At 44.0% G+C, this 71,261-nt stretch overlaps 2 protein-coding genes across 5 annotated transcripts in view; both read left to right on the top strand.

Moving 5' to 3' along the window:
- PRKAG2 (protein kinase AMP-activated non-catalytic subunit gamma 2) overlaps positions 1–27,661 on the top strand; it is a 208,607-nt gene extending 180,946 nt beyond the window's left edge. For all 4 annotated transcript variants that reach the window (XM_069958857.1, XM_069958858.1, XM_069958859.1 and 1 more), the window contains 10 exons: positions 4,129–4,210; positions 8,641–8,699; positions 9,191–9,236; positions 10,259–10,313; positions 14,335–14,461; positions 16,124–16,289; positions 17,386–17,423; positions 20,385–20,531; positions 23,226–23,319; positions 26,198–27,661. In XM_069958857.1, the coding sequence (XP_069814958.1) occupies positions 4,129–4,210; positions 8,641–8,699; positions 9,191–9,236; positions 10,259–10,313; positions 14,335–14,461; positions 16,124–16,289; positions 17,386–17,423; positions 20,385–20,531; positions 23,226–23,319; positions 26,198–26,229 (846 nt within the window). In that variant the 3' untranslated portion in view covers positions 26,230–27,661. The remainder of the gene's footprint in view (positions 1–4,128; positions 4,211–8,640; positions 8,700–9,190; positions 9,237–10,258; positions 10,314–14,334; positions 14,462–16,123; positions 16,290–17,385; positions 17,424–20,384; positions 20,532–23,225; positions 23,320–26,197) is intronic.
- A 23,796-nt stretch (positions 27,662–51,457) lies between these two features.
- Positions 51,458–68,194, top strand: RHEB (Ras homolog, mTORC1 binding). Its single transcript, XM_069958856.1, has 8 exons — positions 51,458–51,846; positions 57,523–57,594; positions 61,159–61,226; positions 61,878–61,960; positions 64,606–64,662; positions 64,737–64,784; positions 65,938–66,019; positions 67,606–68,194. The coding sequence occupies exons 1-8, from the start codon at positions 51,795–51,797 to the stop codon at positions 67,696–67,698; spliced, it is 555 nt and encodes a 184-aa protein (XP_069814957.1). The 5' UTR covers positions 51,458–51,794; the 3' UTR covers positions 67,699–68,194.
- The last annotated feature ends 3,067 nt before the right edge of the window (positions 68,195–71,261 follow it).

The raw sequence follows: 71,261 nt of genomic DNA, 5'->3' as shown, positions 1-71,261 counted from the left end.
AGTGTTAGAAACGCCCAATGGACACTCTGCTACTCATTTACAGTCAAGATATTAAAACATTTCTTTGTTTTCCATGCAGTATGATTAACAACATAAGGATGTTTCCAGCCTATCGTAAAACAAAAAAACAACTCGCTGGGGTAGGGAAAAACTAAACGTATGCTTACCTAGTCCTCGTTTTTTTTTTCCAGTCCCCCCAACCTTTCTTTCTTTCTTCCTGCTTTTGAGATGAGCAGTCTGGACAGGACTTGTCTGCTCAAAAACTGCCCAAAAGGGTATCCCGCTAAGGTGGCAGCTCCTGTGCTCATCTTGAGATCGGGGGATCACAAGGAGAAGAATGGGAGCAGCTAGGAACATGGTTATGTATAGACTTCCCAGCAGCTTTCTTTCTCTCTCATCTCTCCATGTTGAAAGACAAACGAGGGTAGCAATGATCTGCTGCCGTCGCAGTGGGAGCGGCAGCAGCAGACCGCTGCTATCTCCTATGGGCAGAGCCCCCCCCCCCCCCCCCCCCCCCCCCGGCACTTACCCACTCACTGTTGGCACATGTAGTAGCGTCGGCAGTGAGCAGGGAATAAGGAGCAAGCGAGTGCTGACCTGACTGGTCGGCACTTGCTTGCTCCCAGAGATAGGGGATTTAGAGTCGTTTTACAAGGGCCAGTTTTTGGCCAGGAGTGTCGCTAGAGACTTCTTAAGCTGATGATTGGCCCGTGTAAAAGGGGGAGCAATCTACTGAAGCTGGGCTTAGTAAGTGAGCACTGATCTCAGAGATAGGCGCTCACTTACAGAAAGTCATCGGGCTGTATAATAGGGCCCTTAGGCCCCACTAGAAACCACATGTGTTCTTGGGTTTTACCCAGTGTATAAATGTATGGGGAATATAGGGGAAAATACCTGGGCCCCAGTGCCAGCTATTGAAAGGGTATAGCACCTTTTTAGAGTCTGCAAAGAGTTGAAGGGGAAACTACAGTTCTGCCCTAAATGTTTTTATTTGATTTTTTTTTTTTTTTTATTTCAAAACATGTTTGTTTTGTGAGTAAAACAATTACTTTTGTCAGGGATTTCTCCTTCAAAGCCTGCATCCTTCCTGTTCTGTAAAATCTTTAAGGAACGGAATTCCCTTTGCTGGGTTTTAAAATTCTTCAAAGCCATCTCAAGGCTTGTAAGCTTCAGGCTGAGCTGTTGTGCTGCATTCTGTCCTTTTTTTTTTTTTTTTTTTGTTAATTCCCATGTTTTGGTCGGTTTATGGGTCAGAGTTTATGTTGTGTCTCGTGCTGATGTTAAACCACAAGAAAAATATTTTCTTATCCTTTTCTAACTGCATCCACATCTCTACTCTTTGTATTGTGGTATAGTGGACGTTCCTCCTGCAGACGCTCCGGACTATAGTAGAACGTCTGTTATTGAATCATTGGTCAGTAGTGATGTCATCAGATCCTGGGATCGCTTGGCTTCATTTCCAGCAGAAACTTAACTAGTGTGGGATGTGGAAATGAAAATTATATAATTTCGGAGCAAGTGTTTACAGGCGCAAACTTGTGGATCCAGAAATAGGAACTCCTGTAAACAGGGGCATACTCAAGACTTTCTCATAGTTTCTATTCTTGTAGCTCCTATGACAACTGGTCGTGCAGGGATGTGGCTGCCGCTTACCAGAAAGCGAGGTTCCTAATTGTTTCCCCTAAGACCAGCAGCCACAGTCTCTACATGTCTGCTGCACTGTACAGTCTTCCCTGTAGTTGTCCACAGGTGTCTTCCCTTAAAGGGGTTGTCCAGCAAAAACTTTTTCTTTCAAATCAACTGGTGTCAGAAAGCTATATAGATTTGTAATTTACTTCTATTAAAAAATCTCCTGTCTTCCCATACTTATTAGCTTCTGTATGTCCTGCAGGGAATGTTTTATTTTCAGTCAGACAGTGCTCTCTGCTGACATCTCTGGCCGAGACAGGAACTCTTCAGAGCAGGAGAGGTTTTCTAAGGGGATTCATAGAAAACCGAGACAGAGTTCCTGTCTCGGCCAGAGATGTCAGCGGAGAGCACTACTGCATGACATCCAGCAGCTAATAAATATGGGAAGACTTGAAAATGTTTAGTAGAAGTAAATTACAAATCTATATAACTTTTGGACACCAGTTGATTTGAAAGAAAAAGATTTCCGTTGGATAACACCTATAAAGCTAGAACAGACAGAGCAGCCTGTATACTAAAGCTGACTCTTAGCAGAGGATACAGGTGCTTGGATAAAAGTGGCATCTTCTGCTGTGCCACACTATATACAGCCTATAAATAATATGTTAATATAAATACCCTGTACTACCACTATACATAGTGTAGCAGCTTGGGGTGTGAGCTCAGGTAAAGATATACTCTAAACGCAGGTTTCTTGTATCCCAGACGTGTCAGCAGCTTTATTTCCAAGCATAGAGACTCCAGAAACAAAATACAGCTTTCTTCAGCAGAAACAAGTCTTTAAAATGGCATAAATAAAAGTTCACAGAAATCATACAGTCCTGTACAGTCTCCTGGAGTACAGTCACAGCAGATACAGGGTTATCTCTCACCCATCTGTAGGTTAGAAGTCTCTCCTGGTATATAGCTCCAGTATCAGCAGCAAAGCAGTGTCAAGCTGCTTCCAAGTTCCACTCCCATCATACTAGCTAGGGTTTTAATCCACCTGCACCTGTGGGGAGATCAGCCTCCAGGTTAACCTCTTAGTAGCCGAAGAGGAATATACCTGCCTTGCCAGATTAACCCATTCAACCTGCTACAATAGACAATATCTCCTCATCGTGACAACATTACCACACAAAGTATGTAGAAGGACACCCCATGCTGTCTCCAAATAACACTTCCACCCGGACTACATGTTACCTTAACCAAGTCACTGAATGATACCATGTTAGTGTTACTGAATAAAAACCACTATGCAAAGAGTATATGCAGATAGATACTAGATATAATTTTACTTAAGAAGTAGTAGATGCTTGGAAAATTCCCATCAGATGTGGTTGGTAAATATACGGTAACTGAATGTAAACATGCCTGGGATAAACGTATATCTATCCTAACATAATAAAAGAAATATAACTAGACTAGATGGGCCGGATGGTAGTTTCTAAGATTTTTGTACATAAAATGAATGCAAATATACCATCATGTACATCGTTTTTTTTACATTAATGGATTGATGCTGGGATGCCGGTGGCATGGTCCTTTGTTGAACCGCTGCACACTTCCCATGCATGGTGCCAGTCTATTTCCAAGCACCAGCCCGCCTTAAAGCACTGGAGGGGGCCTGCTGGCCCCCAGTGTGACGATCTGCCCTCACCTCTGTGCAGCGGCTCCATTTATTCTAATGGAGCCCTGTCACAGAGGGGAGGGGCTTCCTCACACTGGGGGCCAGCGGGCCCACCTCCAGTGCTTCATGGCGAGCCTGTGCTCAGGAATAGACCCGCACCATGCACCAAAACTTAAAGCGATGTACCTGATGGTATATTTGCTTCAAACTTGATCTGTTGTATTAGGGTCCTATTCCACGGGCCGAGGAGGGCTGATCAATGATGTAAACGAGCAGCGATCTGCTAGATCGCCGCTCGTTTACTGGGCCTATTCCACGGATCGTTGAGTGAGGGCTGCAAGGACACAGTTACCGATGTCCTTGCAGCATCATACATTACCTGTCCAGGCTTCTTCTCCGCACTGTCTTCATCCCCGGGTCCCACGCGCTCTATCTTCAGAACGGCCATTCTGAAGATAGAGCGCTCGGGACCCAGGGATGAAGACGGCACGGAGAAGAAGCCTGGACAGGTAATGTATGCTGCTGCTTGTCAAATCGTCGGTCGGTCGGCTTGTCAAATCGTACTATTCAACCGTAGCGATGCACGGTGGGGGAACGATGATTTTAGGTCTGGCCCTAAATGAACGATCAGCCGATGACACGATCATCGGCTGATCGTTCTCTCTATTTCACCAAACGATAATCGGCCGAATCGGGCCAAATGGGGCCGATCTGGCCGATTATCATTACTGTGGAATAGGGCTCTTAGTCACAGGCTCAGGGAGAATGATGTCAATTTGACCTCCACATAAAGCAATAAAATCAGTCTCTTGTGTCCTCTTCCTTTGCAGGTTAAGAAGGCCTTTTTTGCGCTGGTAGCCAATGGTGTAAGAGCTGCTCCATTATGGGAAACGAAAAACCAGAGTTTTGTAGGTGAGCTTCGTTCTGCATTTGGCAGCAGTAATTATTGAATATTTATCTATTAGTGAATATTTATCTATTTTTACCATTCCCCTTTTCTGTCCATTTTGTTCCCTTCATTACCTCCTTTTTGTTCCTTCATTTTGTCCTTTGCCTTTCCTCCTTTGCCTTTCTTCTCCACTCCACTTTATTCATTTATTCATTCTTTTCTCCTTTTCTTTATTCTGTTTTTAATCCTGAATCCTTAAGGATATCTCGAAAAAAAAAATAAAAAAATTGTGTATTGTCTTTATCTGAAATGCAAGAGAGTGCACTCCACTACACCACAGAATAAAATAACCTACTACTGGCCATTAAAGGAGCAGTGTGGCGCCCCCCCAAAAAAAATCCAAACTCATGTTGCCTCCCTCTATTTTGCTGCACTAAAGGGAGCCCTGACGCACAGATCCCGCTGTCCGGTCAGAGCTTGGCTCGCATTTCAAAATTCCTGCACTTCCTGTCTTGGCGTGCGCTGCCGGTCACCTACAACTCCAAGGCTGCAGCACATCCTTTCGTCATATTGATGGCCCCTCTACCCACCCACCTCATTGATATTCCGCCCACTCCATCTATATTCCTCAGCATCACAGAGAGGGGATGAGCTGGAGGCAGTTACAGGAGGGGACGGACGGCCCAGCCGGCCCCGGAACATCATGTTGTGAGACGTGTTGACACAAAATGGCCGCCAGGCCTAGGTGTTAATACAACGAAGAAAAAAAAATTGAACTACAGAACTTACAGAGAGTCGGAGACTCTCTGCAGCGTGACCTCTATTTTCAGGCAACTCTTTTCCTTAGGCCTTTTTTAGGGCACGCCTAGCTTACAGAGGAGGAGGACCAAAGGAGTCTGCAAACTATAATGCCCAGAGCAGCTCCCATCACTATGCACAAAGCCAACACAATGTCAGGGGCGTCCATAACTGAGGGAAATGTTTAATGCATTAATGAAATGGCTGCGGATGACATTAGTTCCTCCAGTCTGGAGATTATGAAGGAGTCTTTAAGATTACCCACTGCTTAATAGAATTGTATAGAAAGTTAACACGCGAAACCAATGAGTTGCTAATTTTATATGCGGCCGCACATCTGCGGGGAGTGTGAACCGCTGCTATGGAGACAGAGTTAAATACAGTTCTTCTCTGATCTGGAATGTAGGTTGGAGAGGTTCTTGGAAAAAGATGTTGATAAAAGACGTCTATATAAATAACTTCGCAAAGACCAAGACGGCTCACAAGAATGGAGTGTGTTATCCCAGGGCACGGAGCATGCATTACTGATGGTGGGCAGTACTCCTCTCCATGCTTGGTTTGATCCTGATCACACATGACAGAAATGTGGCTCTTAAGGCAAATCCGCGAACAATCCGCATGCGAATCACGTACATATTGTTGCGACAAAATGACAGCACTGTTTTACTTTGAATGGGATTTAAAACAAAAACTTTCTGACACATCATGGAGACATAAAAAGCAAATAATGGTCAGCACTCCAATACTACTGTTCAAACTTTGCAGGTTGCACGCTGCTGTGGCTAAAATACAGACAAAAACAGGAAAGTGCAAATGGCAGGGCTTACTGTATATACCCCCTCTATCCTACACAGGATAAAAACCTGTTCTTAAAGTTTTAAAAAAAATGTGTTTCTTAGTTGACCACACAAGAAAATGGCTTCTCTTGGACTCACATTAAGGCCATGTTCCCACTATGTAAGTTCTGTAGTAATCACGGCCGTTGTAACAACGGCTGTGATTACTACGGAACTTAGGTAGTGCTGCCTTCTAAGGAATCCCGGCCGGAGTGTATACACATAGCATACACTCTGGCAGGATCCCTAGCGGCGCTGCAAGAAACTGACGTCAGTTTTCTGCGGCCGCTATTCAATGAATACCCTCTGCAGAGAACCTGTCAGTGCTCACAATGGAGCATGTGGCTCCAGCCACACGCTCCATTGTGAACAGCAGGGAATTTGGATGCGGGCGTGCACGGATCCGCCCACATCCGAATTCATCCGCGGTAAGGATCATCCAGCTGGTACTGCAGTACCGGCCGAGATGATCTTTTCTTACACCAGCCATTCTGTGACCCAGCCTGGTCACAGAACGGCCAGTGTCGTACAAAGTGTGAACATAGCCTTAAGGGTACATTCACAAGTACAGGATCCACAGCAGATTTTGATGGTGCAAATCGGCAGCAGATTTGATATTAATATAACTAAATAACTCAACACATCATCAAATCTGCTGTGGATCTTGTATGTGTGACCATCACTCTGAGGTCACCTTAATGTGGTGAGATGGTACACCCTATTTGATCAATTGATTTGCTAAAATCTTTGATCAATTGGTTTGCTAAAATTGGTTTGTTTAAATCTTTAGAACAGGTTTTTATCCTGTATAAGATAGAGGGAGAATATATATGGTCAGCCCTGGCACTTGCAGGTTGCTGTTGCACTTTCCTGTTTTTTTTCTGTATTTTGGCCACAGCGGCGTGTAAACTGCACACCGGGAACAGTAGTATTGGAGTAACGGCCATTTTTGGGAGACCTGTCAAACGTTTTATTCAGCTGGATAAATATATCTTCCTCCTCCTTTCTGCAGGAGATTGATTCTATTGAAAGTCTATGGAGCCGTCTACTGCAGCAAGTAAAGTGAAGGAGAGAACAAGTGCTTAGCTGAGCACTTCTCCTCACTTGTCCTAGTGATAGGTGGGGGTCTCTGCACCCAGAGCCCAACAGATCAAAACATTTGGCATGTTAAGGCCTTACATAGTATTTCCTTTACTCTTTTGGTCAGTCTTATTTCAACCAAAACCAGGAGTAGGTATGAACATAGCCTTAAAGGGAACCTGTCACCGGGGACGCGGGCACGGAGCGCGCCCGAGCCCCCGGTGCAGCCCCCGGCTGAGATGAGTCCGATACCCATAGAGAATGGCGGCTCCATTCATTGTCTATGGGCATCTGACTCCTCTCAGCGGCGCGCGCGCACGGCTTCGGGCACTGATATCTTCGTCACGGGACCGGCTCCAGGAACGGGACTCATCGGAAAGTGTAAGTATCCGGGGGCTGCACCAGGGGGTCGGGCAGGCTTTGTGCCCGTGTCCCCGGTGAGAGGTGCCCATTAAAGTGGTGGTGTTGTTTTGTTTTTTTTGAATGACTGTAACACTTTTACACAGGCTGATTGTCAGCAATGAGCGTCGCTAGCAGGAAAATGCAGCTTGTCAGCTAATCTCACCTTTTGTGCAGCCCTGAAAAATTATTGTTTACCAACCCTGTGTAAACGGGGGATATAGGCCGGTAGCAATGTATTTAAATGACCATGAGTGATACAGGGATCCCTTATGTGGCCCAGTTGCTTGATTATCTGTGCTGTGTGAAGGCGCTGCATACAAGTCCTGAAGATTTTTCAGTGTAAAATAACTTTTTCAAGGGGTTATCCAGCGCTACAAAAACATGGCCACTTTTCCCCCTCTCTTGTCTCCAGTTCAGGTGCGGTTTGCAATTAAGCTCCATTTACTTCAATGGAACGGAGTCTGAAACCCCACTCAATCTGGAGACAAGACAGGGGGAAAGTTGCCATGCTTTTGTAGTGCTGGATAACTCCTTTAGGGTGCGTTCACACCTACAGGATCTGCAGCAGATCTGCAGCAGATTTGAAGGTGCAGATTTGATTCTGTGTTCAGTTATTTAAATGAAATCTGCTGCAGATCCGCAGCAGAAAATCAGCTGCAGATCCTGTAGGTGTGAACACACCATTAAGGGGTTTCAACTTAGTTGGTTAAATGGGCTAAACATAAAAAAAGTGGTCGGGCCTCATTCAATTCAAATTTAATAGCATATAAAATTATCATTATTCAATTAGTTACAGTACTGTGCTCTCTGCCTGCACACAGTAATAATGTCCCCTGTGCCCCCATATGGTAACAGTCCCCCCCCCCCCCCATACTGTAGTAATGCCTGATGGCCAAACAGAACGCAAACAAACCAGTACTCTCCTAGTCTTACTCCATTGTTGAGTGTAGCTGCTGTTCCATACTTCAGGCCTGCAGTCTGTGAGCTGCGGGGATGGGAATCCCCAGGCAGGTTTGAGGACTTCATATTATAGTGGCAGCCAATGAAGGAAATCGTGTCTGGTCATCTTTTCATCAAGTTACTGTGTGCATCTCTTTTGATCCGTTTTTCCATTGACTTCCATCATGAAAAAAGGATCAAAACCCATCCTTTGTTTATCGTACACAAAAATGTGGTCAACCATGGATGAGTGGTCAGATTGGTAACTAGTTGTCCTGTCCTACAATACAAACCAGGACAAGTCCTCCGCTAGTCCATAGAGCAAAGAACTAGAACATCAAGCCACTGAGGTCAGCGAACCAATGGGCATATCTAACTCCTATTGTGCTCTTTTACAGGTATGTTAACTATTACAGACTTCATCAATATATTGCATCGATACTACAAGTCTCCAATGGTAAGTCCCATCACTTACACTATGTAGCAGCTCACCCCCGTGCTACCAACCAGTCTGTAGCAATGCTGTTGGAATACAAGCTGAGTCACTTCATAGTAACAAAGCCGTATAATTACAGGTCATGCACATATGTTTCCATAATGGCCATAGAACTGTGTAGGAGCAATGAGGATTCCATTGTTCCATACAAACTCTTCATGCAGCCATGTTGGTGGAGGAACTGGGGTCTCTTGTTCTAGCAATTGGGGATCAAAACTGCTCCTAGCACAAGTTCAGTCGCCTCACTTGATGAATAAATGGTAGTTTGTTTGGCTCTTATTATTAAGGTCCCGTATAATTTTCGGAAATTTTTGAAGAATCTTGCTTATTCTCTTAGGCTCAGGAACTCTTGTTGATGTGAATTGTTACCCTCCATGTACACTCTTGCAGAATATGCACCGTATTAAAGTAACAACAAATAATTCTGCATCTGTATGTATTTCTTACTATAGGTACAGATATATGAATTAGAGGAACACAAGATAGAGACCTGGAGGGGTAAGAAGTTATCATTATTGTTAATCTTAACAATGCATTGGGGCCACCTTAGGAATAGAATTTTTATCTTTAGGCCTTATTCACATGTCCCGTTATAACGGTTCAACTTAAAGCACATTAATTTATATTGGGCTAGTCACACAATTTTGATGCGTAATTTTGCATGCACTTACTAGGCATTGCCCCCACTAGCCAGAATCCTACTCCACACTGATGAGGGACAAATACCCCAAAACAGCTGTCTGTGGATGAATACCTTGCTTGGGTGGTTTCCTTGATTAGAGACATTCCTTGGCTTGGTTGTTCCTTCCCGGAGGAAGGTCTGGCTAGTTCACTGACGTTGTGATGTGATGGTGTCTCTGCAGTGTTCTTTTGCATATTTGATTTCCCAGGGGGCAATGTTCTAGAATACACTGACGTAGAGACACGTGATGATGTCTCTGCGGTGTTTTGGTTGATCTCCCTGAGGTCAACCAGCATCCTTTTGCATGTACTTACTAGGCATTGCTCCCACTAGCCAGAATCTTCCTCCATGCTGATGAGGGGTAAATACCCTGAAACAGCTGTCTGTGGAAAGATACCTTGCTTGTGTGGTTTCCTTGATTGGAGACATTCCTTGGCTTGGTTGTTCTTTTGCAATTTTGATACGTAATCCGTTCCATAAAAACAAAAATGTCTTAGTGCGGCTTGTGATTGCGGTACGGTTTACCAATAGAAGTCTTTGGCGTCTGTAAAAACAATACTCATCAAATCCATCCAAACTAGTACTATTCACATTTTACGGAAAAGGATGCAAATACAGATGATTTTCCACAGATTACAGAGAAAAAATAGTGTGAGGTTTTGCGGCCCTGAAAAATCACTGAACATGTGAATGAGGCCTTAGTCTTGTAGTTCTGTGTTTTAGGAAGTGTCTTATCTACATTGTATTTAGAGGGTGGATTCTTCCTAAGTACAGTAATAGCCTATATAATGTGTGGCCAGTAACTGTATGACCATATTTCCAACATGTATCTCCACAGAATTGTATCTGCAAGAAACCTTCAAGCCTTTGGTGAATATAACTCCAGATGCAAGGTAGGGGTATAGACTACTGGCTGTGTAGTATTAAATTTTTTTTATTTTTTTTTTTTATTTCTTTTTATTTAACATTTATTTATAAACGTTTTTCACCCTTTTTATCCATTTTTTATTTTTTTTGCATATTAACATAAAAACATCGCACAAAATTCTTCAATCAAGATACAAAAAATGCACCACATCCTCATATACATAAATCAGGAAATTTCCAATTAAGAAAAGGAACACAGAACACAATCTTGTACATGCGTAGTGGCCTAATAATATTTCTCGTAGATAGTCAATAATCTGTCCCAACTTTCAATCCGCGGTGACAGTGGGGAGATCCAGTTTTTAACCAAGACCAATTTAGCATAAAACAGAATCCTAAGTATTTTTTATACCTTACACCTAGGCAGCTTCAAGCCAGAGGTATCTCCCAAGATTGCCACCTGGGGAACCCGGGGTATATCTACTCCACACGTCTTTTATTTTTCTAAACACATGGTTCCACAAAATTTCAATTTTTTCGCAGTTGCATAATAAATGTAAATATCCCGTTTCCTCCCTCCCACACCTGGGGCAACCACTAAGAGACCATTGTTTGATTTTACACAAGAATGCAGGTGTATAATATACTTGGTGCACCATGTTAAATTGTATTATCTGATGGTGTGCCGCAGAAGATACTTTCCTAATATTACTGTATATAGTTGGCCAGTTCAGGGTCCCCATTCCACCCAAGTCCCGTTCCCACTTACCCTGATTTTTAAACTCATGTACACTCTGACCCTGAAGATATTTATAAATATATGAAAAACATTTTTTTTCTCCCCACTTTCCTTCTAAATCCACTTATTACTTGATCTGGGCTAGACAGCAACACCTTTCCTGCTCTTATCAGAGGACACAGAGCATACTTTAACCTAGCGTATTCAAACCACGCATTATCTGGCAAATTGAACACCTCCTTCAACCTCAGCCAGGGTTCCAAACCTCTCCCCCCCCCCCCCCAGCACATCCTGAATGTTCCTAATGCCTGCTGCCTGTAGGAGATTAAGAACCCCCAGTTTATATACAGGTAATATATTAAAGTTATTCCAAAGTGGAGCAAAATCAAAAAAACACTTTACCCCCATTAACTTCTTCCATTCTCGCCAGGTCTTAACAATAGCTCTCACCAAAGTCCCACTTTTACCAACACCATTTTCCAATTCCCCTAATTCAAGTCTCTGAAAAATGTCTAAAGATTCAGGAGAATCGCACCCCCTCACTCTGTCCACGAACCTTTCGACTCCTGTCGTAGAGAACCAATAGAACTGCGAGGCCAAGTGGTATAACTTAACATCGGGTAACCCCAGCCCTCCTTTATTTCTCGCGACAGTCAAGTGTTCCAATTTCAAGCGTACTCTTTTGCGACCCCAAATTAGAGAATTAAACATCAATCTGATTCTCTTAAAATGCTCATCCCTGATAAACACCGGGGCAATCCCAAATAAGAACAAGAGCTTTGGGAGACATACCGACTTGATCAAGACCAGTCTATCAGTCCTAGAAAGTGGGAGTTTCTGCCACACTACAGCTTTCTTTTCCAGATCATCAATCACCTTACAAGTGTTCAACTTATCAAAATCTTCCATTTTTCTCGACACCCTTACTCCCAGGTATCTAAAACTATCATCTCGCCCAAGCTGTCTAAGAGCGGGGAAGCTAAAAGACACTGCGGGATTAAGAGGCATCAGGACAGATTTTGACCAGTTTATAGCCAAACCGGACAATCTACCAACACCTTCGAACATTTCTATTACTCTAGGGATCCCCACTGCTGGATCCCTCAGATAAAGTAACACGTCATCCGCGTAGAGTGACACCCTGTCCCCCTCGCCGTACACCCCAAAGCCAACCAAGAGAGGATCAGATCTGATTTTAATAGCAATTGGCTCAATACTTAGGGCAAACAGCAAGGGGGAGAGGGGACACCCCTGCCGCGTACCCCTACCAAAACCAAAGGCATCTGACAAGCTACCATTGATACTCAAAGATGCATGCACTCCATTATACAACAATTTTACCATATCGATGAATCTAGATCCAATTCCGAACTGGCTCATTACCTCCCACAGTGTAGTATTCTTGCCATAAAGTTATTGTCCTCAAGAACATGTGCTCTGGCATGTTTCTAAGCAACTACTGGCATGTTTCTAAGCAAATGTACCATCCAGTTCACCCGGCATAGATTAAGTGATATAAAAAAAATGGTAGAAATGGAATGATGGTACATTCGCTTTAAAACTGTATTCTGGATAAATGTTTTCTCTATTTAAAGGGGTTTTCCACTCAAACATAACTTTTCATATAGACAACCATATAGGACAGAAAGCCGCGGCACCCTTCTCCTTTAGCAACTTTTCATATGTTGCTGCCCATGGTGAGACTAACAGTTCTTTCCATACTTGGTATGATCTATTCAGTCTTCTTCCCCCAGTTCTGAGCTGCTGCTTTCTGCTTAAGACACTAAAAATTGTGAGTTTTTGTGTCCCCCTTCTCCTCCCTTCCGAGATAGCTTATGTAAACAAGTCCCTGGCAGGCGTTATCTGCAACCTTGTAGTTTCTTTGTAATGCTGGGAGGGTTAATCTAAGGTCAAGTTACTGATGAACTGTGATTAATCCTCCTGGCATCAGAGTTGCTACAAAGTTGCAGATAGGGACTTGTTTACATCAGCCGTCTCAGAAGAGAGAGAGGAGGAGGGGGAGATGGAGAGAGAAGCTGACATAGATTTTTGTGTCTTAAGCACAAAGCAGAAACTGACAACTGGGGGAAGGAGACTGAATAGATAAGTATGGAATGAATTGTTAGTCTCACCATGGGCAGCAACATATAAAAAGTTAGGTTTGAGCAGAACACCCCTTTACCTGTGGTTAGGGCACACAAAAAAATGAGTACAGTTATACCCATTTTTATCATTTGGCTATATTTTACTTAATAAAAAAAAACAAAAAACAAAAAAAAAACTGCTTTTTTTTTTTTTAAATGTTTTTATATTTTCCATCTACAGAGCTATGTTATCATTTGAAATGTGTTAATAGGGGGGATGGGGGGTAGTAAAGGAACTTAATTCTATGACTATGGCTTTGCACTGCAGTGTACACTGCTCCTGGTACCGCTTCTCTCCTGTTACAGCCTGCCTATGGTAGGGTGTAATAGTAATCCTATCATGGTAGCCACAATGTTCTTTTTTTTTGTCATGTGAGCACCATTTTTCTAACACAGAGCCCCTGATCCCCTGCATAGACATATATTTAAATCCAACCACTTGGGGGAGCTGTGGGGAATGTATACTGTGTATAAGTTGAACTCACAATAACACAGTATGCAGGAAGCTTCCTCTAAGGTGATAGAATTAGAGAGTAATAGTCTCTGTCTTTTCTGGGGATTAAAGCTCAGATCTTCAACCACTATAAAGATATGCTAAGAAATCGGCACAAAATTTTAGCCCTAAAAGCAAAAGATTAAAGTGTCACTGTCGTTTAATTTTATTTTTTTTTTACAGAAATCAATAGTACAGGTGATTTTAAGAAACTTTGTAATTGGGTTTATTAGCTAAAAAAATGCATTTTTATCATGAAAAAGCAGTTTAAAGCTGTCCCCCCTGTCTTCATGGTTTTCTATGGAGAGGGGAGGGGTGGAGGGAGATGAGGCATCAAAACAGGACAACAAAAAGTTAATTTACAGCTGCATCAACGGCTATCTCCTCTGAAGTCAGCACTGACCTCTCTGACCTCTGAATACTGGCTTTCACACAGCTCCCACTCTGTAATCCTGTGTTTTTTGCTCTTTGCTGGCGACTAATCTCCCTCCTTCCTCCTCCCCTCTCCATAGGTTACACAGGGCTCAACTGATGTAAAAGAGTCCTGATAATGAGCAGTGAATGAGAGAGAGAGAGGGGGGGGGGCAGTCTATGCTAAATATACTGTGTAAGCTTGCCACTTTGTTCTGTAACCACATGACCTTCTCTTCCCCCTGTCTGTTTCTTTGCAGCCTATTTGATGCAGTTTATTCACTCATCAAGAACAAAATCCACAGGTTACCAGTAATCGACCCAGTCAGCGGGAATGCACTTTATATTCTTACCCACAAGCGAATCCTCAAGTTTCTTCAGCTTTTTGTAAGTAAAGAAAATCAGAAGAGTTCATCTCCTCTATATGTCTATATATGTGGGAACCATCGGCAGCTATGGCTTCTGACGTCATCCGTCTGGGCACATGACTATGGAAATCTCCTGTAGTGCCTGGGAATAATGCTTTCCCATAGATGTTCTGTGTCATTTTAAGTCGACTCTTGACACCTTTACAGTTCAGATTTACATATACTCTATATAAAGGTTAAATAATTTCTCATCTGAGATTAGTTTTGAATAAATTTGTTCGTGTATATCAGGGAACCTGCGGCCCTCCAGCTGTTGCAGAACTACCACTCCCATCATGCCTGGGCAGCCAAAGCTTTAGCTGTCCAGGCATGATGGGAGTTTGTTTTGCAACAGCTGGAGATGTGTATGACCATCTGCAACAGCTGGAGATGTGTATGACCATCTGCAACAGCTGGAGATGTGTATGAACCCTGTCTGTACTATACAATGTCTCACACTGTCTGGTTTTAAGCTAAATTAAAAGGGAACTTATCAATGCTTTCGGCTATGAGTCATCATGACGGTCTCCAGTATCTTCGGCCAGTCCTGATTCCTTCCCATACACAAACAGGGAGAGATCGATCAATCAAAGCTAGTGGGGCGGGGAGAAGCCTCTAAGACCGCCCCCATGACTCCTGGTTCAGGCAGCTCGAAAGTGATGACAGGCTACTATAATAATACATTTTCCCCATTGAGTATTTAGAGGAGAATACATCGTGTCACGCAGTTAATGCTCTTATCTTGTCACATGTTGGAATGAGCTGTCTTCTTGCGTTTGATCCATCTAAGGAGCGGTGCAGATCACTGAGTGAATCACTCCTCGTGGTCTTTTATCTGGTGATTAATTCTGTTTGCATGTTCGACACTGGATTATTCATGAGCCGCAATGACTAACACTGACCCATTTACAGCTTATGGGGGAAACTGGTTCAGACCGGCGTCTGAATCTGCTTCATAAATTCGGTGCCTCTCTTGTACAGTCTGTGCGTCATGCTGATACATCTACAGGGCTGTGAGAGGCCACGTCCCATGTTGGGACACAGAAAGTCACACATTTTTGCACAAACACTACTTTTTATACATTCACACTACACAGGATGCACTGCCCCAAATGCCCATGAAACTTCCCAAAACTTCCCATATTTGCCTCATTTCTGCCCCACTTCGGGCCCAGATGGGGGTGCTGTCAATGCTTTGTAATAACTTTTCTAGTAAGTTTCTTTAAAAATTATTTTGGATTGAATGTGTGTCGCCTTATGATTTTACCTGATGGGCTGCTGTATTGCATAGCAAGCGACTTCTCCCCAGGCAAACAGTGGTGACATAAGGATCTATGGACATAATCCATACAAACTCTGACCTGCCTATTGCTGCCATCTCTGAGATCAGAGCCCAGGGAGAAAACTAGAAAGATCCATGAAGAAGGTATAAAATGCAGCTGCCTATAGAAACCAATGGGGCTGTCGCTTGCATTTTTCCTAGGGATATGAGAGATTGCCTACTGGGTATATGCTTTATACATATGATTTTTGTTCCTGTAAACCTGCCTCAGTTTTGTCATGGAGAAACGTATGTCCCTGTTGCATGTTATGACTATGACCTTGCATAATAAAAATTGGTGACGTTGGTTTCTCACGACAGGTGTCAGAAATGCCAAAGCCTGCCTTCATGAAGAAAAACCTAGAGGAACTTGGGATAGGGACGTACCACAACATTGCCTTCATACATCCCCACACTCCCATCATCAAAGCTTTGAATATATTTGTAGAACGCCGAGTTTCTGCATTGCCGGTTGTGGACGAGTCGGGTAAGATCAGTATAGCTTCCTCAATATATAGGACCGCCACATTATCATTTTTATATGTAACTACATTTGTTCTAACATCCCTTGTCCACCTAATGGCCTTTATATTCTAGTTATCAGCACTTCAGATAGCAGATCCATAGCCTGCGGCTGCTATGCCTGTCAGTCTTGTGATCTCCATTCACATCAGTTTCCATCAGTGTCCACACTGACCTGAGCTATCCTAAGGGAGCATCCCTAGCAGATCTGATTCCCAGCTACTTCTGCTACAGCGTTCACCGTATGCATTGTAAAGGGTGAAATACATTGCAAATCCACAGCATTTCCACAATAGAATGGGCATGCTACACATCTGACAGTATACGTTCTCTTCCAGACAGTCTTTTTCTACATGTGAAAAGGCATTTTAAACGCTCCCTCAACATGTGGTGTTTGACATATCACCTAGACACATCAAATTGGTCAAGGGTCTGGGTGTTCAGACGCCCACCAGTTATTAGATAATGCAAGGAGAACAACTTCATTCCCTGACTCACAGATTGACGGGGCTCATTGCATGAGTCTGTGGAGCCTGTCTCATGGAGTGAATAGGACAAAGTGGCAAGCCAGGGAATGAAGCTCATAGCTGTGTCCTTCACCTGGGTATATCTAATGAAAACCTTTGACATTTCATAAGTTTAAAAAAAAGTGAGTATTTTAAACCACTTCTGCCGGATGTGTGGTAATTTATTTTCTTTTGGAATTTTTTTTAATTTTCTGGGCAAGGTCAATGAAAAGTTTTTGTGCCACTTCCCTTAGGAAGGAAGATGCATGTAGGAATTTACCAACCTCATACATAGGTTGGTTCTTGAAGTTCTGATCTGTAACCACACATCTCAAACTAAACATGTCAGATCACTGAATAGTGTTAGCGGCAGAAGAGAAAAGTCATAGACCTTAGTCCATAATGTATGTTATGTAACCTGTGCTAAAATAATAAGATGAGATTGTTGAACAAGACTTGGTCTAGCTGCATATATAACTATTTGTGTTTTGCATATGTATAACTATGTATAACTATTTTCTGTTTTTCATGTATAATTTCTTTTTCTCATTTTAGGGAAAGTAGTAGATATTTATTCCAAGTTTGATGTCATTGTAAGTATATTTCCTCTCTAATTTACAATAATTTACAAATAAACAATTATTTCTCCTCCTTTAACTCTGCTTCTGTGGCCAGGTTTACTTAAAGAAGCAGTGCACTTTTTTAAAAAAAAATTCTTCCCCTGCAGCAGGCTGATATGTACATTTACCAATGACTATAGGTTTCCAGCTTCCAGGCTTCATTCTGGTGGTATGGTGCCGTTCGGGTCCTGCTGATGCTCACGCGACCCCTTTTTTTAGCTGGGAGCTGAAAGTCTCTTCAAATCTCTGAGGGCACTTTTATAGGGATGCACTGGAGACCATGACTTTCGGTCTGCAAAAGTGGGTAAAGTGTGTCAGAAGAAGGGTGACGTCACCACTATAGGGACCCGAATGGCGCCGTACCACCGTAACGAAGCCGTGCTGATGGAAAATAATCCACAATGGTAAGTGTAAATATTAGTCTGCAGCAGGGGAGGAAATAAAAAAAAAATGCACTGCTTCTTTTATATCATGTTTTCTGTATAAATTGTGCTGTGTTGTATTTTTTTTTTTTTCCTTTTACCCCTTCGGGTTAGCCATATGGCTGTGTGATAGTGTAGTTGCAACATCTATAAATTCCCATGGTGTTAAGGGGATTTAAAGGGGTATTCCACTCAAACATAACTTTTGATATGCTGCTGCCCATGGTGAGACTAACAATTCCTTCCATACTTGTTGTTTATTCAGTCTCCTTTCCCCAGTTCTCAGCTGCTTTCTGCTAAAGACACAAACATTTATGTGTGAGCTTTTCTCTGCCCCCCCCCCCCCCCTTCTGATATGTTCGTTCTTCAGCACAGACAAAGCAAGAGCGCGTACCTCCCATAGACTCCCATTATGAGCGGGAGGCTAACGGCATTGCTACTTTTGCTCAGTGGGAACGGGGCCTTACAAAGAAGCTACAGTGTTGCAGATAAAGCCAATCAGGGACTTGTTTACATCAGAAGTGAGGAAGGGCAAGGGGGAGACAGAGAGAAAGGCTCACACAAAGATTTTTGTGTTTTCGTCAGAAAACATCAGCTCAGAACTGGGAGAAGAAAACTGAATAGATAATAAGTCTAGAAAGATTTGTTAGTGTCACCATGGGAAGCAACATATCAGAAGTTATGTTTGAGTGGAATACCCCTTTAATGTGTGCAGGGCTGCTTCAGAGTGAGCAGCATCACACACATTAATGTGCCCGGAGGCAGTGATAAGAACAATCTCACTGCTGCCTGCCATTAACCCTCTTAAATGCTGTGATCTATAGCAATTGCTGCGTTTACGGGTGCCAGTGACAGGAGAGGTACCTGTCACTGATCAGGACCCCCCACAGCGTGACTGCAGGGGTCTGTTCAGTTTACCTGACAGAAGTAATACTTACCCCTTCATGTCTGATTGGCAAGCTGCATTTAAAACTGATCAAAAATTCCCTGTTACTCCAATATGATACCCATAAAAACTATACATCGTGGCGCAACAAGTGAGCCCCCAAACAGCCCTGTAGGTGAAAAAATAAAATCGTTATGGCACGGAGGAGGGCACTGCCTCAATGTGACCTAGACGTGCATGGTAATAAAGTTGACCCAAAATAACTTGAATATTATATACTGCAGGGTGAGTATAGTATTATATGGTGCCAGTATCATATAGGACCTCAGCTGCACACTTTTTAGTCTAGATATACTAATACTGTGTTATACTCAGGCAGGGCAAACTTTGACTAAACCATTTGAAAATGTACTGTTTGACAAATATTTAGTCTATCTTTACACCGACTATTAGTTGTCTTATTACTCCTAAAATGTTATGGCACCCAGAATCCATCATCTGCCTTTTCATAAAATGCCAGCCGGAGCCCTTTTTATCAAGCAAGACACGAAATCTCTAAAACTCCTAATAAATGTGGCTGTTCGCGATAGTAAATCTGCCACTTTGTGATACAAAACCCCAAGTGGGGTAAAGTAATTTAAAGGAACAGTAGTGGCAAAACATTTCGGGGTTATTTATTAAGACCAACTTACTTGTACACCTCCTCCCCATGCTCAACAATCCCAAACCCACCTCCGTCCACACAGGACAACTCGTTAATTTCTTTGCTTACTAGCAGATATTGATCTTTTAAAGTGTCACTCTCACTTCACAAAACTTTTGACATGTCAAAAGTTTTGATCGGTCCAGGTCAGATTACAGGTGAGTGATCAGACCCGTACCGACCGGGAGATAGAGACTGGAGAAGACATGTGATCAGTCGGGCTCCATTATATGTCTGACTGATCACGCCTGAGCTGCATACATTGCACCAGGCTAGAAGTGATATTTCCGTTTAGCATATGCTTGTCAGAATAGACTATTTATAGGTCTTTAGCACCTTACCGCAGCACATTTTATAAGAATCATTGATATTACAGTTGTCAGGGTTTGTACAGCCGTCACTTTTATCTAACACTAGTGACAAATCACTAGAAGGATAAAATCTGAGGGGTAAAAATAGAATAATCTTTATGTGATCTCCTTAGAGATATCAGTGTATGCTCTACAAGTGACTGTTACATACCATCCATCAGACATGGCGAGCAATCTCTGTTCCTGTCTTCTATAGTAGCTCATTGTGTTTATATTTTCAGCAGACGACCTTAAAGGAATTGTCTACTTTTGGAAAATTATATTGCCCCTTAAATTGGCTGATCACAAGGATGTAATGCAACACGTGTTTAAATTCCCTGCAGCGCCAGCACAGGGTATATAGAGGTGTGCTGCAGCTTCCAGATTTAGCGCTCTACACTTTACACAAACTACCTTCAGACTGGGTGGATCGGCTGGTGTATGGCCACTGTGCCTCAGTGTTTAGAGGGGCTCTCCAGTGGGTCATATATGTGTTGTATATAACGGGCCCTGTTCTACTGTCATCTCCTTATAACCATACTTTTGATTGACAGATGCATAATTCATTTTCAGAACCTTGCTGCTGAGAAAACCTATAATAATTTAGACATCACCGTGACACAGGCGCTGGAACACCGCTCACAGTATTTCGAAGGGGTAGTAAAATGCAGTAAGCTAGAAACACTGGAGACTATTGTAGACCGAATAGTCAAAGCAGAGGTAAGGTCTCAATCTCTTTATTCTCATAGGGCGCTTGCCAACATTATTCTGCAGGATCGATTTTCTTTTCTTCTCGTCTCTACCACTGCAGGAATCCTAGTTATAAAGGTGGTGCAATCCCTAGGGGATTCTCCCCGGCCCTGATCGATCAATCTTTCCATTATAGGATGCCATCTGTTATTAGTCCAACAGGACAGGGAGAATCCACTAAGGGCCACCCCGATGAGTATGACCCCAAACCCTGTTCTTAGCTGTCTTTATAACGGATTCCTCTAAAATACATCAATCTAGAGGGAGCCTGTCAATGCTTCATGCTGCCCGTTATTCTGGCAGCATAAAACTGATGACAGCATTCCCTTTAAAGGGAACCAATCACTCAAAAAATGCCTGTAACTGTAAGGAAATGTCATGCTACATGACCCAGCTTATTTCGGAAACACATTCCTGTAGTCCATGTCCCTTCCCAGTATAACCAGCAAACTTACATTTATAAAATTATTAAATGAGGCCCAAGTAGTCACGGTCACCGGGCGTTGCAGTGCTGTAATCACGACCTTCTAAGCGTGATTCAAAGCACTTTCTCTCTGACGTGCAGAGTGGCGTTCAGTGCTCGGACGCCTTCCTTATGTTGGACATGCGCAATAGAGAAGCGGCCTATCCCAACTGTACTGCGCAAGGAAGGAGTCAGAGTGTCGCCCTCCTCTCAGTGACTTCATGGAGATACGACGCTTTGAATCGCGTCAAAGAGACTGGATTACAGCGCTGCCGTGCCCGGTGACTGTGACTACCTGAATAAAGGAAGACACCCAATGACGACCTAGATATCATTTAAACAGAAAGTGGGACTTTATAAAAGTTTGCTGGTTATACCGTGCTGGGTGATGTGGCAGGATGTTTCCTTATTGTTATAGGCATTTGGTTCCCTAAGTTATGCCTTGCCTTATTTCTTTATGGTTACTCCTATTTTATTAAGCAGAATTTTTAAAACAAAGGGGGAGATTTATCAAACATGGTGTAAAGTGAAACTGGCTAAGTTGCCCCTAGCAACCAATCAGATTCCACCTTTCATTTTCCAAAGAGTCTGTGAGGAATGTAAAGTGGAATCTGATTGGTTGCTAGGGGCAACTGAGCCAGTTTCACTTTACACCATGTTTGATAAATCTCCCCCAAAAAGTACAAAATGACAGAAAGGCCCGCTCAAAACGGTGACTTATAGCATTCCAAGGATTCTAACAAGAAAATGACTTCTTGTTAGAATCCTTGGAATGCTATAAGTCACCATTTTGTGCGGGCCTTTCTGTCATTTTGTACTTTTTGGGGGGAGATTTATCAAACATGGTGTAAAGTGAAACTGGCTCTGTTGCCCCTAGCAACCAATCAGATTCCACCTCACATTGTCTGCGAGGAATGAAAGGTGGAATCTGATTGGTTGCTAGGGGCAACAGAGACAGTTTCACTTTACACCATGTTTGATAAATCTCCCCCAAAAAGTGTAAATCTTCTGTTAATAGGACAGTATAAAGATAAGGGCATCAGAATCAAACCTTAGTCACTATTTAAATCCATCACTAAATTGTAAAAAAATTAGAAACTTTAATAAAACACGTCAGAGAAAAGTGTTGATCGGTCAGGGTCGGAAGTTCTGTACTACCACCAATCACTAAAGTGAATGGAGATAAATGCACAAGCATAGAAAGAGACTGGGAGAGAAGTACTTTAGATGAGAGCTTCTCCCGATTTGTTCTAGTGTATGGTGGGAGTCTCATAACTTAATCATAACTTTTTATATTGTCTCTATGACATGTTAAAAAAAATTTAAATGACAAGAGTGACTAAAGGCACTTAAAGAATATTTCTGCCATACAACTGTATGTGATAAAGTGCCTTTAGTCACTCTTGTCATTTAAAAATTTTTTTAACATGTCATAGAGACAATATAAAAAGTTATGATTAAGTTATGAGACTCCCACCATACACTAGAACAAATCGGGAGAAGCTCTCATCTAAAGTACTTCTCTCCCAGTCTCTTTCTATGCTTGTGCATTTATCTCCATTCACTTTAGTGATTGGTGGTAGTACAGAACTTCCGACCCTGACCGATCAACACTTTTCTCTGACGTGTTTTATTAAAGTTTCAAATTTTTTTACGATTTAGTGATGGATTTGAATAGTGACTAAGGTTTGATTCTGATGCCCTTATCTTTATACTGTCCTATGAACAGAAGATTTACACTTTAGGGGGGGAGATTTATCAAACATGGTGTAAAGTGAAACTGGCTCAGTTGCCCCTAGCAACCATTCAGATTCCACTTTTCATTCCTCACAGAAAATGTGAGGTGGAATCTGATTGGTTGCTAGGGGCAACTGAGCCAGTTTTACTTTATACCATGTTTGATAAATCTCCCCCAATTATGTCTCTCTTCATTAAATTGGTTACCTCACTGGTGCATTTGTCCTGTTCAGACATAGTGACTTTATAGAGGGAGTGTCCTCTACCTAGGACCCCTCTCTGTTAGCCTAAGCAGAAAGCAGTGCAACTGTGTTTAACTGTATTTGAATGGGGGACCTGTAATACCACATTTGTCCTGCTGCGGGCACTGTGGAGGGAAGGTGTAGCTGCCCACAACCATTGCATTCATTTCTAGGGTGTATGTACATGTGTTACATTGTCATAACGTATGATTTGTTTTTTAGGTACATAGACTGGTAGTTGTGAATGAAGCACATAGCATTGTGGGAATTATATCTCTCTCAGATATTCTGCAAGCACTGGTGCTGTCTCCTGCAGGTGGGTAAAATGCATTTACATGTTTACACAGCGTGTTTTAGCTTTTATTTCAAGATAAATGATGCAGCCTTCATTGATCACATGGTCAAACCTGTGGGCAGGAAACTCAAACAGGACGGTATCGTCACACAGGCCAAAATCTATGGAACTTTCCATACAGTTCTCTGCTGGAATATCACAATTTATGGATTACTAGATGCTGGTTTAAAGAGGAACCACTGTGAAAAATGATTGCAAGTCGTTTTGCAATGTACACTCTTCATTTTTTTTTTATGTTTAAAATTTTTTTATACATACGGCCAAACTGTGATCCATTCTCCCTCCAAGCTGATATTTGGTCTTTTCTCAACAAAGACTAAACACAGGAAGTCCCAATTCTCACGCTATGAGGGCAATTAACGTAGGCTAATTATAATATAACTTTTGCTAATTATATTATCAGCTCAGCAGGCTAGCCAGAAGACAATGCTCTTTGTTATGCAACAATTCAGTCAGTATAATGTCACTGTGTGGTTAGAGGCTTCGGTGCTGTGTGGTAGGAGAGCTGACCATACAATGTGAGCTCCCCCAGGACTGTTTGCTACTGAATGTTGATGCGCAGCAGCTGTACCCATGCACAGTGAAGTGTTGTCCTGCTTTGTGTGCGCTCTGAAATGGCTGTTAATGAATTCCAACCTATGTCTGTGAGCGTGCAAAAGACTGGGACTTCTTGTTTTTTTTTTTTGTTTTTTTTTCTATTTTATTTTGAGGGGAGAAGACCAAATATCAGCACGGGAGGGTGCATGGACAGGAAGGGAGACATCTAGTGGCCATGATTTAACCCCTTCCCGCATAAGGGCGTAACTGTACTTCCCCATGCGGGTTGGGGCGTTCAGAGAGGGGTCACATGGCGATTTTGATCACTTTTTATTACAAAATTATTACAAAGTCGCTTATGCGCAATCAAGGTACCGATAGAAAGTACAGATCATGGCGCAAAAAATGACACACCATACAGCCCCCTAGACCAAAGGATAAAAGCGCTATAAGCATGGGAATAGAGCGTTTTTTAAAGGAGCATTACTTTATTAAAAAAGGTTTTAATTTTTTATAAGCCATCAAATAAAATAAGTAATATATGCTACATATCATTGTAATTGTAACGATTTGAGGAACATATATATAACAAGACAGTTTTACCCCAGGGCGAATGGTGTAAACACAAATACTCCCCAAATTTAATTTTTTTTTCTATTTCATCACACATTTAATTTTTTTCTGGTTTTGCAGCGTATTTTATGAAAAGTGAAGCCTGACATTGCAAAGTACAATTAGTGTTGCAAAAAATAAGGGCTCATGTGAGTCTGTAGGTGAAAAAATGCGAGCGCTATGGCCTTTTAAACACAAGAAGGAAAAAACAAAAGCTCAAAAACAAATTAGTCCGGTCCTGAAGGGGTTAAATATAGAAAACTTAAAAAAATAAAATAAACTGTGTATTGCAAAACTGCTCGTGATCACAACCCCTGTTGATTTCTTTAACCCATAGCTGCACCAGGACGTTATTTAACGTCCTCGTGCCGCTATGGGAGTTCAGAGGGGGGTCGCGCGGCGACCACCCTCTGAACTGCCGCGATCCCGGGTGCCGCGAGTAGCCCGGGCTCGCGGCTATTAGCGGGCACGGTCCGATCGCCGTGCCCGCTAATTAAGTACTTAGAAGCAGCTGTCAAAGTTGACAGCTGCTTCTAAATACTTGCGGTTATACATCCCTGGTGGTCTAGTGGGGGGATCGCCCCCCTGCGGCGCGATTGCGGGGGGGCGATCCCTGCATCCATACCGGGCCGGGGTCTGCTCCGTAATGGCGCTAATCCCGGCTCGGCATTCTATTGCTTTTGGCTGCAGCAGCCAAAAGTAATAGAACACCGATCTCATGGATTCATGCAGTATAACTATACTGCATGGATCTCTATGAGAGATCAGAGTGCATATACTAGAAGCCCCCCAGGGGGGCTTCTAGTATATGTCTAAAGTAAAAGAAAAAAGTATTTTTAATAACACAAAACCCCCTCCCCTAATAAAAGTCTGAATCACCCCCCTTTCCCCATTTTATAAATAAAAATAAATAAATAAATTAATAAACAAACATGTTTGCTATCGCCGCGTGCGTAATCGCCCGAACTATTAATTAATCACATTCCTGATCTCACACGGTAAACGGCGTCAGCACAAAAAAATCCCAAAGTGCAAAATTGCGCATTTTTGGTCGCATCAAATCCAGAATAATTGTAATAAAAAGCGATCAAAAAGTCATATATGCGCAATCAAGGTACCGATAGAAAGATCACATCATGGCGCAAAAAATGACACCTCACACAGACCCATAGACCAAAGGATAAAAGCGCTATAAGCCCGGGAATGGAGCGATTTTAAGGAACGTATATTGGTTAACAACGGTTTGAATTTTATACAGGCCATCAGATACAATATAAGTTATACATGTTACATATCGTTTTAATCGTAACGACTTGAGGAACATGCATAACAAGTCAGTTTTACCCCAGGGCGAATGGCGTAAAAACACATTTCCCCCAAATAAAAGAAATGCGTTTTTTTTTTTCAATTTCACCACACATATAATTTTTTTCTGGTTTCCCGGCACATTTTAGGCAAAAATTACATCTGCCTTAGCAAAGTACAATTAGTTGCGCAAAAAATAAGGGCTCATTTGGGTCTCTAGGTGGAAAAATGCAGGCGCTATGGCCTTATATACACGAGGAGGGAAAAACGAAAACGCAAAAATGAAAACTGGCTGTGTCCCCTAAGGGTTAAAATAAAATTGTGACGCACCTCTTTAATTAAATTGCAAAGATTTATACTTATAATTGCCTCTAATCTTTTGCAGGTGCCAAAAGGAAGGAAAGCGAGGCGGACTGATCCACCTGACCCTATTATCACTTTTTTTTTCCCCCTAGAAAAAAAAAACTTGAATGATGTTTTTGTGTCAAACTTTTTGCCTCAGAAACATTGACTGCAAGAGATGGGCAGACGATTGATATGGAGAATGTGTAAAGCAATGGAGCGTTATGGCACAGGGTGATGGCTTCCTTTTTAGCCATTCTGTAATGCTGCACCAGCAGGAAGATATCCGATGGTGATGCAGCAGATTCATTGGTTGTTACCTGGTTCATTTTCTTTTTTTTTTTTTTTTTTTATACTCTTTAGTTGGACATATCAAAATAGACATCTCTACTGGCTTTCAGAAATCTTCACCTTCAGGTTCTTCAAGAGTTTGATACTAAGGCATGGTCTTAGGCTAGTGTGTGGTGTATGTATATTAATGCAGGAACCTCCCCTGAATGTGACAGACATGGTGGTGCAGAGTTACACTCTACTGAATGTGAATGGCGATGCAAGTTCTGAAAAGTGGAATAAGGTGCCGAAGACCCTCCTTGCACCAAAAACATTTACTGTCCCTCCACTATCACATTGCTATGTAACTAGGCCAAGCATAAGTTTCTTTAGGTATGTGCATCAGACCTGTAAGATACATGTTTAGACCCCATATGGATCTCCACTGCCTATAGGATTTTTTTCCTACTTATGTCTGGGCTGCAGCAATATACATCTCGGTTGCATAGTTGTGTTCTATTCATTTTCTCTTCTCATCTGAAGGCAAAGCTACTTATACTGTAATCTGCATCTGACACATGACCGAACCTCTCAATCCAATCATTGCCGCATGTAGATACAATAACTCATCCATCCCGTAGTGATGTCCCTTCCACCAGTTTATTGTCCCACAGATGTACGAGACACTGAACAAAAAAGGAAAAAAAAAAAGAAATTTATACATTTATTTATTTTTTACATTCAATTTTAAAAAAAATTGCACCAAACGGGTGAATACGAAATGATTTCACCATATCAATAAACCGTTGATTGTTTAAAGGCGTGCACGTTGTTTTATCCTTGTCGTGGCTCGTGGAGAAAAAACAAAAAAAGATCCTTTTTGATACAAAAAAACTGGTATTCTGTACTGTAATGTAAATAGGTAGTTCTCGAGGGATAAAAAAAAAGTGCCAGAGAAACGTATCTATCTATAAATATATAAATATATTTTTTGTGTAAACTGTAAAATCATGTTTGTAAGTTGTTTTTTTTTTGTTTTTTTTGTTTTTTATTGAATTGTTTTCCGTATGTTTTCAGATGGGTTGGCAAAGAGTGTGTACATTTTTATTTTACTGTCAGGGAGGAGAAAGGGTAAATTTCTTGGAGATAAGCTTGCAAACTATTTTAATGTGAAGAAATATTATGGAGGGTGCACATACTTTACACAAGGCAATAAAAAAATGCATTGGTTATTGTATTCTCGCCTTGCATCATCTTTGCACCTATTGCTGCCTAAGAAGCAGATGCTCCTTGTCTTTGGTTTGGTTTTGTCCCTGTGCCCCCGCAGTGCTGCATCACCGATCCCAGGCCCTCAGCAGCTTCCTGAAGCGTCACAACCCGGCTGATGGACTGGACCAGGACACCGCTGCAGTCACTAAGTAGCAGAGCAGATATTTTTTCCTGGGTCGTGATGTACCACGAAGCTGGGAGAAGATGTCTGGTGGCTGTCAGTGACCAGTTGGTGTTGCACTGCACGGGGATGGGAAAGTACACATTATTATATTCCTGCACCCCCTTGCTCGCACTGTATTTTTTGTTTTCACTGGAGTTCTCCTTTAATGGACATGCTGTAAACTGTTCTAAAAATACTGCAACTCCACGACAGAAAAAGCGGTAGGGACTGCACTGTCATTCACATTAGACACAGCAATAAGTTAATGCATAAGTCCAGTATGTTCCCACATCACGGTCAGTGGTGCTCAATCCATATAAATATGTACGTAATCTTCAGTAGTAGAGACACAGCAATGGCACTCACCAAATCTTCTCGTTTTGATACTTTATTAAGAAAAAAAGTCGCAAAGTAAAATAAAGCATTCACACAGCAAGCGACGACTGTTTCACGTCACAGCGCTTCTGGCTTGCACAGCCGAAAGAAGTGCTGTAACGTGAAACAGCCGTCACTTGCTGTGTAAACGCTTGATGTTACTCTGCTACTTTTTGCCTTAATAAAGCATCAAAGCGAGAAGATTTGGTGAGTGCCATTGCTGTGTCTCAACTAGTGAAGATGTTATAAAAATATGAACGCCAACAAATGTAGTGAGAAAGATTGGCAATATTAGGCAAGATTTTGAGATGGCAAGGACTTGGCCCTGACCTGGCTATTAAAAATAAGCATCTCTGCTGGGTCCACAAATCCACAAAAATGGCTGACACCTGAAGATACAATGCACAGTCTACTAAACAAAAGTGGAGGAACACTTTTTCTCATGTTTCTGCTCAGAGCTTCCGAGCAAACAATATGCCAGTCCTAGAGAAAGTAGCAGTCTGCTTAAGGCAAACCTTTTGCCCATGGCTGGGTCATTGTGATAAAAGTGAGCCATGATCACTTTCTATAGGTAAATCAGACAGTTTTTGTGTGGCCACTGACTGCTGATGTGGGTTTTGTTGTGATATGGCCCACCCACTTTAAGTGGGGGAGAAAGCTATTGGGCAATGTTGACAAAGACCATAGGCAAAGCAAATGGATTTGAACGTGCTCGAGTGGCACTCATCTCTAGTTTTTGGCTTTCGACAATCTGTGTTAGGCTGCATTCACACTTTCCATGTTCCACGCGAAACACAGACGTGAAATGTCTCCCACGATGCTGGGAGCAGGGGAACTGTATGATAGTGTTGAGCTGATCTGTCAAAATGTTAGAGTTTGGCAACTGAAACACTCTGCATTTGATTACCGGTGGCTGCGGAAATTGGATGCTGCCCACTGACATGACCATAGGCTGTATCCATGTTTTCCTGGCAGCCCTAGGGCAGCATCCAATTTCTGCAGCCACCGGTAATCAAATGCAGAGTATTTTAGTTGCCAAACTCGAATATTTTGACAGGTCAGCTCTACACTACTGTATGAATGTGCGCCGTGTCTTTAGTAAACCAGACAACCCCTTCAATACAGCCTGTACACATAAGATAGGCTAAAAAAATTTTTTTTATTTCTGCTGACCATTGTTTGTTTGTTTTTAAATTAAATTAGATCTAAATCACGATCATGAATGTTACCTTTCATAAATGCAATCTAAGGCATATCCAATTGACCTAGCTAGCACTTCTTATACTCAATGAGACCCCAAACAGGCTCCTTGATCTATCTGCGAATATAGAACGGAAAATAGTTATGTGAATTAAGTTAAACCAGGCTCTTTGCCCTTCACCTACGCAGGGCTCAGTTTATTAGGGTGTGGAGTAGTGTTGATGCCGAACTGTTTGGGTTCAGCAACGTTCATTAAATCTGACCCCACACCATTTGACACACTATGCTTCTCTGTTTCTAAGCAGTGCGTCTTCAGTGCTGATTTCCATAGCATGATGGTCTGCGATACACTGAACATTTTCTCAGTTTCTGTCTTGTTTGTGTCCCAGTAATAAAAATGTGCATTTTGTAGATATTTCACACTGCAAGAAGTCTTTCTTGATTTATTTTATTTCTTATCTGCTTTTATATATAGCAAAATGGCAGTAGGACAATGGACAAAGTGAGGCGAAGCACCGGGGCCATGGTTTTAAAAGTCGTCCTAACATTCTGACATAAGGCAGGGAGCATGCTGGGTGGTACAAGAATTAAAGCGATTGTACAATTTCAAAACTATGCCCTCTACAGCTTCTACTAACTGCATAGTAACTCTGTGATAGACATGAGATTACACCTGGCACTAGAGCATATCCCTTCTGTTCTAGATAGATAACCCTTGTTACATGCTCACAGGAGAGGGACCAACAGCAAACTTATGCAATGTGGAACACTCGAACAAAATACCAAGAAATTACTGAGTGTTCAGACCCTGACCGATCACTAAAACAAGCCGCAAGAGAAGCGCGTGGCTAAACAAAAAAAATTAGTATGGTATTACATGGCACGATTTTTTTGAGGAAGCGAGCGCTGAACTGTCAGCTCAGTGCTCGCCTCCTGTATGTTGCACTCTATTACATGCGCAGACAGCGGGATGAGCTGCCCGAATGATTGAGATTGGACAGCCCATTGATTGCTGCTTATTGCACGGAGTGGTGCCCAGCAAACCACTGGTGCAGTTGTACTCTTTCAACATGTTAAAAGACCACGATCATCCAACATCATGCATGTCAGCTGATTGCGGCCTTTCAACATGCACTATTAGGCTTTGTTCCCACACAGTATTTTGGTCAGTATTTTTTTAACCAAAACCAGGAGTGGATTGAAAACACAGAAAGGCTATGTTCACACTCTGTGTAAATAGTACGTAGGCTCTTAAGGAGTAGGTCCTATATGTCTAACGTCTGTGGAAGGCAAATTGATTGCAAAGAGGTATTTAATGTTTAAAATATGTCACATCTTTATCTACTTAAAAACAATATAAATTCATGTATCGTAAATTCATATATCATAAACATAATCATGTAAAACAAATCATAAATAACAAATAGCTTAGTTCATAAAAACCAATGATAGGTTAAAATCCAAAATTCTAAGTTCTGTAGTATAATTTACCAAAATAGAGCGTCCGCGCAGGGCCCTTGCGCTGACTAATCTATCAATTGGGATCGTGGCTCACATATAATAAGAGTAGGTATCCTTATAATATTTGGATGTTGTCTTGTGTGTTCCAGAACACTCTAGCCTCTTGCCTCGTTCTTATTTGGGACAGGGTGGTGATAGTTGCAATATTACCACCCTGTCCCAAATAAGAACAAGGCAAGGGGCTAGAGAGTTCGGGAACACTCAAGACAACATCCAAATATTATAATAAAAAGGATACCTACTCTATTATATGTGAGCCACGATCCCAATTGATAGAGCGTCTGCGCAGGGCCCTTGCGCTGACTAATCTATTTTGGCAAATTGTACTACAGAACTTTGAATTTTGGATTTTACCTTTCATTGGTTTTTATGAACTGTGTTATTTGTTTTATGATTTATTCTACATGATTATGTTTATGATATATGAATTTACGATACATGAATTTATATTGATTTTAAGTAGATAAAGATGTGACATATGTTAAACGTTAAATACCTCTCTGCAATCAATTCGCCTTCCACAGACGTTAGACATATAGGACCTACTCCTTGAGAGCCTACGTACTATTTACACATTGCATTGTTCCTGGGCGTCAGAATAGTAGTGCACTTGGAGTATACACTCCTCAATACTTCCCAATATCCAGAGTAGGGTGTAGCGAACATACATTATATATGTTCCCACACTGTTGAATTGAGTGGATGGCTGCCATTTAATGGCAAATAATTACCGTTATTTGCCATTAAGTGATGGCCATCCACTAGGTTTCAATAGTGTGTGAACATAGCCTTTCTGTGTTTTCAATCCAGTCCAGGTTATGGTTGAAAAATTCTGAGCAAAAATACTGTGTGGGAACATAGCCTTACACTAAACTATTATTGGCCTGAACGGCCAGTAACCGGGCAAGTAAGACTGATAATCGTTAAGTGTAATAGGGCCTTATGAGTTATGGACTGATGCCAATAGAAAAGGAATCCTGCTGGTGAAGGCTTATTATCTACACGGGAAGGCAACAGTAGGTGTAGGTAGTAGAGATGAGCGCAATTCGAGTATGCGGGAGTCTGATCGTTCTGTATACTGACACAGTATATACAGCTACTGGTGTGGGGGGGGGGGGTACTGCAGGGAAGAGTAGAGATAGGTACAGATAGGGATAGATTTAGCAAAAAAAAAAAATCTATATTTAAATAGAGAATTATTCATACTGTTAAAAAAAAAATCAAAAAAAAAAAAATTGTTGCCATGTTGCCCATCTGAAATATTGCAGTGTGGTCTGATCACTTAACAAAAACTCAATTGCTCAATCAATAAGCCAATATAACGTGGGATTCCTAACAAATCTACCCAAGATATTGGGAACAACCTCTGTTTTAATAGGGAATACATGCACTATTTTCAGACCATAACTTCCTGGTGCAAAACTACAAAAAAAATCTGTCATGTTACTGCTCTGTGGTGCCAAAACACTTTAACCTCAAACACTGAACCACTCGATGAGGGAGGGGAGGGGGGGGGGGGGGGGTCTATTACTTCATGGACAAAGTTTCTGCTATTTGGTCTGGCATCCAAAAACAACCAGATGATCCTCAACTATACTGTCCTTTAGAACAGTGATTTTCAACCAGTGTGCCGCGACACATGGTCTGGTGTGCCGCGGGGAAAGTTCCCCAAACTATAGTGCCCCTGTGAAACAGGAGAAACCTGGGGATGGGGGAGAAACAGGGGAGAGAAGCAGGGGGGAGAGAAACCTGGGGATGGGGGAGAAGCAGGGGGGAGAGAAACATGGGGATGGGGGAGAAGCAGGGGGGAGAGAAACCTGGGGATGGGGGAGAAACAGGGGGAGAGAGGTTTTGGTGGAGAGAAGCACAGGAGAAAAGCATGGGGGAGAGAAGCACAGGAGAAAAGCATGGGGGAGAGAAGCAGGGGGGAGAAGTATGGTGGAGAGAACAGGAGAGAAGTATGGTGGAGAGAAGCACAGGGGGGAGAAGAAAACAGGCCCAGGTTTCACACTGAGTGAGTATAAATACATTTAGAATCTATATTATTAACTATTTGTATAATATGTACTGTTTTAGTGTCCTTTTGTGCCATTTTGGTTGGTGGTGTGCCCCGGGATTTTTTAAGTATAAAAGTGTGCCGCGGCTCAAAAAAGGTTGAAAATCACTGCTTTAGAAAACTGCAATAATGTTCACTTATATTGCAGTTTCCATCATATTTGCAATGCACTGATCACTACTTTCTGGTTGAACAGCTGCCCTGTACTACAATTCCAAGAAAGCATTGCTTTCCCTCAGCTCTCCATTACAGCCCTCCCATATGACACCTGGCAGTTCCCTGCCCGATGCTGCTGCAAAATATTGTCTAACACAGCAGACTATCTCTCCATGCAGCAAGTCTGCAAAAGTTGCTACGTTCATTCCTTCTGCTACTGTCTGTGGCATTGCTCACACACCTCATTCTTAAAGGGGAACTCCGCATAAGGAAAGTTTGTTTTCTATAAAAAGTACATTAAAAGTTATATAGATGTGTCTATACAATGTATTACTGTATCTGTGTGGTTCTGCCACACTGGTAGTTGATAGAAATCCAGGAAGTGAAGAAAAATGGCCTCTGTGCCCATTCACATTGTCTCCTGCTCCCTCTGCTCTCCCACCTTAGGAGACAAATATTCCATGCCTCTGTCTCACATTGTGTGTTTGCTGATGATGCAGACAGGGGGAAGAGCGTGATGTCACAGGAGGCTTGGCTGGATCCCCCAATCTCCTGAGTGATTCACCATCTCTGACCAGCCAGAAGCAGCTGCAGCAAGGACTGTGGACTATGATGAACAGCTGAGGGCAGGGGCGTTGCTAGGCTCTTAAAACATCCGGGGCACGGTCCCCTGAGTTGACTTCTGCAGTGACGTTACACACATAATATATATATATATATATATATATATATATATATATATTATGTGTGTGTAACTTTTTTTTTTAAACAGATGATCACATAGGCTAGTATTTGAAATTGGGACTCACAGTTGACGTCTTCTCTGATCAAATTCGCTTTTCTCTTTCTTTTCCATTCACCCAAGCCATAACCCCCTTCTCTACAGAATCTGCCAGGAAAAACATTTTAGGCTCCTTGCTCCAGCACACACAGTAATTAGGTCTCCTCTTAGCCCTATATGCCCTATCTGTGCTCACATAGTATAGGCCTTCTCTCTACCCCCACATAGTTGTAGCCCCCCCCTTCCCTCTGTGTCTGCATAAATTATAGGCCTCAACTGTGCCTCCAAATAGTATAGCCCCCCTGCTCAGCATCCTGCCTATATAGAATAGCCCCCATGCTGTGCAGCATCCCCATATAGAATAACCCCCTGATGTGCAGCATCCCCATATAGAATAACCCCCCCTGCTGAGAAGCATCCCCATATAGAATAACCCCCCCCTGCTGTGCAGCATCCCCATATAGAATACCCCCGCTGTGCATTATTCCCGTATAGAATATCCCCTGCTCTGCCCCTCATATAGTAATAATGTCAACTGCTGTGCCCCTCATATAGTAGTAATGTCCCCTGCTGTGCCCCTCTTATAGCAATAATGTCCATGCTGTGTCCTATATAGTAATAATGTCCCTGCTGTGCACCCAAATATAGTAATAATGCCCCCATGCTGTGTCCCCCATAGTAAAAATGCTCCCACTGCTGTGCCCCCTATATAGTAATATAGCATCTACTGTACCCACCATAGTAATAAAGTTTCCCTCTGCCTACAATAAACCTGCCCCCTACACACACTATCCCACCTGACCCCCTACACAACACACACACACACACTACCCCCACCTTACCACCCCCTACACACACTACCCCAACCTGACTGCCCCTACACACACACACACACACACACACACTACCCCCACCTGACCCCCCATACACACACTACCACCCCCATCTGAGCCCCCCATACACACACTACCACCCCCACCTGACCCCCCATACACACACTACCACCCCCATCTGAGCCCCCCATACACACACTACCACCCCCATCTGAGCCCCCCATACACACACTACTACCCCCATCTGAGCCCCACATACACACTACTACCCCCATCTGAGCCCCCCATACACACATTACTACTGCCCCCATCTGAGCCCCCCATACACACACACACACACACACACACACACACTACTACCCTCATCTGAGGCCCCCATACACACACACACACTACTACCCCCATCTGAGCCCCCATACACACACACTACTACCCCCATCTGAGCCCCCCATACACACACACTACTATCCCCATCTGAACCCCCCATACACACACTACTACCCCCATCTGACCCCCCCATACACACACACTACTACCCCCCTCTGAGCCCCCCATACACACACACTACTACCCCTATCTGAGCCCCCCATACACACACTACTATCCCCATTTGAGCCCCCCATACACACACACTACTACCCCCCTCTGAGCCCCCCATACACACACACTACTACCCCTATCTGAGCCCCCCATACACACACTACTATCCCCATTTGAGCCCCCCATACACACACACTACTACCCCCCTCTGAGCCCCCCATACACACACTATTATCCCCATCTGAACCCCCCATACACACACTACTACCCCCATCTGACGCCCCCCATACACACACACTACTACCCCCATCTGACCCCCCATACACACACACACTACTACCCCCATCTGACCCCCCATACACACACACACTACTACCCCCATCTAACCCCCCATACACACACACTGAGTACTACCTGGTCACACACTGCCAGCCCCCATCCCTCCGCCCCAAACACACACAGTAACCCCCCCCCCCCCCCGGGGGTTACAATACTCATCCCTGTGCTACAGCTTGAGGTGGAGGAGCGCGGCAGGGGAGAAGCTTGGCGGCGCTACAGCCGGCTGTGACGTCCCTGGAGAGCAGGAGAGAAGCGGGCCGGAGCGTGCAGCGTCCACTGCATCCAATGAAGAGAGGGGTGACGTCACGAGGCATCCGGAAGTGTTGCCGGACGATCCCGCTCCCGCGGCCCGCCAGCGCTGAAGTAACAGCAGCCTGAGGCCTCTGATAGTGATCTATCACCGACCCGGCTGCTGTTACTTCAGCGCTGGCTGGATCAAAAAGACTTTCGGGGCTAGACTGAAATCATTCAGGGCTGGGGCCCCGAATGATTAAGCCTAGCGACGCCACTGGCTGAGGGAAAGCATTGCATTCTGGAACCAGTACTGCATTCTGGAAACTGCTCAACCAGGAAGTTCAGAAACACAATACAGAATAAAAACCATGGATTTTTGGTAGTTTCAAAACTGGGATAGATAGGTAAGTAATGTGTTATGCTTCTGCAGAAGTTTCATTTTTTTTTTTTACCTCTACCTGGAGTTCCCCTTTAAAGCAGTTATCTAGATAGGTAAAATACATGTTCACTAATCCCTTCTCCTGAAGACTAACAAACTGCTCCATCCATACTTGTTATTACTTTATCGGTTTCCTTCTTCCAGTGTTGAGTCTGCTGCCTTCTGCTTAAGACACAGAAAACGGTGTCTGAGCTGTTCTCTCCGCCCCCCTCCTTTCATAAACTTTTTTGTCAACGTTGCTGGTGACCTCACTATGAGTAACCCAGCATCACAGATTGCAAAGAAAGCCGGCCAGGGACACTGTTTACATGAGCGTCTCTAAAAAGGGGGGAGGGAACAGATCACACACAGTTTTCTATGCATCTATAATCTGCATGTTGTGCGGATCTGAAAAAATTGGAAGGTAATACATATTTTTTTGCAGAGTTTATGGACGTTTCTTCCATAAAAAAAAATTGGGATCTGCAAAACTTATAGACCCCCCCAAAGACTTCTATTGTTGAATCTGTGCCACAATTCCGGCCCTTACTAAGACCTGTCCAATTTTTTGGTGTGAATAACACAACCTCTCATAGGTGGGTCAGGGGTACCTACTTAATTGTACTGACACATAATACCCTGGGGTTCAAAGTCCTGGGATACAAGACTTTAAACAACAATAATAAAAGTTATATGAACAAAGGAGTCTTATACCCCAGGCCTTTGTGTTTGAAGGTATTATGTGTCAATACAATTTTTTGTGCCACAGATTGCAGATGTGTAAAACTACAGACAGTGTGAATAGCCCAATAGAAGTCAATGTGTCCTAAATTTGTCTATAATTGCAGATCAACAATTGCGGATAAATCTACAGAACGTGTGAATAAGGCCTAAGCTGTAGCACATCCAGTAGTACAGGATCTTATTCTTTTAATGAGTGATGAGTGGAAAAGAAATATGCTTACTCCCTCTGCTGGCCAAAAAGCCCCATAGCTCTTAGAGCTGCACAACTCAATGAGAAAATACACCTGATTAAGCCTTTCATATGTATAAGAGATGAGTGAATCTACAGTATTAAGGAAGCATCCAGCTTTTCCAGGCCCCGGAGCAGAGCGGACACATGGATACAGCCTGTCTGTACTTATGTCTGCCAAGACTGCATAGGGCTGCATCCAAGTTCTTCAGCCAACGGTATTCAAATACCAAAAGATCGGACTGGGGCATGCTCGAGTTGCGCTCATCTCTATTGCAGATATACAGTGCCAACAAGTAGTATTCAACCCCCTGCAGATTTAGCAGGTTTGATAAGTTGCAAATAAGTTAGAGCCTTCAAACTTCAAACCAGAGCAGGATTTATAAACAGATGCATAAATATTACAAACCAAAAAGTTACGTTGCTCAGTTAAATTATAATAAAATTTAAACATAAAAGTGTGGGTCAATTCTTATTCAACCTCTAGGTTTAATATTTTGTGGAAAAACCCTTGTTTGCAATTACAGCTAATAATTGTCTTTTATCAGGCCGGCACAGGTCTCTGGAGTTATCTTGGCCCACTCCTCCATGCAGATGTTCTCCAAGTTATCTAGGTTCTTTGGGTGTCTCATGTGGACTTTAATCTTGAGCTCCTTCCACAAGTTTTCAATTGGGTTAAGGTCAGAAGACTGACTAGGCCACTGCAACACCTTGATTTTTTCCCTCTTGAACCAGGCCTTGGTTTTCTTGGCTGTGTGCTTTGGGTCGTTGTCTTATTGGAAGATGAAATGACGACCCATCTTAAGATCCTTGATGGAGGATCGGAGGTTCTTGGCCAAAATCTCCAGGTAGGCCGTACTATCCATCTTCCCATGGATACGGACCAGATGGCCAGGCCCCTTGGCTGAGAAGCAGCCCCACAGCATGATGCTGCCACCACCATGCCTGACTGTAGGGATGGTATTCTTGGGGTCGTATGCAGTGCCATCCAGTCGCCAAACGTCACGTGTGTGGTTGGCACCAAAGATCTCGATCTTGGTCTCATCAGACCAGAGAACCTTGAACCAGTCTGTCTCAGAGTCCTCCAAGTGATCATGGAGGAGCCTTGACATGACGCTTTGAAAGTAAAGGTACCTTACGGGCTCGTCTGGAACGGAGACCATTGCGGTGGAGTACGTTACTTATGGTATTGACTGAAACCAATGTCCCCACTGCCATGAGATCTTCCCAGAGCTCCTTCCTTGTTGTCCTTGCATGAGCCTTGACTCTTCGGACAAGCCTGGCCTCGGCACGGTAGGAAACTTTCAAAGGCTGTGGAAGGCTAACAGTAGTTCCATAAACCTTCCACTTCCGGATGATGCTCCCAACAGTGGAGACAGGTAGGCCCAACTCCTTGGAAAGGGTTTTGTACCCCTTGCCAGCCTTGTGACCCTCCACCATCTTGTCTCTGATGGCCTTGAAATGCTCCTTTGTCTTTCCCATGTTGACCATGTATGAGTGCTGTTCACAAGTTTGGGGAGGGTCTTAAATAGTCAGAAAAGGCGGGAAAAACAGATAATTAATCCAAACATGTGAAGCTCATTGTTCTTTGTGCCTGAATTACTTCTTAATACTTTAGGGGAACCAAACAGAATTCTGGTGGTTTGAGGGGTTGAATAATAATTGACCCTCTCAATAAACTTTTCACAATTTTGAAAAACAATAAACAAAGAAATAACATTCTTTTTTGCTGCAGAGCATTTCACACTTCCAAGCTGATCTACAGTCCAACTGTCACAATGCCAAGTTAATTCCGAATGTGTAAACCTGCTAAATCTGCAGGGGGTTGAATACTACTTGTAGGCACTGTATACTGTAATATTTGGCTGAGCCCTGAGGCTGGTTCTTGGGAGATCTAGAGGGGTCACAAGGATCCCAATGGTTAAAAAGGCAAAACTATTTTTTTTGAATAAGATTAAAGTGTACCTGTCGTTATTACTTTAAAAACCTAAATCAACAGTAGATGTGATATAAAGCAAGTTTGCAATTTACATTCATTATTTATTTTTTAGTTATCGTGGAAAACACGGCACTTCCTGTTTTCTGACCCTTCCAGAAAACAGGAAGTCCTGTGTATCCCAGGCCATCTGAGCGCTCACAGAGAGAAGGCAGTCATGTTTGTTTTCTGCAACCAGCACTCTGCCTTCTGGAGACTGGACCTGGATTGCTGGTAAGTTCAGCTTTGTATTACAGCATGATAACAATAAAAACTTTTTTTAATGTAAATTGCAAACTTGCTTTATATCACATGTACTGTTGATTTAGATTTTGAAAGTTATAACGACAGTGACACTTTAAATATTACAAAGAAATGGATGGAGAAAGAAATACCCAGCATTAAGGACTTTTTTATGGTACATAAATGTATACATTTTTAATTCTATAAACATGATAACATTAGTAAATCCTACAAGATTTGGGAGCCATGGATTAGAACCCCCCCATAGGAACAGAAGTCTCCTTTCATTAAAAAAAAATATAAAAAAAAGTTTAAAAAGCTTAAGTAAAATTTTTTATTTTGTTTTTTTTCCCCACTCAATTTGAGTAATGGAAATGGTTGGAAGGGTGGGGGATGTGAATAGAAAGAGTACGTATTACCTACACTTGTTTTACTGATTAGAGCCAGGCACTAAAACGTTCTTTTTTCTATTTTGTTATTGTGATTTTTTTTTTCTTTTTTTATTTGTAGAAAATTATTTCCATGTCAGGAACTGTTCAAGGCAGGAGAGGTATTCTATGTTGGATTTGCTACTGCTCTGAAAAGTTCCAGCAGACTGGAAAGTACTGGAAGCCTGAAGTTTTATAAATAGAAGTAAATTACAAATCTGTATAACTTTCTGACACAAGCTGATTTTTCTCCATAGTACCCCTTTAATAAGTCACTCATATTAGACATCTAGTAGTAGGGGTAGTATATAAATGCCCAGGTGGAAAGTAAGAGGGATGTGGAGAAGTCTCCTTACAAGAAAAGCAGCTATTCTCTAAAAATATGGAAGTAAAAGAAGTGTGTAACAGAGTAGTGTGGTTGTGTGGTCCACTTGCCACTATCAATGTAAAAAAAAAAAAAAAAAAAAAGTAAGTGGCGCTTACTATACTATTTGCGCCTCCCTGCTTCTATGTCCTATTTTTTTTATTTTTTAGGAAATACAATAGATAGTAGATTGTGTATCAAGGTAGAGGATTGTTTGTAGGATTATCTTGAAGGGTCTAATTATACAAGCAATGTTCACTTTCCAATGTTACCAAGGTTGTATTGGATAACTATTGGATGTAGAATGTGGACATGGTTTTGCGTGCATGCAGTGCTTGTGACATGGCCACTGCCTAAAGTTTTTTGCTTTTTTTTTTATTAATATAAAGGGGTTATCTGACATTGAGACACTTTTTATATAATGCTGCAGTTACAGTATATAGAAAATAGTAAAGATGTTATTGGAGATGAGGGAATCGCCCATCTAAATGAAGCAAAGTGATTCGTTTGATCGGCAAGCGGCTTATCAACCTCCTACCTTTTAACTCTGTTCCACTCCCTGACGCTCCTCCCCAGGTGTCGGGAAAGTCTGGATCCAGGACTGGATTCAGTTTTTCCTTTCACTGCCTGGGTGAGTCCGTCTCGGAGGTGGCTGTGGTCAAAGAAAATGATGCAGGAGGACACGGAGTGCAGGGAGCGTGGAGAGGTAACCGCAGCCACTTCTGAGATGAACTTGTCAAGGCAGTGACAGCTCAATCAGCCAATCACTGGCCACAGTGCTGTCCCATCTCAGTCAGGGATTGGCTGAGCAGGCTGTCACTGCTGAGACGAGTTCATCTTATAAGTGGCATTGGCTGCAGTTGGACGCTGCAGGAGGACACCAGGGGAGTGAGGAAAGGTAAGAATAATGTGGTGTCCCACATCTTTACATTCCTCGCTAAAGCCTGTATTAGTGGTGGTGAAGTATTACTTAAGTTTTACCACTAGATGTCGCTAGTATATGTACTGTATGCCTAAGTGTTGCACAGCTGTAGCAGTTAAGGGGTTATTGTCTCTGTGATCTGTGCACCAATGAGAGCTCTTTCTCTTTTCTACCTTTATCTCCTTTCTTCTCTTGCACTTTGTTCTTGCCCACTCACAGCACATGTTACATATGCTGTAGGACATGGGTCTCCAAACAACGGCCCTCCAGCTGTTGCGAAACTACAACTCCCATCGTGCCTGGACAGCTAAAGCTTTGGATTTGGCTGTCCAGGCATGATGGGAAATGTAGTTTAGCCACAGCTGCAGGGCCGCAGTTTGGAGACCCATGCTGTAGGAAGTTGTCACGTGGGGAGAGGAAGTGTGGCCACACCTTTGGGAGTCTTACTCTGGTTTCTGTAGAGAAAAGATGCAAGTCAGAACGGTCCCTGCAGCAGTCAAGTTGGGCCCTGGCTTATGCCAGGTCCCCTGTTGGTGGACAAGTCAAGTGTAGTCTGAGGTGTGATAGTGAACAGATGCATATGGGAAGTAAGAGCACTCTCTTCTTGAAAGCAGCACCTCTATACACTATGCAGTGCTGAACGCACACTTAGAGAGGACAAGTCAGGGATCATCCCAGCCCACGCCAAGAACCAGTCTAAAAGTGCAGGACAGTATCCTGAAGAAATAAGAACTGATCCGGATAGAGCAAAGTTGCTAGAAGCCTATGTACTCTCTTACAGTGTGGGTGTCACCAAAAAACCTTGACCACTCTGCTCATCCCAGGTAACGAAGTCTGGGGCTTCTGTCACCCTCTAGGACGGGTCACGCGACACTGGTGGGCAATAGGTGGTGCAAAGACCAAAAGAGTCAAAACACGGGCACAAGTATTCTTTCTACTTTCAAGTATTTCTATCTATTCTACTTCTCAAGTTCCGGCAGAGCACTGTACTACTTTGGGTTGGGACTCTCTTGACATCCTCCTCTCTACTTCTTTTTCTTTTTTTTTTTACTTTTTTTAGCTCCCCAACCCTGAAAAACTTTAGTACACCACAGGTCCCGAGGACTTTGGCCCTTTGTACTTGGCACCTCCAGCCTGTCTATGATGAACATCGGCTTTTTATGTTTTAATACTAAAAACAATTTAGCAGCATCTAGGGCTGTGTGCCTCCCTGAGGTGGCAGTAGATGAGAAGCTAACGTGACAGACATGGAACTACTGTGTCTGTCTGAGGTGTCATGCAGATCATGGTTTACCTCCAGGCAAACATCTGCTCCATTCTCATCTGCTCCATTCTCTTTTCTGAAGGTTTAAAGAACAGAAACAAAGAGAGCTGCACATTACGAATATAGACTTCGTGGTTTAGAGATGGAAAGTGATGAGAGGCTGCAAAGTCCGAGTAGATATTATAGGATCTATTGGTTAAATGCAACATAAGAGTTTCTTATAATCATAAATATGGAAAAATACAAACTCACCTGAAAGGGAAAATTGTCCACAAAATAGCAAACCAGAGGTCAGAGTGATTGATATTGATCCTTTTGTTTTTATTAATGGGCAATCATTTTAAACAAAATCCCTCCAAGTGATAGAACTATATCAATATGTCACATAGTTTTACAGCTCTAAAGTCTTGGCCACTAGGTGTCTCACTTCCTCCTGTCCACTGCCTGTTGTTAGGGGACATCTGTCTCTAGTAACAGCTAGATCAGGACAAAACACAGGAAGTGGGTGCAGGGAGGGGAATGTTATGTGCAAGAGAGGGGCTGTGTATCTGCAATCTAAAAGCCTGTCTGCTTTAGGTCCATGAAGTAAATTAGAAGATTATTCCTCCCAAACATTTTTAACATTGTTAAATAGCCCACCCATAGCTCTATATATTGCTCAATGCAAGTAATTAGCTGTTCTGAGCCGATACTGCTGGCTCATCCCCTCTCCATGCACAAAATGAGGTAAATTCTGTCCACTCCGACACTCTCCTTCCTCTGGGCCCCCACCTTCAGAGTCAGGATCACGTGTCCTCCCTTGACAGACAGATGACAGGCCAGTTCCCTCCCTGATGCAATAGCAACTTCCCATCTGCACAAACAGCTCCAGGGGCATCGGTCGGCTCAGTTCTATACAGCTGCCCCTGCTCCCTGCTGATCGCACCCGTGGACCCCCTCCACACACACACCATAAGCCGCCACCCTTCCATGCTGATGCCCCGATATGATCAGCAAGGGCATCAGCATGCAAGGGAGCCGGCTTACAGTGTGTGCTGGAGAATCCAGGGGTGCGATCAGCAGGGAATGCGGGTGTGGTGTACCCCCAGTGGTGTTGGTCGGAGGAGCGGCCGGTCACTTGCTAGGTGGTCAGGTGTGACTCCACGACGGAGGTGGTTGGCCGAGATACAGCCGGACCTTAGAGTGTTGTCTCGTGATGCCAGTGCCAGTGAGGCACACAGGTGTGATGGCATACCTGCTTTGAGTGTTGAAGGCCGGTTGTACCCTTTTCCCCTGTGGTCAGTGTCCTGCTGGACTGCTACCGGGTCCCTTAGGTTACAGTGTTCACGGATGGCCAGAGTGGTATAGTGACCCTCCCGGAATGTAGGACCCGCCACCCACAGAAAGGGGAAGTGTCCCAAGGTTGCGGTGAGTGCTGTATCGGTGGTTTGCAAGGAATCACAGAGTCTATTTAGTGTAGAAAAGGCTGGTTTACTATTTGCAAATGTGCAGCAGGTCATACAGAATAAGTAGTCTGAGGTTTCTATGGGTAAAGCACTGGATAACACACTTGACAATAGTTCCAATAAATACTTGATAATACAACAACTTGATCAGTAGTAGAAGTGCAGTAGGATATAGTCATGCTGACTAGGTAGTGCGTTGAGTGATACAAAGAAGCAGAGTAGTAGAGAGGAGGATACCTTGAGAGTCCCAACCTATGTGGTACTGTTCCCAGCCGGGATGTTGGAGGATGAGGTAGAATACTTAGAAGAAGAAGAACACCTGTGCCCGTGTATTGACTTGTAATTAGTCTTTACACCACTTTATGCCCACTAGACTCGGCTGAACCTTCCTAGAGGGTGACACAGGCCCCAGACCTTGTTACCTGGGATGAGTGGACTGCTGAGGGTTCCCTGCTGACACCCGCGCTGCGAGACAGAATTCATAGGCTTTGCTCAACTTTGCTCTATCTAGATCAGTTCCTGGCTCTTTGGTTTTCGTGGATACTGTCCTGCTCTGTGACACTCCTTGTCCTTGGCGTGGGTTGAGGTTGTCTCTGGCTTGTCTTCTTCTAAGAGGGGTTTAACAGAGCATAGTGTTGTGTAGCGTTACTTGTAAGAAAGTTGTTAGAGGTGTACTGTCTTGCGTCCTTCCCATACGGGGTTCTGACTTAGGGTGGGTTCAGACTACGGAATTCTCGCGGATAAATTCCGTGGAATTCCGTCGCCTGGACGCACTTTCCGCCGGCTCCATAGACACCATTCTATGGGCTGGCTGATTCCGTATTTCGCCGAAAGAATTGTCACGTCAATTCTTTTGGTGGAATGCGGAATCAGCCGGCTCATAGAATGGTATCTATGGAGCCGGCAGAAAGGCGCGTGGCCGTGAGCACGTACAAGCCACGGAATTCCGCGGAATTTATCCGCGGGAATTCCGTAGTCTGAACCCACCCTAAGACTGAACTGATGGTCCTGTCTCCTATGTGACTTACTTCCCATGCATGACTAACGTGCTCTGTATGTGCGTGAAGAGTGCAACAGAAGAAATAAAAAGAGAGGTGATAGGATAGAAGAAAACAAGACTACTGGTCTACAGATTCAGGTGACACATAGAAAAACAATAACCCTTTACATCCTTCAATTGACATCTAGTTGCGAACTTTAGTACTACTTTCATCACCACACAAGTACAATAAGAACAGACTTTTGCAAAGGTTGTATATACACGTATCACCCCTGGTAGGACACCACACGGAGGGCATCAGCATGGAAGGGAGCGGCTTACAGTGTGTCGGGGGGTGTGGGAGTCCAAGGGTGCGATCAGAAGGGAATGCAGGGGGCATCAGTATGGAAGGGAGGCAACTCTGATACATCATAAGACGTTGGTTGGCTTTTGAGCACTGTGCTGGGAGTTGTAGTTCCTTAGCAGTTATCAGTAATATGATTCAGAGAGAGCTTCATATTACTGATAGCTGCTGATGAACTACAACTTCCAGCATAGTATTCATGTACTGCAGAGACAGCGAGCTCTACACCTCTGTTGCAGCTAACAGAGATTGCTGTTAAAGAACTCCATCATCATCGGCTCTGCTACATCACAGACCAATCAGGGAGAAGCACGGTATGATGGGAAACGCAGTTTCCTGGCGAATGCCATTTTGGATACAGACCGGCTTTTAGAAAAACTTGTAACTCAGGAACAAGGACAGCTAGAAAGACGGGAGATGGGTCAAATTGCTCAGGGGGATTTAGTAAGACCAGCTAGGTTTCTAGGTTTGGGAGCATTTCATTTTTTAGCTCTTAAGGGGAATATCCCTTTAAGGCTTCTCTCTCATCTCTCTATCTCATCTAACTATTAATAAAATTCTGGACAGCTCCTCCTTGTGTTACTATCTGTGTTCCTACTAGTCTATGTACACAGTACTGCTTCCTGAATATATTCTCCCCTCCATTTAGTCTGCAGGCTTGTCATCATCATTATTATTGTTGGCAAAGTTCATTGCTAAGTGTAACCCTTTCCTTGATGTGGTGTTTCTTTCCTTTATGCTCATATAGCACCTTGCATTGATTCATATCATTTACATGCTGTGACTAGAACCCACAGAACTAGAGATGAGCAAATATCGAGCATGCTCGAGTTCCTCCGAACCTGAGCGTTCGGCATTTGATTAGCGGTGGCTGCTGAAGTTGAATAAAGCCCTAAGGATATCTGAAAAACATGGGTATGGTCATAGGCTATATCAATGTTTTCCAGAGAACCATAGGGCTTTATCCAACTTCAGCAGCCACCGTTAATTCAAATGCCGACCGCTCGGGTTCGTACGAACTCAAGAATGCTCAATATTCGCTCACCTCTACACAGAACCCATCTACACCGCAGGTTTTATACCCCAGAATGTCAGGTATATACTGGGATCTGATACTGCAGTGTTTAAATGCTGGGGACCTGATACTAGCCTTAGTAATTTACTGGGGCCTGATCGTGGGGTCTATAATATTCTGGGGGCCTGAAACTGGAGTCTCTAATATGTTGGGGGGCCTGATATTGTGGTCTAAAATATGCTGGGGGCCTGATAGTGGGTCCTTATACTAGAGTCTATAGTATGCTTGGGGCCTGATACTTGGAGTCTGTAACATGCTGGGGGCCTGATACAGGGGTCTGTAATATGCTGAGATCTGACACTAGGGTCTTTAATATGCTGGGGGCCTGGTAATGGGGCCTTATACTAGAGTCTATAATATGCTTGGGGACTGATACTGGGGTCTTTAATATTCCAGGATCTGATACTGAAGTATGTAATATATTGAGGATCTGATACTGGGGTGTATAATATGCTGGGATCTGATACTAAGGCCTGATACCAGGGTCCATAATATGCTGTGGATCTGGTACTGGGATCTATAATATGATGGGGGTCTGATGCTGTGGTCTGTAATATGCTTAGGGGCCTGACACTTGGGCCTATAATATGCTGCAGACCTTAAAATGGGGTCTATAAAATGCAGGGGGTCTGATACTGGAATTTATAATATGCTGGGGATTTGATACTGGGGTCTGTAATATGCAGGGGGTCTGATACTGGCGTCTGTAATATGCTGGGGGGGCTTATACTGGGGTCTGTAATATGCTGGGGGTCTGATACTGGGGTCTGTAATATGCTGGGGGGCTTATACTGGGGTCTGTAATATGCTGGGGGGCTTATACTGGGGTCTGTAATATGCTGGGGGTCTGATATTGGGGTCTGTAATATGCTGGGGGGCTTATACTGGAGTGTGTAATATGCTGGGGGCCTTATACTAAGGTCTATAATATGATGGTGTCTACACCTGGTGGGAGATTTATGAAAGGGTGTAAATATACACCTGGTGTAAATTGCCCACAACAACCAATCACAGCTCCTCTTTTATTCTACCAGAGCTGAAAGCTGAGCTGTGATTGGTTGCTGTGGGCAGTTTACACCAGGTGTATATTTACACCCTTTGATAAATCTCCTCCCTGGTGTCTACAATATTCTGGGATTTTATGTTGGGCTCTATAATATGCAAGTCAGGTCTGGATGTGAGTGGTCATCCGTGCTGTACAAACTATGGTGTGAGGTCTTGACAATAGTGAAAGTGTATGGAAAAAAAATCTGAATAATTCCACCTAGTAAAAAAATGCACCCCTTCAAACCACACCCACAATAAGCCACCCCACCCCATAACCACACCCACAATAAGCCACCCCCTCCCCATAACCACACCCGCAATAAGCAATCCCCCTTCCCCATAACCACACCCACAATAAGCCACCCCCTCCCCAAAACCACACCCACAATAAGTCCCCTTCCCCATAACCACACCCACAATAAGCCACCCCCTCCCCATAACCACACCCACAATAAGCCACACCCCTCATTGTAAAAAGTGTCCTTTGGGGGAGGGGGATTACGTATTTGCCAACTATATTATAGGAAGGGCTGTCTGTGTGAACATACGCGTAGGGTCCATTTACACAGAAAGTTATCTGACAGATTATCTGCCAAAGATTTGAAGCCAAAGCCAGAAACAGACTATAAACAGAGATCAGGTCATAAAGGAAAGCCTGCGATTTTTCCTCTTTTCAAATCTATTCCTGGCTTTGGCTTCAAATCTTTGGCAGATAATCTTTCTGTGTAAATGGACCCTAAAAGGGAATGTACAGGAAGTTCAGGAAAACTTGGCTGCTGTCTTCCAAAAACAGCTCCACACCTGTCCACATGTTTAATGGAAGAAAACTGCATATAACGTCAGGAAGACATCCAGAATTTACATAACATAGATTTACATAACATAAAATATGGAATTTCCCTTTAACCCCTAGACGACCCAGGACGTAGAGTTACGTCGTGGAAGTCTGTCACCAGACGACCCTGGACGTAACTGTACGTCCTGGGTGGTTCTCCCGCTATGAAGCTTCATAGGAGGTGGGGGTCGGCTGCAGTGAGCAGCCGGGACCTCACCGGTAATGACACGCTGTAGCGATCGCGCTGCCGCGTGTCATTAAGTCTTTAAACGCCGCGGCGTTTAAGTGTAAGTGACAGGGGGAGTCCCCTGTCACTTACCGATCGGGACCCCCGCAGTGTGACTGCGGGGTCCCGATCGTTGAAACGGACCGCCAGAGGTCTCTCACCTTCCTCCGTGCGGTCCGATCGGCGATCTGCTGCACTAAGCCTGCACAGGCAGGCTCAATGAGCAGATCGCCGATAACACTGATCAATGCTATGCCTATGGCATAGCATTGTACAGTGTGAACAATCAAACTAATGTATGTAAAAGTCCCCCAAAGGGACTTCAAATGTGTAAGAAAAAAAAGTTCAAAACACTAACACACTACCCCAAAACCCCTCCCCCAATAAAAGTTGAAATAACCGCCCCATCCCATTATATAAATAAAACATATAAAAATAAATAAATAGATAAACATATAATATACCGTAGCGTGCGTAATTGTCTGATCTATTAAAATATAACAAGCGTCATTGCGAACGGCAAACGGCGTACACAAAAAGAGGGAAAAAAGTGAGCGGATTAACGATTTTATGTTACATTATGTCCGATCTTCACAAATATGGTATTATTAAAAACTAGAGATCATGGCGGAAAAAATGACACCCCATACAGCCCCGTAGGTGAAAAAATAAAACCGTTATAAGCGTCACAATAGTCCCATTTTATTAATAATTAATTGCCAAAAAAAAGGATTTAAAAAAAAATATATATATATAACATTAGAGAATCTGTGTAACCTGCATATGGTTGTGTTCGGACTGACCTATAGAATAATAGTATCATGTCGCTGTTACCATATAGTGCATTACGTAGACACAGGAACCCCCGAAATGTTACCATATTGCATTCTTTTTTACAATTTCACCTATTTATATCTTCATAAATAATATATTTGGGATTCCGTCATACATGTTATGGTAAAATGAAAGACACCATTACAAAGTACAACTATTCCTGTAACAAACAAGCCATTACATGACCCTGTAGATAAAAAACTGAAAGTGCTTGAACTCTTAGAAGGGGAGGAGGGAAAAACGAAAACGCAAAGATCAAAATTTGCGCGGTCCACTGGGTCATTTTGGGCCTGGTCCTCAAAGGGTTAAAGGGGTACTCCAGGCAAAAATGTATTTTTAAATATGTTATTACATAAAGAAAGTTATACAAATCTCTAATATACACTTATTATGGGAAATGCACATATAGTGCTATTTCCCTCAATTCAGTAGATCAGGCAGGCTTTACTTCCTCAAAAAAAATGTGATGTCACGTCTCAAGTGTAGTGTAGAAGTATAGAAGGGAAGAGACGTCTATCCTCCCTCCCTGTGCTGGTCCCTCCTCCCTCTGTATTACCCCTTGCCGGTTCTATTACACTTGCTGAAGTGGGGTGAGCGCTCCTAATCTGACGGACACCCCAACTAGCCGCCCGTCTCCCCCCTACCCGATCCCATGCAGGAGCACCCGGCGGGGTGAGTGCTCCTGCACTGCCCCCCAACTTGCCGCCCCTGATCTAAGCCGGCCGGCCGGCTGCCCAGTCCTGTGTACGGGCGCTCACCCGCCCTCCCGTGAGCGCTTATGCACCTCCTCCGCTGCCCGCCTACCAGCCCCATGCAGAGCACTCACCCGAGCCCCGTCCCGGCGGGTGAGCACTCATGAATGCCGCCCCTGATGTAAGCCGGCTGCCCGTGGACAAGGGCTCACCCGCCGTCTGATCCCCGGCGGGGTGAGCGCTCATTCACCTTCTAACTTGCTGCTCTAAGCCAGCCGCCCCGTCCCCTGCATGAGAGCTGACCCGCCGCCCAGTCCAGGCGGGGTGCCCGCTCATTCATCTTGTAACTTGCTGCTCCTTATCTAAGCCGCTCGCCCCGTCCCCTGCATGAGCGCTGACCCGCCGCCCAGTCCAGGCGGGGTGCTCGCTCATTCATCTTGTAACTTGCTGCTCCTTATCTAAGCCGCTCGCCCCGTCCCCTGCATGAGCACTGACCCGCCGCCCAGTCCAGGCGGGGTGCCCGCTCATTCATCTTGTAACTTGCTGCTCCTTATCTAAGCCGCTCGCCCCGTCCCGTGCATGATGAAGCAAGCTGCTTAGAGAAGGTGCAGCTGCTTAGAAGAAGATGCATGAGCGTGCACTGGACCGGGCAGCAGGTCAGCGGGGACGGGGCGGCTGGCTTAGAGCAGCAAGTTAGAAGGTGAATGAGTGCTCACCCCGCCGGGTGCTCCTGCATGGGAACGGGTAGGGGGGAGACAGGCGGCTAGTTGGGGTGAGCGTCAGATAAGGAGCGCTCACCCCACTTCAGCAAGTGTAATAGAACCGGGCAAGGGGTGGGACAGAGGGAGGAGGGACGTCTCTTCCCTTCTATACTTCTACACTACACTTGAGACGTGACGTCACATTTTTTTTTGAGGAAGTAAAGCCTGCCTGATCTACTGAATTGAGGGAAATAGCACTATATGTGCATTTCCCATAATAAGTGTATATTAGAGATTTGTATAACTTTCTTTATGTAATAACATATTTAAAAATACATTTTGCCCGGAGTACCCCTTTAACTTTGTAGTAAGCTGGGAATTTGGTCCTCCAATTGACCATAGAGAGCCATGGTTACAATTGAGGAAGAGAGGAAGTCGCCGACACTGTGAGGAGGTAACTCCACAAACTACGTGCAAAATCATGGTCACCTTCACGAACGCACGCCAGTCTCCACACTCGCGCAGCATACACACGTTTCTGTCCTCACTCTAGGAGCCATTTTGTTGACGCCTTTCTCCACAGGGACGCTCGATCGCAGCAAAAATGTCCTCGCGGCCCGCGTCACGCACCCTCTCCTCTACTGACGGGCAGCGCGTGAGAGGCGACGTGACGGCGTAGCCCCGCCCCCTCCTCATATCTGCCTCTCAGAGAGGCACAGCCTATGTCCTTTTGGAAAGGTAGTATTTGACATACGCCCCGCCCCCTGCCACAAGTATCGGCCAATCACGGGCCTCCCCGCCACAGCGAGCGGACTCGTATGACGCAGCGAGTTTTTTCCGGACAGCCGGGAGGGCGGGCAGTAGAATAAAAACAAATCCGTGCCGGAGCGGAGGAGGCGGGGTATAAAGCCGGGCTGACGCCTTACGTCCCCGCGCAGGAGACAGTCAGGCCGTGTGTGGGAGTGAGTGCGGCGTACACACCGGGCCGGTCCCAGGCGGAGAAGTTCGGCGCTTTGCTCCCGTGTCGCTCGGCCGCTCCCTCTCTCTCCTTCATCATCTGTTGGTGGATGCGGCGCCCTCGGGTCTAAACCAAAGGCAAAACCGTGGAGGCGCCAAAGATGCCGCAGTCCAAGTCGCGGAAGATCGCCATCCTCGGGTACCGCTCCGTGGGTGAGTGGCCTCCCGGCAGCTGGGGGCGGCTACACGTGTGGGGGGTGGCGGGGGCACGGGGCACGCGGGCTGCACACATGGTGGAAGCCTATAGCCTAGCGACTAACTGCTGTGTGTGTATATGTTATTTCTTGTGTGTACCTGCTGTAAGTGTATGTATATATATATGTGTGTGTGTATGTGTGTGTGTGTATATATATATATATATATATATATATATATATATATATATATATATATATATATATATATATATATATATATATATATATATATATATATATTATAGTGAGTGTGATAGGCTGGCTGCTGCTGTACCCGGGTATGATGGGTTTGTGTTGTGACCTTTGACCCAGTGTTCCAGCCTGGCAGTGACTGCTCTATCCCTGGCATTGTGCACTGGTTCTCTGCCATCTGGATAGATCCTTATGGGCCGGCACCTTATCCTCTTCTAAAGCTCCTGTTCCCCACTCCTGCCAGAAAAGGTGGATGGATATTTATTAGTGTCTGGCAGTGGCTGCTTCATCTTTGGGTACAGCTGCTAGTGTTTCTTTGTTTGGGCATCTTCTTCCGTCCGCCCTTGGTCACAGATTGGGTCCTGAGTGCCCACTACCATCTACCAATGGTTTCTCAGCATATGCTGCTGGGGGTGCTTAGGATGGGGGGGGGGGGGGGCTGTCACTTCTGTAACCCACCATGCATGCAGTCTCTGATATGGAAATGACTCCTGCCTGATGGAGAGGCTGTACAGAATAAGCCACACCCTTTAAGGGGCTCTTCATTCCTCTGGTTTTGTGGCTTATTTGTATCTAACTTTTGAAGTAGCAGAGTGCCCCCCCCACCACCAATCTGATGTCCTATCAGCAGTTCTGTAAAGCTGGAGGACACATTAGGTCTATATGGGAAACGTGAGTGGCTACCAGTATGGCTGCTTGACATCCTGTAGTGGGAGGTCCATTACTAGGAAAGGTGAGTGTGACCTGTGAGGTTGGGTGGCCATGGGGCGGCTGTGCTTTAGACCACTTAGACCACTGACACCAGTCTGTCTCCCATGTTCCACCACTGATCAGGGTGATGTCATTCTGGGACTGGTGCATTTCAGGACCAGTTGACATCCTATAGACAGGGCCGTATTTACCACTAGGCACCCGTGGTCCGGTGCCTAGGGCAGCACCAGGGAGCAGGGGGACAGAAAAAACTATTTTTATTTTTTGTCTTATATTTTTTTTCCCTCCTCCCGTTCAGACTTGCCAGTAAATCTGGTGTCTTTTCCAGGGGGGTGGGGGGTATGGTGGTATTGGTCAGGTCTGGTATCGCCAATAGGTGCGTGTAGATGGGGTGTCTTCAGATTTAGTGCCTAGGGCAGCAGCAGCTGTTAATACACCCCTGCCTATAGAAGTGAATGGGATCTAATGTGTTCTATAGTGTATATTGTGGCCGGGCTTTTACCATTTCCACGACAAGATGCTCATCAGTGTTACATGGTGGTCTTCTCTTCCTCGGCTGTGGGGGGTAATGCTCTCTGTAGGGGGTCCTCAGCACAGCCCTGGATCTTTACGTGACCATAACTACAGACTTTCTCAGTTTATATACTATAGTCGTCCTGTAAACCTCAAGGGTGAAAATCTGACGTAGAACTATATATAGGGCAGAGGGTCAGACATAGGAGCCCGTACACGAGATTCTGTCCAAACCCACCAGATCACTGTGTATATAGGGTTATCGTTTGTCGAATTTCACAGGAGATGAAGGTGACATGTCTGGAAGCGGCTTATTCTGATGTAACATGCCAGAATGTGTGTGAACACGGCCTAAGGCTGTCAAGATATCATGCTAACAGCAATGGCTATAGCCTAGTATATAATACAGTATGGAGTGTAGATCCAGCCTTAGGCTGCGTATTTATATGTAAACTTAAAGCTTTAGGTATAAGGTTATGGCGCTGGGCCAGGGTTGCTTCTTGTGACATTAAGAAAAGCCTTTCCCAATCTCATAACCCGGGATGTGATCGGCTCGGTGCAGTCATACACCCACAGGGCCTGGGCTATATAGATCTCTATAAAGAACGGAGTGTGATATGTGCATGGAAGGATCATAGGTCACTGTGGGTGCTGTCTGCATTGGGGCACTGCATCCCAGTGTGCAGTTTGTATAAAACCTTGGAATATCGTTGCCTTTCTTGATCTCTCTTGCTACTGTTGCAGATTGGTGTTCAGCTTCTAGAGGTTATAGCTGTCAGCCCTTAGATCCCTCACCATTCTGTCGGAAACGTGAATGGCTGACAGCTTGTGTCTGGGATGGGGAGAGTTGGGGTATGTAGCGGCTTATCTCCCCGAGAGAAGGATCTGGCAGCTGAACCACCCCCCCCCCCCCCATGCCCAATTCTTCCCTTCCCAACATTTTGTTGCACAGTTTAACACTTCCTGTGTCTCGATGTAAAAGTCACACATTTTTGTGCAACTTTTTTATATTTTTTATATGCTTATTCGTGTGTAGTTTGCTTCTGTGCTGGCTTTGTGGGGGATCAGCTGTAAGCCCCCCTTTCCTACATTGTTACATAAACGTCAAACTACACATGTCTACATCTGTGACTGCCAAAGCTATGAGACTATATTGTTTTTACTGCACACTGAATAGCGTTTAATATAGAAGAAAAGTTTTCCATTAATTTCTCATAAAAGGTTAATAAAAATTAATACGTTTCCTGAATCCCAGTATAGCGGCAATAAAAAGTAAAAGTTGTCCTGTGAAACATAAGACCCCATATAACTGGCAGTGAATAAGAAAATTGCTTGGTTAAGGCTTAAAGTAGGCGCAGCACTAAGGGGTTAGCAAATGCAACTTTTTTTAATCCACCCCAGTGTGGACCACACTTACTCAAATAGCGCAAGTTGTGCCTTAATGGTGCAGGCACTTGCTCCAGACTTATGATGGTGCCGGTGCCATTTTGATAAATTTTGCGAGGGGGGTGCTTTCCATTTAGAATAAATTTAATGTAAGACTCCCAGGACTTTATGTTTTATAACATTAATGTACAATAGTAGGGATCGCTGCCAGCAAGTTGTATGGAAAACAGCCTTTACTATAACAAGAGGGGGCAGAACAATACCAGGATGTAGTGTACACAAGGCGGAGGATATTTGGTGATTCTCACATTATAAGCCCAGGAGACCATGTAGAGGGAGCAGCTTCTGTGTACCAGGCCTGTAGGATACTAAACACTGCTTCTCCTGGTTATGGTGGGAACTGGATAACCTGAAAGTAGCTCAGGCAATAGAAGCTGTGCCAACCTTGCTGCCATGTGATATCTGTCAGACCACCTTGTGCTTGATATAAGGGCTGCAGTAGATGACCACACTTGCTGCCTACCTCTCCCCATAGAGAATATGGGAACGTTAGGCTGTGCTGAATGTTCCTGTGTATGGGGAGGATGCTACCAGATGGGAGAGAGAACAGACATTCAGGGAAGGCCTATCCTAGCTGATGGACTGGCCACTCAGCCAATCAGTGTACGTTTGTATTGACCAGTTAGGGCCTGTTCACACTGAGCCTACAGGTGGGATTACACCATGGGATACCGCATGTGTTAGTGTCTCTATGGGATGGTGCCGATTCTGTTGCGTGAGCTACCCCATAGAGACACTGACAGGATTTATTCCACCTGTTCAGCTCAGTGTGAACAATCCCTTACTGTATACACCTCTATCTTCTGACAGATTATGCCATTTGGGGTAAGGCTTGGGTGATATTAGCAATGCCTGACCCTATTCTGAGGGATAAGCTAGCTCTAGGACAACCTGGCTGTGGCTTACTACTCATTGTAGAGAACGCAAAAACATTTGGTTTAGCTGAATGTTCAAGTGTATGGGGGGGTTGGCTAGAAAGTTATTGCCTATGTATAGTCGGCTTAAAGGGGTATTTCCCTCTGGGGTAATTATGCCGTATCCAGAGTATGCACTAGGTGGGCTATGTGGGGGTCTGACCACGGTGGGTCCTATCCCTACAATATCCTGTGCGGGTGAGCTGCAGCTCCATTCATTCTGTCCCCTCTGTGATCTTATGCCCATTCATCTGAACTTCCTAGGCTGATGTGAAGGCTAATTCAGATGGCGTCACTGCCTTCCTAGGGTGGTGGTTTCCATTATAGATGTACTACAAGATCAGAAGATGGGGTAGATGCTAGGGGCAGATTGCCTCCATTTTGCCCATATCTATGTGGTTGCTGAATGTCATATGGCTACACCTGAGGCTCCTGATTGCTGTAATATGAGGGTATTATCACTTGCCTAGCTCTTATATACTGTAATATTCTGGGTATAAGTGGTTATGTGGTAGACATGGCATACAGAGACCCATGAGGTAGTGACCAGTGTTCTTCTAGAATAGAGGGGGAACAATTCATGAAACATTGGGAATTCCAGGCTATGTTTCCCTGACATAAAGGCAGCGGATGACATTTCAGGTCACACGGCTGATCCTGGTCTGGAAACATCACTGCTGCACTTGGGTGACCTCCGTGATTCAGGGGCTTTCTGTCCGTTCTGTAGCTTCATACTGCTGATCTCTCCCACGGCAGCAGCAGAACCATCCGGGACATGTTCTGGTAGAACAAAAGCCGGGGCAGATGAGGCCTAGATCTGTGGGGGACTCCCCTGGATACATACGTGTGGCACAGATACTCTGTAAGCCGGAGTTCTCCGGGCTTATAGAAAGTCATGCAGATTGTTGGCTTTAATTCACACTGAGGATCTGTTCTGTGGTTTGAGCACAGGAGGCAACAAGGAAAAATCTCAGTGCCTAATATTGGTAATGACAACTGTGTAACTACTGGAGCCCTGCTGAATACCTGGGGTCTGGGTGAAGCAAAGCCTCCAGGGATGCATGAGGCAGGCCTTGTATATTCCTGAGGCCTATAAAGTTTAGCTGCTAAGGTCTTATCCTGGAACATATTTGTGTGCTACCTTGGGGGTGTGTTTGGCTGTACAGAGGCTGCATTTAAGGGCTTAAAGGGCCTGGAGTGCAGTTTCCAATGCAGTATATTACAGCCAGATCCCTGACACTGGGTGACTGAGCATCAGCCAATCAGTGCCAGGCTTGTTATGCTCCACCCCTTCCTGCTTAATACGCAAGTGGCAGGAGGGGTAAGTAGGTGGACAGTAGGGAAAATTGATTATTGAGTAATAGGGTACATTGGCAACTACGGAGGGGGCAGTATAAAGTATCAGCGACTGCCTGCAGAGGGGAGATGTATACATCCACCCTCTGTAGGTCCCCCATACTGTGTACAAGTATTGAGGGGGACCTTGTGGGGGGGGGGGATGTATACAGTATGGGGGAATAACTAGAGGGGAGGAAGGTATACTGTATGGAGGCCTAAAAGTGGGACATACAGTATGGCAGCTAGCTACTGTATAGAGTGGGGCTACTGTGTTTCTCCTAAAATAAGACCTACCCTGAAAATATGCCCTGGCCTTTTGTTTCTCTGCGAAAAAAATAACTCTGTTCAGAGAAACATGGAAGACAAGAAGGTGTCTGCCAGGAAACCCAAATACACTTGATTTACTTAAGAGATCAGTTGTCATTCACTAACCAGAACATAATCCATCTTTAGTGCTGGACATACTGTGAACAAACTCGTCTGATCATTAGAATAAATGTTTCCCATCTCTCCTCTAGGGAAGTCTTCACTAACAATTCAGTTTGTTGAAGGACAGTTTGTGGACGCCTATGATCCGACAATAGAAAACAGTAAGTGTCCTGTACATCAAGGTTTGTTGTCTTCACTTTCCATTCCACCTGGTGTAGAGAAATCCTATACCTGCAGTTCTCATGGGGCTCCGTCCCAACTCTTCCGTAGTACAAGGAATTGCCTGGTCAGCCAGTCAGTGACAGCATTGGTGTCAGCTCTCTGCTACTGCCTGGCTGAGCAGGCAATTTTGTCAGTATTTAACATCTGTACGAGCACAACTAAAAGATTCTCTAGCAGTGCCCCTTTAAGTATTTAGACCTTTAACCCTTTGAGGACCAGGCCCAATATGACCCAGTGGACCGCGCAAATTTTGATCTTAGTGCTTTCGTTTTTCCCTCCTCCCCTTCTAAGAGCTCTAGCACTCTCAGTTTTCTATCTACAAGCCATGTAAGTGCTTGTTTTTTACAGGAATAGTTGTACTTTGTAATGGCGTCATTCATTTTACCATAACATGTATGATGGAATTCCAAATATATTATTTATGAAGATATAAATAGGTGAAATCGTAAAAAAGAATGCAATATGGTAACGTTTGGGGAGTTCCTGTGTCTACGTAATGCACTATATGGTAACAGCGACATGATACTATTATTCTATAGGTCAGTCTGAACACAACCATATGCAGGTTACAAAGATTCTCTAATGTTATATATATTTTTTTTTTTATGAAATCCTTTTTTTTGGCAATTAAATATTAATAAAATGGGCCTATTGTGACGCTTATAACGGTTTTATTTTTTCACCTATGGGGCTGTATGGGGTGTCATTTTTTCCGCCATGATCTCTAGTTTTTATTAATACCATATTTGTGAAGATCGGACGTTTTGATCACTTTTTATTGATTTTTTTTAATATATAATGTAACATAAAATCGGTAATCTGCGCACTTTTTCCCCTCTTTTCGTGTACGCCGTTTACCGGTCGCAATGACGCTTGTTATATTTTAATAGATCGGACAATTACGCACGCTATGATATATTATATTTTTATCTATTTATTCATTTTTATATGTTTTATTTATATAATGGGAAAGGGGGGTGATTTAGACTTTTATTGGGGGAGGGGTTTTGGGGTAGTGTAATAGTGTTTTGAACTTTTTTTTTTTTTTACACTTTTGAAGTCCCTTTGGGGGACTTGTACATAGATTAGTCTGATTTCTACACTGATGAATGCTATGCCATTGGCATAGCATTGATCAGTGTTATCGGCGATCTGCTCATTGAGCCTGCCTGTGCAGGCTCAGTGTAGCAGATCGCCGATCGGACCGCATGGAGGCAGGTAAGAGACCTCCAGCAGTCCGTTTTAACGATCGGGACCCCCGCAGTCACACTGCGGGGGTCCCGATCGGTAAGTGACAGGGGACTCCCCCTGTCACTTACACTTAAACGCCGCGGTCGCGCCGCGATCGCGGCGTTTAAGGGGTTAATGACACGCGGCAGCGCGATCGCTGCAGCGTGTCATTACCGGTGAGGTCTCGGCTGCTCACTGCAGCCGGCCCCCACCTCCTATGAAGCGCGCTCCGCTCCGGAGCGCGCTTCATAGCGGGAATAACACCCATGACGTAAGGTTACGTCATGGGTCGTCTGGGGACAGACTTCCATGACGTAACCCTACGTCGAGGGTTGTCTAGGGGTTAAAGCGTAACTGTCATATTTTTTTTTATTGCAGAAATCAGTAGTATAAGCGATTTTAAGAAACTCTGTAATAGGTTTTATCAGCCAAAAAAGCCTCCCTCTGTACTCAAGAAGCAATCTACCAGCCTCCCCCCCCTCACTTCTTATCTGTGCATTATCAGGCAAACATGTCTTCATTACAGAGAAGCCAGTGAAGACTGGTTCTGCTCTCCCATTCTATCCTTATGGAGGGGGGAGGGGCTGGGGGAGATGAGGGAGCAGGAAGAGGTGACATGAAGGTCAGCTGTTTGTAGACTCTCTGGGCACCTAAACTGCAGGATTCTGGGGTCAGAAAGGTCAGTGCTTATCTATAAACTTGCTGAGAGAAGATTGCAGGGTGTTGTGCTTTGCAGGACTGCTCCGTGCTCAGTCACTCCTAACAGCCCCTCCCCTCTCCATAGCCACATAATGGAGACAGAAATCCTGCTTCTTTTGAAGGGAGGGGGGAGGCTGGGAGATTGCTTTTTTTAGTCCAGAAGGAAACTCTTTTGGGTTGTAAAACCTATTACAGAGTTTCTTAAAATCGCTTGAACTGTTATTTAATTTTTAAAAAAAAGGCCCTAAAATGACAGTTACGCTTTAACCTTATCACTGCGGAGAGCTGATCGTAGCCCATGGGGTGCTGTACTCAAGCACTTTTGCACAGTTCTCTTAGTGGTTTGTGGGGGTTTCAGTGATCCTAATGTCTGACAGGTACTTCAGCAGTTCCTGAACAAAACACCTCCTCCCTTTTATAATGAGTAATATTGAGACCGAACAACATGTTGATAGCAAACTCTCTGACCTCTGTCTGGTGGCGTGTCAGGCTCACCTTGGAGCCACCTGGCGTTTCGCCATCCACTGCCTGCAATAAAAGGGAGAAAGCTGAAAACTTCCGTTTCATCTGTAGCCCAAGCTTGCCAAACCTCACTAGTAAGCTAGAGCCAGGAGGAGGGCATTCTGCTGAGTGTTTATAATGTCCAGAGGTGACGCCGATTACAAACTATTTAGAAGTAAAATTGATGGAAGAATACTGTGGGAGGAGGGTCAGGGGGTGTAATGCTATAAGGCAGGGATGGGGAACCTTCGGCCCTCCAGCTGTTGCAAAACTACAATTCCCATCATGCCTGCCTTTCCCAGGCATGATGGGAAATGTACTTTTGCAACAGCTGGAGGGCCAAAGGTTCCCCATCCCTGCTATAAGGTTTAACCTAATCTCTGGTCCCTGGTCATTCTGCTGGTCTGGGGCCGTGGCAGTCACAATGCATATAGGGGCTCATAACTGCTGTAGTTGGTGCCTGCAAAACAAGAGTCCGTGGAGTCTGTTGCGAGTCTCAAATCACGGAATGGCCAGATATCTCTAGCCTGTTGCCACGGGGTGCTTCCATTATGGGGAGAGCACCACACCACCCTGATAAATAGCCCCTTAAGTCTCACTCTGGATGGAGGCCTGCCTTGGCAAGCCCTTGTCATGATCGCAATACTCTTGCCTTGAGTTAGACATTGACAAAAAGGGGCCACCCTGGTATCTCCTATTTATGTTCCAATACTTGCAACTGAGTGGGACTTAATAGGCTATTTATCAGGGTGGTGTGGTGCTCTCCCCATCATGGAGGCACCAGGCAAGAGGCTAGAGATATCTGGCTATCCCGCGTTTTGAGACTCACAATAGACTCTTGTTTTGCATATTTAAATTTTTGGGGGAATCAGTGGAGACTCTTGAGTACTTCATTGGAGTTATTTTTCACTGTTCTCCTTGAGTTCAGTGATTACTGTGTTTTGTTGGTGCTTGTCATAGACGGCCAGTGTATAGGGGCTCTGAAGATAACTTGTGCAATGCAGGCCAGAGTACAGGTTGCTCACCTTGTATTGTCTCTGCTTGGCCCTAATGTAATGTTTTCTGTTTTCTAGCATTTACTAAACAGATATGTGTGAATGGACAGGATTACCAGCTTCAGCTAGTTGATACTGCTGGACAAGTAAGTATAGTATTTTGAAGGTGCCTAACCAGAGTTTTTAGGACTGGACCCCTGCTGTCTCCTGATGTATGGTCAGATCTTGAAATAAAAACAAACCTAGTCTCATAGAAAGTAATGGTGGTGGTCAGGCATGCACTATACCGCTGTCTTTACTGCGAACAAAGCTCCCCTGTTGTGATTAGTGGGGATCCTAAATATATATATATATATTACCTAAAGCTGTTCTGGGGTAAGCCCTTTAAGGGTGGTAAGATGTGCATGAAAACAGTGGTCTCTTAAAGGGTGCAACTATGTACCTAACCAGATAAACTAAATTATGACCATTTAAAGAAATATTAAAACTATTAATGTAAATGAGTCGGCGGACTATTAAAACTAGTCATGAATGGCAGGGAAATAATAGGTGTACGGCTTATGCAGATGAGTGGGTTTGCTGTCCCTGTGCACGGCGGCTGTGGGAGGTTTCAGGTGGCCGGCATCCTGGAGCAGGTTGCTTCTCATCCTCTTCCCAATCTCCGCTGCATCAGTAATTGTGCTGACTCGCTGTGATCTGTTCCTATGGAAACAGGGATGTCCTGCTCTCACTGCTCAAATTGATGGGAAACATTTGGTAATTTGTATGTATAAAAAATGTGATTTTTCATTTTCTAGGATGAATTTTCCATTATTCCTCAGACGTACTCCATAGACATTAATGGATACATCCTTGTATACTCCGTTACCTCCATCAAAAGGTATTTTCTTTCTAAAAGTTATTCCTTTACCATATTCTCCCTATTATCTGCTGCAAACATGCAATTGGCCCTAACATTAAAACCACCTGCCTAATATATAAGTGCCACTTGTATTGCCAAAGCAACTGAGCTATCTGCAAACAGACTCCACAAGATGTGAAGAATAATTGGCAGCAGGTCCTCCCCCTGAAGTCATGTGCAGCCTACGTATAGAGGCCACGACCACAAAGGGTTTGCAACAATGATTAGGTGGGTGGTGTGAGTCACAGTAACATCTATTAATTCCAGGAGCCAATGTTTCCCAGCAAACTGCCCTGGGCATAACATGGCTGCTGTTCAGCTTCTTCTTCCCATAGTACTACCCCAGGAGAGAGATGTATACACGTGCAGCTGTCCTGTCCACACAATGAATAAAAGTTGGTTTATTGAACAGGCCAACTTCCTCCATTGTTCTTGTGGTGTTTGTAGTGAACATGGATTATCAGGGGCACCCTGACCAGTTCCATAATGTACTGTTATGACATTTTTTTTCTATCATGGCCAGCAGTAACCCTTTAAGCATCTTGTGCTATAGAAGCTCTTGTGTGATCAGTCCAGAGAGTCTAGCCTTCAAACCACATTCTGTACATCTTTGCTTTTGCCATTTCACCAGTTGTACTTCCACCGAGTAATTGTTAGGTACAAACTACTGCACCCCGGGAACAACCCCATGGGACCTGTCATTTTAGGGATGCTCTAACATCACCAGATCCTTTCAACACAAGACCAGGTGTATCCAGTGGCGGTCTTTGGCACCAAGCACCCCAAGCGATCGCTTGGGGCCCCCAACATCCAGGGGGGCCCCCACGCCCGGCTCTTGTGCTCAAGACCGCTGGACAGGGCCGCTGCCCCGCTCGCTGCTGCCATCTGAACTGTAACTATGAGCACTCGTAATGAGTGCTCATAGTTACATGCAGCTGCACTGACAGGGCGGGAGACATTGGTTCCCTTCCTGTCAGTCACTCTTGTGGCCGCAGGAAGGGTTTTCCCTGCGGTCACAAGTGGAAGCTTTGTCCTTGTGGTGCCGACGCTCCAGTGACATCACTGGAGCATCGGCGCCAGGTCAAAGGGAGTGCGGCCTCTTGTGACCGCAGGGAAAACCCTTCCTGCGGTCACAAGAGTGAAGAGAAGAGGAGACGCCCGGACCCAGGTGAGTATAGTGTTTGTTTTATTGTGTTATATACTATATGGGAGGGAGAGCACACAGGGGTCTGTTTAACTGGGGGAGCGCACATCGGGGGTCTATATAAATGGGGGGAGCACACAAGGGGGCTATATAACAGGGGGAGCACACAGGGGGGCTATAGACTACTGGGGCTTCACAGTGGGGTCTATATACTACTTGGGGCAGCACACAGGGGGTCAATATACTACTTGGGCCAGCAGAATGGGGTGTATATACAACTTGGAGAGCACACAGGAGGTCTATATTCAAGTGGGGGAGCACACAGGGGTCTATATACTACTGGTGGGGCACATAGGGGGTCTATATACTACTGGGGGAACATACAGGGGGTCTATAAACTACTTTTGAGGCACACAGGTGGTCTATATATAACTGGGGGAGCACACAGGGGGTCTGTATAATACTGGGGCAGCACACAAAAGGGTCTATATAATACTGGTGGGGCACACGGGGGTCTATGTACTACTGGGGGAACCACACAGGGGGTTTATATACTACTGGAGAGGCACACAGGGGTCTATATCCAAGTGGGGGAGCACACAGGAGGTCTATATCCAAGTGGGGGAGCACACAGGGGGGCTAAATACTCCTGAGGGAGAACACAGGGGGCCTATATACTAGTGGGGGAGCACACAGGAGGTATATACAACTGGGGGCAGTACACAGGGGGTCTATATACAACTGGGGCAGCACACAGGAGGTCTGTATACTTCTGGGGTAGCACACGGGGGGGCTATATATAACTGGGGGAACACACAGGGGTCTATATACTACTGGGGGAAGCAAACAAGGGGTATATACTACTGGGGGCAGGACACAAGGGGTATATACTATTGGGGGCAGCATACAAGGAGTATATATTACTGGCGGTAGCGCACAAGGGGTATATACTACTGAGGGCAACACACAGCGGTCTATTGTTTTGGAACATGTGTCGAGGGGGGGGGGGGGCCCAGACATAACTTCGCTTGGGGCCCCAGAAATGCCAAGACCGCCCCTGGGTGTATCCCACCCCTTGATGGGTGTCACAAGAAAGTAAACGTTCCTGCCTCTGTGGTTTTAATGTTATGGTCAACGAAGCATTGGGAACAAATGCGTCTATTAGTTCATAAATGCCTTTTTTTTTTTTAAACTATAGAATGCATTGGTAGATATTGGGGTATGTTCACATGCCAATAAAGAAAACTTTGTATTACGGCACTATAACTGGAGATGAGCGACTCTCAAGCATGTTCAGATCCTTCCAAACCGGAGTGCTTTATGTGAATACCAGTGACTGCAGAAGTCTGTTGCCGCACTGTCTGAGGAAAGTGAGCATGCTCAAGATTGGCTCATCTCTAACTAGAACGTGTTAGCCCTTAATATGCCAATACTGCCATACTACTATAGCAGGTATTCACAAATTCTCTTCTCTATTTAGCTTTGAAGTGATCAAAGTCATTCACGAGAAATTGTTGGATATGGTGGGGAAAGTCCAGTAAGTTGTCGAACCTTTTTAATATAAATCCTTAGGGGTTCCTTTTACCTCAGCTGACTAGATCTCTCTTCCAGGGTTCCTATAATGTTGGTTGGAAACAAGAAAGACTTGCACATGGAAAGGTTAGTATCGAGAGAGCTGTCACCCTGTAGAACTACAGCAATAAGTTATAAAGATGTTTGTATGTAACATCTAACCAGTGGTCAGTATGGTGCCATAACCTAGTTGCAGTAAGAATTTATCACAATTTAGGGTCTTCACATAATTTTGGTCTCAGTGTTTTGGACGGCTTGTGTTGCATTCAGATCAGTGTGTAGGCGTATTGCAGAATATCATCCGTAGAGATCTCTGGCATGGTGCTGAGTAACCTGCCACAGTAATCTATACTCAGTGACTGCTATAGGGGACATTAACTATGTGACTTCACCCAGAAATGCTCCAGTCATATGGACAAGTTAATGGAGCTATCCCCTAGCCACAGAGTAGAGGCTAACCAGCGACTAGTGTCCTGACAACTGGGAATCCCACAGATCATGACCATAGTTACCTGAGAGAAGTTGTGGCACAATTCACCTCCCCATTCTTGTGATCAGTGGAGCTCTCGCTGTTCAGTCCTCCACAATCAGCTGGCTATCACTTATCCTCTGGAAAGGGTATAACTCATTTTGAGAGTCTTTAATACTGCAGAGGTTATAGCAGTCCAGTTAGATAAGATAGGGCTGTGTTCACATTACTCTTCCTTCAGTTCAGCACTAAGCAGGGTGATATTGCTCTTGTGTAGTAGTTCTATAATATCTGGTTGGGTGGCAATCTCATATGGACTTGTAGCTACTGGTAATCATACAGAATGCTCATAAACTTGCCCCTTAGTGTGTGTACAACCGACCAATTTTTGTAGTGGTAACAAACATTTAAATAGGACTTTTCTGCACTGTCTGACTAGGGCACGCCTCCCTTACTGGTGGGATATGACATTTGCACAAGGGTTGATGTGACTGTCTTATAGATCTGTCTGGGTATGTATCTATTCCCTACCTGTAGAGCAGTTGGAAGCACAATATGAGAGGGGCTCTGTATCGAGGTCTTCTGTAAGAATTGAAAGCTGGTTGTACTAGGCTGAATGTCTACGTATATCTTCACCATAACTCTTTGCTGTCCAGGCATCTAGCGCAAGCTACATAGAGCCAGAAGATGCAGGATTTTATGTTTAGTAGTTTAGATGCTGACAAACCTAAAGGTTAGACGGTTTACTCCATGTACCTGAATGTCTTACAGAGTGATCAGTTATGAGGAAGGCAAAGCCCTAGCAGAGTCCTGGAGTGCAGCTTTCTTGGAGTCTTCAGCTAAAGAGAATCAGGTATGTGGTTATGATGGGTTAACAGGCCATTTTGGTGAAAGGCTCTAGACTAGGGATGGGAAACCTTCGGCCCTCCAACTGTTGCAAAACTACAACTCCCATCATGACTGGACAGACAAAGCTTTGTAGTTTTGCCACAGCTTAGTGGGGGGGACACATATGACACCTGTGCTTAAAGGATTTATGAATAATGCAGCTGTCACCTAATCGCATTGTTGGAAAGCTGTGTAAATGACCACCACTCCTCATTGCGGCAGAACAGTTTGCTTGCATATGAGCCTCTCGGTTCCATTGTTCATGACTTTGGATTACTGTGTACTGTTTGGCTCACGTCTCGTCTGTAAAGTTTTCCCTATGTATTATAGGGCCTGGTAGAACAATCCTCTATACAGTGGAAAGGTGTTCTGACCCACACCATCCCAGTATATGCTATAAGGACATTTGTTATAAGCTGGGGCATAGGCACATGTCAGATGCAGTGTAGAAGAGAAGACTGCACTCTGTGAGGCTGGTGGTGCTCGTGGTAGGACTCCTCCCAGAGCAGTAGAAGAATTGATCCCGGCACACACAGTAGAATTCTGCTTATTTTATTAGTGCAGTATATACAGGAGGATGCGTTTCGGCTAGGTAGCCTTCATCAGCTCCTTTATGAAGGCTGCCTAGCCGAAACGCGTCCTGTATATACTGCACTAATAAAATAAGCAGAATTCTACTTGGTGTGTGCCGGAATCAGTTCTTCTATGGACTTGTCGGAACCCATGCCTTTTCCATGCCTGAAGTTCTTTTCACATCCCTTAGTAACAAAAGGATTTTACTTGGTGACACTGTCACCCCCTTTTTGCATTAGGACTTCTCTACACAGGTGTAAAGGTTTTCATACCTTATTTTATAACATGTCATGGTGCTTGTTCAAGTGATCTTTTTATCATCTGGAATTGGGATACTGGATTTTGGAATCTAGGCCCCACCCCCACTAGATTGGCCCCTAAGGGGCATGACCTATGTGGCGGTGACATCAGAGGGGCATGGCTAAGTGGCACTTCGGCCGTGAAGCCCCGCGCAGGTGTCCCAATGCCAGATGATAAAAGATCACTTTTTACTTGAACAAGCACCATGACGTATGATGTAAGGTATGAAAACTGCTAAATTTACCATTTTACACCTGTGTAGAGCAGTCAGATTGCAAAAAGGGGGTGACAGTGTGAGTTTCTTTTGGAAACTTAGAATGTTATGGATTGTGCATGTGGCCTTGCAATGAAAACTAGGCTTTATTATGACGTTGTGCCAGTAGCTCTAAGGATAATGTCTCGGCGCCTACAGTTTTGGTTTAAGATGTGAGTAGTCGTATAGTATCTAACACAAATGGGTTCCAAGTCTGCCCTCAATACAAAAGATTCTACTAGAGACTAAAGCCTTATTCACACATGCTCTCTAGAGACCTGAGAATCAAAGATCATTGTTCATGATCTGCACTTTCACCGCTGCCCTGAGCTCACATGTATGTAAAGCATATGATCTTGATGCCTCTGTCGCTTCCTGTTCATGTGCTGTTTGCTTTAGCTCTTTGTATATTCTTTATTTTTCAGACTGCTGTCGATGTTTTTAAAAGAATAATTTTGGAAGCAGAGAAAATTGATGGTGTAGGTTCACAAGGGAAGTCTTCCTGCTCCGTAATGTAATTCCACTACACAAGCTGCGGACACTGGGAATATATTCTACTTGAATAAGCAAACTGCCTGTTCTACTTCTTCAAAACTAGGCTCTTCTGTTAACTATTCCCCTCCCAGCAGAAGTGTTAATGCCAGTAAAGCCTTGAGACTTCTTCTGGGACTAGAAAGGTTGCACAGATGTTAAGATAGGGATGGTCACAGCCGCCTTTTTGTTTTTGTTTCTTTTACTTTTTAATTCAGTTTCTGCAAAAAAAAAATCTGACTTCTGGGCAGATATCTACCATCTTCAACTATTCAATCACATACACTTTCAATTTGTATATCATATTTCTTAATATGGCCAATACTTTTACTGGCATTAATTTTTTCAGTGTAGTTTGTTTATAATGTAATCACTTAAATGATGCCTATTGTTACATTACCCTTTACTTAACCAGGCTTGAACGTCAGTGTTTCTTTCATTGTTCAGTGTAAACTTGTAAATAAAACAGCTGCAGACCTTGTGCTCCGGCTTGTCTCGTGTCATCTGTAGTAAACTTACTAGCCAGGCTCCTTTGTAAACTAGCCATACATTGTATAGTTGTACCATGCATTGGTGGTTTCTCAACACGTGGCCTACGCTACATGGCTGGGATGGCTTGGATATTTGTTTCTTTACCCTAAGGCTGCACTCACATGTTCCGACATGAAATGCCTGTAACCGACTTCTCCTATCTACGGTTCCCCCGCGGAACTCGGAACGTGTAAATGCAGCCTTAAGCTATGTTCCCACTAAGGTACCTTTTTTTTCTTTTTTTTCTTTTTTTGGGGGGGGGGAAAGAAGAGAGGCAGTCTCTTAATGACTATTGCTATCACGATTAGTGGCCATCAATATCACAAGACTGCCTGCTGTGTTTTCGTAGTGAGAACATAGTGTCAGGGTGTGTTCACACGTACAGGATCTGCAGCAGATTTGATGGCGCAGATTCAATGCAAAGTAACTCTGGGCCATCAAATCTGCTGCAGATCCTGTACGTGTGAATGCACCCTTAGGTTGCGTTCACACCTACAGGATCTGCAGCAGATTTGATGCTGTGTTCAGTTATTTAAATGAAATCTGCTGCAGAAGATCAGCTGCAGATCCTGTAGGTGTGAACGCACCATTAAACTGTTTTCTTCCTCGATGTAATTCTGTGCAGTCTGAGGCTGTGTTCACACATTGGCAAACAAATGAGCACAATGTGTGAACACAACCCTGGTATTATCCAGCGCTACAAAAACATGGCCACTTTCTTCCAGAGACAGCCCCACTCTTGTCTTCAGCTTGGGTGGGGTTTTTCTGCTCAGGTCCATTGAAGTGAATGGAGCTTAATTGCAAACCGCACCTGAACTGGAGACAAGAGTAGTGTTGTCTCTGAAAGATTTCAAAGTGGCATGTTTTCGTAGAGCTGGATAACCCCTTTAAATCCACTGTCTTGAACAGTGATATGAAGCTAATGTGAATTGATGGGGCTCTTTCCAAACACATTAGTATTGCAGTGCATTGTAACCATTTTAAGGGGCACTCGCACGTTCCAGTTATGGTCCGTGTAGAGTGTGCTACAGATCGGAACTTGCTACATCGCATTTTGAATTTCTAAGTCTTTCTGCTACTGTGCTGACACAGTACAATAGCTCGAGGATTTAATGTATCTGAGCTACAGGAATCATGATTGATGCCAAGAGTTCTGAACTGTAGCACAGACTCTGCCTGAAACGTTTGAATGCCCCATTAGGTGCCAGGAGGTGGTGACATATGTACTGTATTGAACCACAATGCTCAGTACACCAGGTAAATGCAGTTTGGCTATGTTCACACAATGTATGTTTTGCATAAATCAAAGCCGTTGTTGCAATTTGCAACAACAGCTGTGATTTATACTAAAGATATGTTGCATTGGAGTGAGTGAAATCCCAGCTGCACACTCCATTGTGTGTAGCGGTGAATTGGGATGTGGGTGAACAAGGGTATGCCCGCATCCGAAATGAAGTTCATCTGGCTGCTACTGCAGTACCGGCCGGGTCACGGAATGGCCGGTGTTTATACGTAGTGTTAACCCGGCCGATCAGTTCACCCATGTATTTGGTGGTGGCTACATCAGTACTTGAATCTATTTTGATGTAAAGGGAAGCTCAACTTCTTACTTCCGAGTCATAATAAATCTGTGTTATGCACGTATACCTATACGCTTGCATGAACTGGTATGTCTACACATGTAATATGGTACAAAATTAATCAATATAAATGGATTACTGGATTCCACAGTAGATGGAGTACATGAACATATCCTTAGGCTTTAGCTGCATTGTCAACCTATCATAAATACCATAGCAGGAACGATTCATAGATCTATCTTTTGGGCTTTAAGAGGAGAGTATACAGAAGAAAAGGGGGGAAAAAACAGAATTGCAAGAAAACTTGATCATGGGGGCAGGTTCAGCAGCCTTTTACCACCTTACGTCCTATGAATTATAATACTGAGCCTGAACAGGATGTATCAAGGGAGATCAGGTTGTTACCCTCCATTTCACAGGCACAGTCATGGCATAAAAAACCCTAAGTGTGAGCATAGACTAGTGATATCGGAGCGTTATTAAACACTGCTCTCCTTTCCCAGCTTGCCAGGTTCCCTTAGGCAGTTTCTTAAGAAGGGGTCATGAATATTCTAGTTCCTGAAATCTATAGCACATGGGATGTAGGTAGGAACAATTCGCCCACATTACGTTTGTTTGAGGCCTGGGATGCGTTTATTTCTTCTGGAAAATAATCCGGTATGTTGCTCCTGGGCTTTATTTGTCTTCTGAAATGTCTTCAATAGTGAATGTTTTATACAGCGCACATTTACTTTGGAAACTAAAACAAGGATAAATCAACAGATTACAATGACTAAAATGTAAAGTCTACTCTGCTTCCCTGCACACCAGATTTATCGTGCACCTGAATAAACTGGTAAACCATGCAATGCATACCATGGCAAAAGGCAGAGTTGCTTCTAGTGCTCTTAAAGGGGTCTTCCAGAATAGGGAAAAAAAAAAAAAATAGCTGTTTTCTTCTGATAACGGAATCCCTCTAAGAATGTCTCCTATGCTTCCTGCACATTGGTAGAAACCTTATCTGGCTCTAGCTTGCATATATCCCCCCTAGACACTAATTCACACCTACAGCCTTTAAAAAGGTATTCCAGTTAGGTTCTATTTAAATCTTATCACCTAAAACTCACTGTCCCTATTATCAAAGTTCATCTCTACATAAGTCTACTTATGAAGATATAGACTGCCTTTGCAGTCTGTATCTTTTACTTTACCTAATCCTCTCTGGTGCAGCAAGGCCCGGCGCCGCCATCTTGATTACGCCACTTGTGTTTTCATAAATGGATCATAAAATAGGGATGCTAGATAATACACAATGATATTGCGCTGTATAGCGTAAGATTACTGTGTATTAACAGAGCGATGGGCAAAGGATCATGGGAACCTAGCCTGCCGCTCTGCATGAAGCAGTTTCCTGCCTCGTGCCGACTCTTGAAGGGAGCCGGCATAAGACAGTGTAGTAA

This window comes from Dendropsophus ebraccatus, chromosome 2, assembly GCF_027789765.1.
Source record: "Dendropsophus ebraccatus isolate aDenEbr1 chromosome 2, aDenEbr1.pat, whole genome shotgun sequence".
NCBI classification, from domain to species: domain Eukaryota; kingdom Metazoa; phylum Chordata; class Amphibia; order Anura; family Hylidae; genus Dendropsophus; species Dendropsophus ebraccatus.
Note: the sequence above shows the minus strand (reverse complement) of the source record. Positions and strands in the feature narration are given on the sequence as shown.

Bases quoted from the DNA above. Each gene is read 5' to 3' on its own strand.
- RHEB (XM_069958856.1), top strand. From the start codon at position 51,795: ATGCCGCAGTCCAAGTCGCGGAAGATCGCCATCCTCGGGTACCGCTCC. The intron at 57,595-61,158 runs GTAAGTGTCCTG...TCTGTTTTCTAG, and splicing joins TGATCCGACAATAGAAAACA to CATTTACTAAACAGATATGT. The intron at 66,020-67,605 runs GTATGTGGTTAT...TTTATTTTTCAG, and splicing joins CTTCAGCTAAAGAGAATCAG to ACTGCTGTCGATGTTTTTAA.